We start from the raw sequence: 72,089 nt of genomic DNA on the forward strand, positions 1-72,089 counted from the left end.
TAACGAGTTTGGAATGATGTCTTAGGAACATTACTCTCATGAACTCATAATTATTGGTACCCCAATCTCAGGTCGATCTTCAAAATGTATCTCACTCCTTGGAGTTGGTCAAACAAATCGTATATTCATGGTAGAGGGTAGAAGTTTTTAATGGTGAGCTTGTTTAGTTCGCGGTAGTATATGTACATTCGGAAAGATCCATCCTTCTTCTTCATGAACAATACCGGCGCTCCCCATGGTGAGAAGATCGGTCTGATGAATCCCTTACTGAGTGGTTCCTTTAGTTGGCTGGATAATTCTTGCTTCTCTACTGGTGCTAAACAATATGGGGATTTGGCTACAGGGTAGCTCCAGGAATTAAGTTGATTCGGAACTTGACTTGGCGTTCAGGAAGAACTCCTAGAAGATCCTCGGGAAATACATCAGGAAAATTAAAAACGTCAGGAACACTCTCGAGGTCTTTTACTTCTTGTTTTTCATCCACGACGTGGGCTAAGAACACGTGGTACTCATTGCGTAAGTACTTTTGGGCTTTTATACAAGAGATGACGCGAAGGCTCGCACAGGGTTTGTCACCGTATATTACGAGGATTTCGCCGTTGGGCGGATTAAGGTGAATGGCCTTCTCGTAGCATAGAATATCGGCACCGTGAGGACTTAACCAATCCATACCAATAATGACGTCGAAACTTTTTATTGTGACCGGCATAAGGTCGATTGGGAGAGAGTTATCATTTAGAGTGAGTGTGTAGCCTATATATATGTTGTTAGTGCTCTTGGTTTTCCTGTGGGCCATCTCGATCGTGAATGTTTCGTTTAGGGATTGTGCTTTTTGTTTGAGAAGGTGCTTAAATTTGTGGCTTACGAAACTCCTCTCCACGCCATGCCACTATCAAATAGTATGCATGCATAAGAGTGATTGAGGAGAAATGTACTCATGACCACTATAGGATCCTCTATTACTTCCTCTTTTCCCATGGACAACACTCTTCCTTCACCGCCAACATTCTTTGTCTTTGGGCAGACCCTCTTGTAGTGCCCAGTTTCACCACACCCATAACAGGCTTGGATTACTCCAGTTCTAGGGGTCTGGGTGTTGGATTGTGTCAGTGCTTTAAAGAAAAGGGTTATGTACCCCTTCCTGTTGCAGTTGCTGCACTGCATATCACGACAAGGTCTTTGGTGGTGAAAATTTCATTTGTTACACCTCGGGAGGTTCCCAACATATTAAATGGGAGGTGCTTGAGCAGTAAGAGCAACATCAGGAACAATAGTAGCATGAGCTGCCACTAGTTGATGCTTCATGAATGCCCCTTTATTTTGTTCCATAATTTCTTCTTTCCACCACTTTCCTTGGGCTGCACGGGGGAGGCTGTCATGAATCATTGACGAACCCCATGTTCTACTAGGGTCTGTTCCAGACTCTTTGCGCTATCGAAAGTAACTAGGTTTGCAATGAGTAAATTCCATTGGATCTGAGGAGGGAGTCCCCATATCTATCTTTCTACTTTCTTGCTTTCTGGGATGATCATCCAGGGGCACACCATAGCTAGGTCGCTAAATCTAGCAGTGTATGCAACAATATCGGAGTCCTTCCTCATTAGACCACAAAGCTCGTGATCTAAATTTTGCACCTCACCCCTCGGGCAGTATTCTGCTAGCATTAGTTTTTTCAAGTCTTCCTAGCTCATTGTGTTGGCTATTAGGAGAGTCAACGACTTGACTTGGTTGTTCCACTAAGAGAGAGCTCTATCTATGAAAGTGCATGCTTCAAATTTCACATTGCTAGTTTCAGGGCACGCAAGGATTTCAAATATTGATTCGGTCTTCTCAAACCAGCATGTTAAATCAATGACACCTCTAGTTACATCAAAAGATCTAGGTTTAGCATTTGTAAAGTCTTTATAGGAACACTCTCCCAGGTGTCCATGATTATCACCATGGTTAGAAGGGTTGGCATCACAACCCGCCCCACTAGTGCCACTTACATTGGTCTACATCATGGTTGCTGCCACGGCGGCGGTTACTACTGCTTGGAACACAGCAGGGTCATACTGAGGAGGTGGCACCGGTGGTGGATTCGTTGGTGGATTGTTTTTCTTCCTGTTAGACTTCTTTCAACGCATCTTTCTCTATAATTATTTAAGAGAAAATGATGATAAGTCCTCTATAGTGGTCGGAGTCAGGTGATATCGAACACGGTATATCTTATCGTCACAATTAAAGTGTTCTATTAAGTGATTTACAGTGGAAGTCTACTAACATAAGTAAACAATCACAAAATTTCATTTCTTGAAATTTTATAGCAACACTTGAAATAAATTTGTATAGTGTGATTCATGCCTGATCTCCTTATAATCACATAGTGTACACAAATGACATGTAACTAAAACTAAACAGGCTTTCGAATAAGTGATCCTACTCTAAGTCCACAACCAAACAAGGAACAAGAAGTAAAACTAAATCACCTATTCTAGGTCTATAAAATCATACTTATATATAACTTATATGTATACACTTAGCAATCATAGTTCTATCAGCAAGGGTTCTTTGTTTTCATGTGTATGACTCTACTGTTATAGTTCTATAATAACTCCTATAGAATTTTAGCTTTTAAGTTTGGTTCTAATGTCTCTCTTTTGTATAGAGTTGGTAAGTTTTAGAGTCGTTGTAATGTCACGATCACTCCCAAACACATGTTCATCGTATCATAAATAAATATAGTTGATTAGGCTATATTTACCCTAGATATGATTACATAACTATGTAGGTTTAACTGCAACATCCAACATCTAAATACTTTTGTGTAGTTCTTACTATGATATTGTTTCTGGTATGTATGTATGCATGTATACTTCTTATAAAATACTTAGATTTTAAAAGTATACTTTTAGTCAGAGCGCTTAGTACCCCGTTGTGTTTATATTTGTATATCTTGTAAGGCTTGATATACCTAGTTCACTATAAACAATGCTCTGATACCAATCTGTCACACCCCCAAACCGAGACAACAGAAATGTGTGGGGGCAGAGGACATCATGTACAGTATCACAACAATTGTATAATAGTAATCAAAGCAAACATAACCATTACATTTATATAGTAAAGTATTTACATCTATTCAATATATACTTTGTATGACATCAAAAGTGTATAGCAAAAGTATAAAAGACGTGACTCTACAAAGCTCCGTCTTCTCAAAACTTGTGAGTGTACCTATCTACTAGTTCCCTAAGATTACAAGTGGTTTTGAAAGCTAATCAACATTTAAGTTAGTGAGTTAATACATATTTTTTTATGATGGAAATTTTGATATCGTTCCTTGAAAAGTGTTAGTATGTTCCGCCATAAAATCCAATATTTTCTTTAGTAATGAAATGTAGTCTTAAGCCTTAAGACAAAAATGTGTGTAGTTACTTTATTCTGAAGTAGTAAACTACAGTCTTATTGATAAATAAAACTATATCATGAATGTTTCTTGAAATTGTATGCTGTATTAGTCTACTCTATACTAGAAAAGTAGTGTATTGTACTAGTGTATGTATGAAAACCTTTGTATGAATGCCTGGATCCCACCAGTTGTAGTGTAAAAAAGTATATTGTAATAGTGTTTGTATGAAAAACTTTGTATGAATGCTTGGATCCCACCATCTGTAGTGTAAAATAGTGTACTATAATAGTGTTTGTATGAAAACCTTTGTATGAATGCCTGGATCCTACCAGCTGTAGGGTAAAATAGTGTATTGTAGTTTTAATTTTTTTTAAAAAAACCTTTGAAGTAGTATTAATCCTGTAAACAATGTTTTAGTTAATACCGTTGTGAGTTTCATATAACCATCATAATATGACTAGGGGCATTGATGACGTTCTTTAGACATCAGAATTTTATGACGTTTCTCACCCCAGGCCTGCCGGCCTAACTGTAACTAACAGTTTAGGTGCGGGATTGTCAGTCCCATATAGATCTATACACAAGGTCACGCTCTCCCACCAGGAGACTCTGGTTTTAGTCTATAGGACTTGGACCTGTACTCCTATGGGTACAACTGAAGTAGTGCCTCGCAACCCTGTATTAACTAGTTTAGGTGTAGTGTTGTAGTGTTCTCTTGTACTTGAAACTGTATGTATCACCTCGTGGTAGTGTACTTTGTAATGTAAAATAATTATACTTAAATAATTATTAAGTAGTGTATCCTTGAATCAGTAAAATAGACTAGTGTTCCCTAAATTATACTTATTATAGTTTATATTCTTGTTTCTGAATAGTGATCTTGAACTTGTAAAATAGTGTAGTATTTCCCAACCTATACCTATTGTAGTTTAATTTTATGTTCTTTTTTTTGTGTGTTGAACTTAGTAAAATAACATAGTGATTCACGAACTATACCAATTATAGTTTAAATGTATGCTCTGTAATGTACTGAATCACTTTGCAATTTAAACTATGTGTATAAAATAGCAGTAAGAGATTTGTGAGAAACACCCTTTTTACTTGACATGTTAAGAAAATGTTATATATATATATATATATATATATATATATATATATATATATATATATAATGTAGCGATAAATCGGTTTGAATCAATTGAAAATGGTTTGAAATAGTTTTAAATCGTTTAAATCTTAACACAAGATTCCTTGTGTTTTACTTGTATCCCCCCCTAAAAATATTGAAAAATAGTGAAAATGTAGGGGTATGAACACACCTCTAGTGTATTCGAGTCTGGATAGCGGAACTGTGGAGATGATCCTCAGCTAGCGTATGTGGAAAGAACGGTATCCTAGAATTATTTAAACACGTAATCATATTTAAATTAGCGTAATAAATAATTAAAGTGCTAAACAACACTTAATTTATGTAAGGATTGATTACAAAAATTACTGAGAATTATTTTGGAGTGTTTATAGGTGTTTTCGGTTTAGCCTTCACCGAAATCTCTTAATTTTGGTCTTAAAACCTCAACCGAGAACCAAGTTCACGGTCCTAAATTGTTCTTGGTATGGGTGAGTTCTTGGTCCAAGCATTTTTCGGTCAGCTTGAAGATTTGAAGATTTTTCTTGGTACTCATGGTGTTCTTGGTGAAAATTTTGACGATTTGAAAGATGTTTCTTGAAGATTAGAAGATTCTTGGATAATACTTTAGAGCAAAATGAGTGTGTTTTTGGTTGGAAAAGTGAGAAATAACTCATTTTTTTGAGTGGAAATATATATACCGAGAGGGTTCTCGATTGGAAGGAGTTCTCGGCTAAAGAGGGTTTGCGGTTCGAGGGTTTTCGATGCGAGGGTTCCCTGTTCCAAAAGACAACTTTTGATTTCTAAGTGTATTTTTATTCCTAATATAAAAATACTTATATAAACATCATTTATATAATTTAAGACATATTCTAACCCTTACGAGTTTAATGAAATAAATAAAATTGGAAATTTTATTTAAAAGGTTTGACTTTTATTGACTTGAATACAACAGGTTGTTACAACAGTTAGTGTAAGCTCCTTATGTACATTCGTTCAATTAAGGATTACGTTACTTTAGTAGATCATCGAGTGAGTATCTTAAAGGTTGCACGTGATGTAGAGGAGATAGCCTGAGAACCCTTGATCCATCTTTATCCCATGTCTTGTCTAATTAATTGATTTAGAGTAGGAACTAGTGTTCGACTATCTAATTGTTTTCTAGCTACATGTGACTATGTATGCATCAAGTGATGTGTCACTATCATTTTAGACATCAAGATAGACTATGTGTTTTGTTGAGTATTTTTCATATAGGTGTGAGTGTGGGTTAACCTAGGAGTATATTCGATCTATAACATTTGTAAGTTAATATAGGATGACAATTAGACTTTAGAATCCGTGTTGCATGAATTAAGGACATCGATTCAGTTATAGCTCAAAAGGTAAATTTGCAGAGGCCATCGTAATTAATAAATGTCAAGAAAAGATGACGACTAGGTTCTTTCAGGTTGGTAGGATAATGGTTTTGCATGATTTAAGGATATCGGGTCGGTTATGCCTCGGACCTCTCATGCTTAAGTGACATTTATCACACAAGATTCCGATCAAGTCTTCCTACTTGAAACAACTTGTAGCATTTCAAATAACTAGTTACTAGGTGACCTTATGTTAGTAGAAAATACAAAACCACCCCGAACATCATAAGACAATGCTAGTGGTTTTAGGTGACCCATCACCCACTAAAACCATACAACTGATGCCCGAGTGCTCTTCAAAAGGAAGGGAATGACTTGCATTTTTAAGAATAGGTTTTATATATATGTTTTATGAATATAGTTTTAAAAACGTACTCTCATAAATATTGCATGCTTCCAACACTTCATATACCCTTTTATAAAAATCATATCACCTGTTATATGTGTAACAACAAGTAATCAATGCGCAGAGACAAGGTTTGAAAACTCACAGCTTGAGTTAATCTTTAAGATCAATGTTTGCTCTTAATTAGTGGTTCCAATTGAATCTGGTAATCCCAGTTAAGACTTGAAGAAAATATTCAACAAAATACTCGAATATTAAATGAAGTAACTAGGAGTATAATCAATGCAAAGACAATTAATGAATAAAAAGAATGTATGTGAAAGATCCTGACTTGAGAGAAAAGTGAAAGAGAAGTAAAAAGAATTTTTGCTATCTTTAGAGTAACAATGCTATTTTTTCTTGTCATTCAATCACTCCTTAAATAGACTAAGGAGGAACATCGTACAAACTGGAAAACATTCCTAGGACTAGATAATAACCAGTCACTGACAAAGTGATTATCTAAAAGATACATAAAGGAAATTCCTATGAAATGTTACATCAATAATAAGAAAAGAAACCTTAAATGCTCGAACACAATGTAAATCTCGGAACAACCTTTTATCGTGGAATGATCTTTATCTCATACGCCATCTCTATCTTGGACTTCACTAATCTCAGAATCAACTGACTTCGGATCTTCATTACTCGTGATTGCTAGAGGTTTACTTTTTTGGTTCCAACAATCTCCCCATAAGTGAACTTAGCAATCAAATTAGCTTAGTTGGCTTCTTCTTTGGCGAACACATACGAGATGTATAGCCAATCTCCGACTTCCAGATACCATTGAAGTTGACTTAACAAGGACTTCACATGCTCTGGGGCTTCTGACTTGGCTGCATTTTATATGAACTTTTGAAGAGCTTCGGAAGGACGAGATGCTTGTCTAAGACTCGGAATAAGTCCTTGTTTGTATTCTATTGCAAATAGACATATCCTAACACCGATTCATCAATTGGTCCTTCAGCAAGAATTTCAGCTTCAGGAAGATTGTAATCAATCTTTGCCAAGAATTTTTCAATTCCGAACAAATGAGCCAGTTCGAAGTCACATCAACAAAATTCAGCCACATAGTGTTTTAAGTAGTTCATGGCAACACTATAGGCAGTAATGCTCATTTGGTCATTTTAGTGAGTTTGGAAATGTGTAGCAATGGTTAAGATGTCATTTGGATTTATGGAGGGGAAGTCGACAGCCGACATGGTGACCTGTTTTGACTAGTTCTGATAGAAAGTGATATATGTACATCATGCGGTTCAAATCAAATTTACTTTGAACTTTTTGTCCAAACCCATAGATTTTTGTGATTCTTTTCTGAGACTAGACTTCCTTTTGTGGTTGAGCATTCACTGAATAGAATGTCTTCAACCTTTCTCTTTCGGTTCTGATGATCATTTGAGGATCATCTTCTAGGTGGAGAGGAGAAAACTTGATGTAGAACTTCCTATAGGGAGAGATGGGGAGATCAATCTGGTCTGAGTCTTGGGTTGGTAGATGATAGTACATGAATAGCATAATCTCCAGATCATGAGCTATTCCTTCACAACAGAGTGGGGAAATCCCTAGCATTAGATTGGGGTTGTCTTTGAGAGCTTAAGTTCTAATTCTTTCTTCAAGGGCTTAATCTACTTGTGCTTGAGACCACCTTCCGGACTTCTTGGCAGTTGGTGCATAGCTTTGGGGTTCCGAGATAGGCTCCTTGGCTTTGTCTTGTTTCTTCAAGTCATCAATGACTTGTTGAATGTTCTCAATGATTGTGAATTCAGGAGGTAGAGGAATGAGAGGCTCTTCTGTGATGTTTTCAAGCTTTCAAAGTGGAGAGCCTTCATCAATTAGAACTATTTCCGGAGAGGGAATCAGAGGTAACATCGACTATGTAGCTTGGAATGTTTCAATTGTGAGCTTAGTCTTCGCCTTGGCCACTTCACGTCTTCTTTCTAAAACATCAGTTAAGGATGATGGTCGTGTAACTATAGACTATATCCTTTGTTTATCTTCTAAGAGAGATTTCACCATAATTTCCTTGGAGCTTCGATTCCAATCACAACATTTGTAATGTAATCAACTTCTTCATCATCATCAGAAGGATTACCTATAGACACAATTTGAACATCATCATCATCAGATTCATCTCGGAGTGTAAACTCTGAGGCAAGCTTCCAAGAGATGGTATGATCTCTTTTGATTTGTCCTTCACCCCTTCTTGAATCGGATGACCCTGCAACCAAGGCAAGTATAGCTAAGCTTTGTAAGTCTGAGAACCTATCAAACACCTTTTTGAAACTGGTGTACATATGCAAAGTGAGGGCATCATAGGTTGCAGCGGTAGGAGCTTCAACTTTTAAGTGGTCGAAGAGGGGGAAAGAATGGAAAGCATTTCATCGAACTTGTTGTACGGAACTTCAAAAATATTCCAACAAGCTCGAAGGAGTTTGATGAGTACTTGCCACATTATAAGATTCATCTCGTCTTTCTTCTTGATCTCTTTCTCCCTTCTCTGTTTTCTTTTCATGCCTAGCATGAGTTTGTTGTATCAGCTCATTGGTGGCGTTGATCATGTCATCATGAACATTGAGCATGGTAGTGATTGTTTCAACATAGTGGTCCAAACTTGAGTTGTATTTTTGCTCAACCTCCTCAATAGTGTGCTAGAGTCGGAGAGAGATGAGTTGATCCAGCTGTTCTGCCCTTTCGGCATCCGAGAGCCCTGGCTTCTTGACTTCGGATAAAGATTGGAGAATGACATCAAGCTTTGTGTTGACACCAGACATTTTGGCATCGATTTTGGAGTCAAGCTAGGCAACTGAGTTGTCTAGAGATTCTACCCTTGAGATTGTAGCTGAAATGTTGTCTCGGAGTTCCAACAAGGCAAATGGATCAGCAAGGTTTTCAGGTGATGATCTAGTGTCCGAGGTGGAACTCTCAGACTTGGCTTTATCACGCTATTTATTGACTGGAGTTTTGGAAGGACCAGGATTGTTTATAGTGGTTGTTTAATTATCAACTTGGATTTCTTCATCAACAAGATCTAATGAAAATGATGAAACACAAAATTCATAGATAGGCTATGATGATGATGGTTTCTACAAAATGTGAAAAGAAGAAAAAACTGGAGGAGCAGAAATGGAGATGCCGTCGTCATCGAACATAAAATCAACTGAATGCTCTTCATCAGCATCAGGATGTAGTGCATCATGGTGGGTAGACTTTGCAGGATCATCTGAGATGATGTTTTCTTGATGGGTCTCCTGATGTAAATTCTTGATCGGTGACATCATAAGATGGAGCAACAAATGGAAGATTGCTCTAAATAGCTCGATTCCTCATTGAGATGAGAGTAGCTTTTACTTGTTGTCGTGTAAGATTTCGATCTGTTGAGTGAGCCCTTCTGAAAAAATCTAACCAATCGGGATCATTAGAACTTGATCATCCTTTACTTGGGCCAGGTATCAGACCAGTTGTGGCTTCCGAGGTTGGAGGGACTACCCCAGCTTCGGAAAGCTTAGGATCCAAGGTAGGGGCCTCGAATCGTGCTTCTGTAGAAGAAGGAGGGATATTCGAGTTGACTCGTTGGTATGTTCCAGGGGGTTTAAGGAACTATTTTCAACACCAGCATCACCTTTTTTGGAAGGTGAGGGTGGATTATGATGAGACTCCCCATGAGTATTTGCATGTACTATTGAAACTCCGAAGGGTACTTTGAAAGAGTGGCTCGATGGGAGGAGAGGATGACCAGAGTTAATCAAAATGTCCTTGATAGATTCCTTTTGAGAGGAAGTATCGACTTTGGTTCTCTTTTTGTCTTTTGGTTTAAAGGGGGAAGTCTTTCGCTTGGCTGCCTTCTTTTTTTCCACCAGTCGAGACTGGCTTGGCTACATCCGAGGTGGGCTTAATAGGGACTAAGGTAGATTGTGTTTGTTCGTACGAAATTGAAGTCTCTACATGATGTTTCAAGAAAAGGGATTCGGATGGTAGTGAGGCCAACACATGTTCAGGCAATTTGCGTGTAGGTCCGAAAGATGTCTGGTTCAGAAGACGATAAGTTTTAACAGCTTTAAAGGTTAGAAATACCTCTTTTAGAATGGTGTCCACTGGAATTGGTTCATGCTTCTCTTTGTAGAGCTGCTGAATGGTGAAAGCCCAGAATCTCAGACTCGATATCTCTTGAGACTTTCACTTCATAGCGAACTTCTAAAACTCTTGCCACAAGACTTCGATTAGATTAACAACATTTGTCTTCCCTGATTCGATATTGTAGACAAGGTAAAGCCAATATTTACTCATGGTGTCTGTTCCTCCTTGTTTACCAAAGAGACCTCGAAGGATGAGGTGCATGAGTATTGTCCATATACCAGGAACTACCAATTTTTTGAACTTTTTCGCCTTGAACTCTTTTGCATACCCAATATGGTTGAGGAATGTCTTAAACTCTTAAATTGTAGGTTCTTCTACGGTAAAACCCTTAGGGTTTTTAGGAATTCCAATTGCTCTTATAAACATCTATTTGGAGACATTCACAATACGATCTCCAGTAATCTTTACTTCAAGAACCCCGATCTTCAATTTTGATTCTGTAAAAGGCGGTGAGAAGGAGACGAAGTAGAATTGGTGGATTTCGGAATTTTGTGAGACGAATGGCAATGGGATAACAGGATATGAACTCGATCATAACTCTAATTGACTCTTCATAGTCCATTGGATCCAGAGAAAAGAGTTGTGTGGTGTCTCGAAGGAACGATTCAATTGAGGAGGAAGAAGCAGAGCCTTTGGAGGATTTCTTTTTAGGAATATTTTTAGAGGTTTCATGAGGTTTTGTGAGGACACCATTGTTGCATGTTTTGAGAGCTCGAAGAACAATTTTTTGCAGAGATAAAGTGAAGAAGATGATGAGCGCATAAGAGGTATTAAGTGGGTTTTGTGAGCCTTTTATAGGTTGAGAAATCGGGTCAGGTTGAGAAAAAAAAGTGTATTGATTATGCCCAGTTTTGGAAACGGGTCGCATTAAATGTGTTGGCACATTTGGTATGAGTTGACCTGTTATGATGAAATATACAATGGAAAAACGGGCAAAATGGAAACCGCTATTTCATTTTAAAACATGTTTACTTTATTGAGACATGTACAAAAAATGTGATTTTCTAGGATTAAAGGATAATCAATTAAAAATTAATCATTTGAGTTATTATGAAAAACGTTTCAAAAAAATAATGAAAAACCTTTTGAACTTCCTTTCAAGAAAGTGATCTCGGAGCAAGGAAGTTTTGAGATGAATTGTCATAAGATACTTTCGAGGTGAAAATGAAAGCACTTGTACATGATATAGAGTCCGAGATTACACAGACATAGACTAAATATCATAGGTAAAAGGTAAGAAGATCTTAGAGGGCACATTTTAAACAGATTGAGAGGTTCCAAGACGAATAGAGTCAGATATCAGACAACGGTAAGATATGAAGGCTCATTCCCACTTTTGACTTGAATTCCTAGGTGAAATCTATAAAAAAACTTTTTGAGATTGGTTTTGGGGCGCGATCAAACAAAATACCAATGTGACTATATTGTTCATATAAACTTCAGAAGACGAGATGAGCTACATAACTAAAACTGGAAGAAGAGGTCGGACAAAAAGACACATAAAATGATCCTATATACTCCAAGAGGAATTTATTCTGAGATAACAAGATTTAGACATCTAAATTAATTTACTTTCCAATGTATGCATTAAAGAGTACAAGACTCTTGGAAAAATTGAGGATCAAGCAAGATCATACCCATTTTGTTCAGAACACAATAAATTTGGTTTCGTCTAATGCCTTAGTAATGACTTCAACAATTTCATCATCAGATGGAAAAAAAATAAGTTCAATGTTTCATTTTAAAACATGATCTTTAACGAAATGGTAATGTATATCAATGTGCTTCGTCATAGAGTGCTTAATTGGATTATATGAAATCACAATGGCACTTTGATAGTCATAATAGAGTGTTGAGTTGGATTTCGTTTCGACTGTTGAAAGTGCAATGTAGTTATGTTTCTTGGACGACCAGCTAACCAATCTTCCACCCAAAAATTGACAGCCACTAGAGGTCCTTTCTTTCTCCAATTGAAGACTTCCATAGTTTGAATCGGAGTAGTCTTGTAGGAGGAAACTCTCATTTGTTGGGTACCATATTTCGAGACTCTTTGTACCTTTAAAGTGTCAGAATATTTGCTTCACAACCAAAAGATGAGACATCTTAGGATGGACCAAAAATCTGGCACACAAACATGTATAAAAACATGATGTCCGGATGACTATCTGTTAAATAGAGTAGCAATCCAATCATCCTTTTTTACTTATTTTCATCAACAAAAACACTTGATGGGTCTGAAATAGGTCTTGTGTCCAAAACCCATAGGTACCTTTGTAGGGGCACAGGTGTACATTGAGTATTTCTTGAGGAGCTCGGAGATGTATTTTTCATAGTGAATAAAGACTCTTTGATTGGTTTGTTTGACTTGGAGACCAAGGAAGAAACTTAGTTCACAATTCATACTCATTTGGAATTGACTAACCATAAGCTTGTCGAAATCAACAACCATTAATGAATCCTTAGATCTAAAAATGATATCATCGACATATATTTGGACAAGAATAAGATGTTTTCTATTCGACCTTCGGAACAGGGTAGGATCAAGAATTCCTCTTTCAAAACTGTAACGCTTTATAAAATTGGTAAGTGTCTCGTACTAGGCGTGGGGCGCTTGCTTGAGGCCATAAACAACTTTTCGGAGTTTGTAGTAGTGATTCGGATAAGAAGGACTGACAAAACTAGGACGCTATTAAAGATACACTTCAGTATCCAGTTCACCCTTAAGAAAAGAACTTTTGACGTCCATTTGCTAAACTTTAAAGCCTTTGTGAGCTGCATAGGAATGAAAGATTCTAATGGCTTCAAGGCAAGTAACCACAGCAAAGGTCTCATCATAGTCGAGTCCTTCAATCTGAGTGAAGCCTTTAGCCACCAATCTTGCCTTGTTTCGAACGATTACACCAGCATCGTATAGCTTGTTTCGAATTATTACTCCAATGTCGTCTAGCTTGTTTCGGAAAACCCATCACGAGAGTCCATACTTCATTTATGTCGAATTCTACCAACACTTATTGTATGGTTTCAATCCATTCAACATGGTCTAATGCTTCCTTGATGTATTTTGGTTCAACCATTTAGATGAATGCCAAGAAATGACATTCATTTTGGATGCTACTTCAGAGTGAGTTTGTACATCGGCGTTGAGATTTCCTATAACTTGGTTCGGAGGATGACCCTTTATCCAGATGTGTAGTCTTGGAAGCTCTTGTGCAGGTGATGATCTGATATCAATGATGGGATTGTGTTGCTCACCCTAAACAACTTGAATTTGAGGATGATGTTCCCTTAAACTTTTAAACCGGAGATATTAACTAGGGATGAGCATTGTAACCACGTACCTGGTTTTGGAATTGGAACTGCCAGTTCTGGAACTGGAACTGCCTTAGTGGTTCTAGTTTCGGTTCCTAAAGTTATGGAACCGCCTTAAGCGGTTCCGATTCTAATTCTCATTTTTCCAGAACCGCTACCCGTTGGGTACCCACCGAAACCTATATATATATATATATATATATATATATATATATATATATATATATATATATATATATATATATTAGTATTTCATATAAATATGTGTGTATTAATTAAACCAGTTTAGAAAATATTGGTCCGATTAAGTCCCTCTTTGGTCCGACTTGATTCGATTTGGATCGAACTAAGTTGCGGTTTTATTGAAAAAAGTTAACAAAGTTAATGTAACCGGGTTACCCACTCCCGGAACCAGAACCGCCGGTTCCGGGACTGGTTCCAAAAATTTAAGAACCGCCTAAAGCGGTTCCGGTTCTAACTTTCTAGTAACCGCCGATTTCAGTTTCGGTTCTCGCCAAATGAGGCAGATAGCCGCCTATGCTCATCCCTAATATTAACGTCGTCTTCGGTCGGAAAGTCAAAGAAGTTAGCCTATTTGTCGTTTTTTTTTGTCAAAATAGTATCGAATTCGGCAAATTGATCTGTTGCATCTTGGAATCCATCAACATTTGATTCAAGAGAGGAAGAACCATTCTCCCCATCAACCTGAGAAGGTTGAAATGGATCAGAATCAAATGGAGGAAAGGAGGGGGTTGGACCAAAAACATTTTGAGAGACTTGATTTGAAGTTGAGGACGGTCTTGATCGAAATTCTGAATCAAGAGCTATTTCTGATGGTCCAAACATGGTTTCAAAGTCAACCTCATGAATGATTTAAGTATTCGGACATTCTGGTGATGGAGCATCGGACTCCATGATGTGGGTTGTCACATGAGTTGGCCAAAATTCCAAACATAATTGTCATCAAAGGTGACATCAAAACTTTATTCAAGAACACGAGTTCGATGATTCAGGACTCAGTAAGCTTCTGATTTTGCTGAATATCCAACGAAAATTGCTTCATCTATTTTAGGCTGAAATTTTGTGAGCTAATCACGATTGTTTTTGATAAAGCACCGATAACCAAAGACGTGTAAAAAGAGATACTCGACTTTTGACCATTCATTGCTTCATACAGTGTCATGTAGAGGAATCGTTTATGATGCTCCGATTCTGAGTAAAGAAGGCATTGGCACGACTTCACGCCCAAAGATAGAGTGGAAGATTTGCAAAATTAAGCATCGATCGAGCAGCTTTAACTAAGGGTCTGTTAAGTCTTTTGACGACACCGTTTTATTGTGGAGTATAGGGAGCTTAGAAATTATGGTCAATACTTTTCTTAGGGAGGAATTTCTCAATGGAGACATTGGTAAACTCTAAACCATTATCACTTTGGATTCATCGCACCAGCAGTTTGACGAGAACTTCAATTCCTTTGATAGATGTGATAGGTTCCAAGGTTAACTTAGATTTCAAACTGAGGAAGAAGACCCAAGTGAATCTTGTAAAATCATCCACAATCACAAGAATGTAATTTTTGTGATGTAGACTTTCTACAGTGGAAGGTCCACAAAGATCAATATAAAGGAGTTCTAATGGTTCCAAAATTGATTTTTTCTATGATAACAGGATGACCTTTCTTTGATTGCTTCCCACATTCACACGCATCACACAAATGATCATTTTCAAAATTGAGGAGTGGCAGACCTCTGACCATTTCACCGGAAATAAGAACATTCATGTATCATAAGTTTAAGTAAGCAAGCCTCTGATTCCATAACCAACTTACATCAGGAACAGATTTTGAGATTAAACAAAGTTGAGGTTTGCCAATGATCATGTTGATGTCTATAGGATATATATTCTTATTCTAATTCGATTTGATTAGACATTCTTTCTGGTCTTCTATCATGACATATCTATGTTTCTTGCAAAATTCAACTCAATGATTTGCATCTGTAAATTGAGCCACATTGATTAGGTTATGCTTCAAGTCAGCTATGTATGCCACGTTTGAGATAGAGAAGTTTATGTTGGTGAGGATGCTATAACCTCATATCTGAGAGTTTAATTTGTTTTCATACGTCACATAGCCAGCATTTGGTAAGAGTTTAAGATCACGCAGAAAATCTTTATACCCCGTCATGTGAATGGAACAAGCGTTATCAATATATCATATTGTATCTTGTTCTGAAGCACAGAGTGCTTGCAAAAATTAGTGAATTTTGGAGTTTTTAGGCTCCGAGTTAGGGTTTCGGACATGGGCACGGGCTTTCGACTTATGTTGTGACTTCTGAGCAATAGATGTATCGGAGGGCTTGTTCCGAGATTCTTTTGGAAAGAAACAAAAATCCATGGTTTTTTCATTAATCCAAAAATCATATTCAACAACAGGGTGTTTTGGAACAACTTTTCTCATACCAACAATTTTTGGAGCTGTAGGAATCAAAATGTTACTTGGAGTTGCCATTTTTTTCGATATTTTTAACTTTCCACTCAAATTTTGTTTCAAATCATTTGAAGATTTTTTAGTAACAGTGTTTTTGGCAACTCATTCTTTCATTGCTACTTTTGATGGCACATTTGATTTTGAGAATTGTTGTCGTTTAAAATCATACCAATAGGCTTAGCAATGAACATGGAAGAAATAGTCCGAGAAGAGCTAGTATTAGTAAGATGAGTATCAACAAAATTTTTCGGAATGAGACTGAAAACTTTGTTTTGAGCTACCAAACTAGGAGGATTAGAAGGCCTTTTAATAATCTCAACAGGCACAAAGGTGTTGTGGTTCCTAGTGAATGGGCTCACAATCCAAGATACTTTCTTCTTACAATTCTCAATGAATCTGGAATCATGTCTTTACCTAATTTCCTTTTTAAGGGCATTTTTGGCTTTTATCTTAGAATAGATGAGATCTTTCCTATTTAATGAAGGTTTCTTCCCGAAGTCAGATGATGACTTTGAAGTTTGGCCAGCAGATGGGTTGTTAAACTTAGGTTTGACTGGCACTAAGGTGGTTTTTGAAATCACTTGAGAATCAGAGACACAAGAGTCAGATGAGTAATCTACTATGATTTCTTCTTCAACGTCATTATCAAAAGGTGCCCAACCAAAATCTGATTTCTCTGAGTCAGGTCGAGTTGAACTACAGTATGGATGATGCTAGGGAGGGATTCTAAGGTCTGATTCAGTTCCAGGGGTGTTAGAGGCAGAAGAGGTGCAGAATCAAGACACTTGACAACTATGGTTTGAAACTCAGAAATTAGGGATGAAAATCGTCCGAAGTCTCACGAAGGGGTGACAATGGTGAGACAGGGGTACCCGAATATGTGTGATTTGAAATGTCTCCCATAAAAGTTAAGTCGTGTAACTCCTTCAAGGGACGAGTAATTGGTTTCGAAAACTCGCTTCCAAGACCATTTGATTTGGACCAAGGATGACGAAAATTATGATTCATCAGTTCATGGCATGACGTAAAGCATATCAAAAATTAAAACACCTCTTTCGAAATAAGTGATTTCACATTTGTCTTTAAGAATGATACATTCATTTTGTGACATTCCAAGTTTACGTTCTAAAGACTCGGTTTTAAGCTTCTTATCCTCAAAACATAACTTAAGATGACTTAATTCACTTTCCATCTTCTCACTGGCTTTATAGATGATGTTCATATCTTATTAAATCTAGATTAGAAATTGTTTACAACGAGATAAATCAAAATTATTATCAGTAATCACATGTTTTACCTGTTGAACGATGCTTCAACCTAGTGGATCGTTGGTAGCCATGTAGCAGTAATTTGGCTTAGCATCTTCTTCATCTCCTTCTGATCCAGATGACCAGTAGCCTTCCACGCATTCGATCATTTGTCTAGCCATAATACACATGTTTCTACCAGTACTCGCATCATCTTCATCTCTAGATGACCAATATCCTTCCACATCTCTTGATATAGTGGTAATGAATGCTTTCTCACTAGCATCCATTTCTTGGGCTCGACGTACATAGTATACAGAGTCCTTGATCTTGGGTTTTTATGGTGCTTCAGCCAAGCAATCTTTGGCATAGTGATTTTCATGATCACACTTGTGACAAATGATCTTTGGTTTGTCTGACTTCGGAATATCATGGGATTCCAAGGGATGATTTGGTGTAGAGATGTTGGGTTTATAAGTGTGTGGATTTTTTTACGGTTTGGGAAATGGTTGGGGATTACTTTGATGAGTATCTTGGAAACAGTTTTGATATTTTTTGTGAGTCGGATTGAAAGGTTGCTTTGTATTTCATGGAAAGTAAATCAAACTCTTGTTGAAAGCGAAGTTCGGAGTCCATTGCTTCAGGGTCAAGGTCTCCATCAAATTGATAATTTGAACTAACGGGAGCAGATAAAGTAGATGAAGAGGGTTGAACAAGTGGGATAGTTGGGATAACAGCTTTGAATAGGTCCTAAACAGAGGGGCTTGCAATGTGAGGATCAAAAGAACTAAGAAGAGCAAGAGGACCTCCTGAGAGTTCTCTCAATGTTTCAGAAACATTTGATTCATGTCCTTGAAGTTCATCAAATAGTTTGTAAATATTTAGCTTCTTCAGAGATCCATTACTCTGAAGACACGATTTCATATTTCCACATCCTTTACCAAGACTATTGATGAATTTGAGATTGTATTCCAGCGGAGTTCGAACAATCCCATGAGTTCTCATGTTGTTCATGACGATTCGATATCCGTTGGAGGCTGAGGCGACATATACACTGGGATTTGTAGCGAAAGTATAGAACTCGTTCACCACCAAGTTCAACGCTTATCCTTCATATTTTCATATCACTCGAACAGCAGCTGGAGAGCATCCCAAATCTCTTTAGAAAATTTTGACAATTTGATGTGCTCAAAGAGAGAATGAGGAACACCAAACACCATCTTTGAAAATGCAACTTGGTTTGCATGTAGTTTCTCTATGTCGGCAGCTGTGAGAGGTGTCTGACACTGTTCTTCTTGTCCCAAAAGAGTTGCAACGACATCTCTTATGGTTTGTCTGACCGGAGCATGTGGAACTTCTTTCACGGATCTCCAAATTTCTTCACCTTTTTCCTTACCAAGTAAGAACCTTTCCATTTTGACTTTCCAGTAATCATACTCTTCAACAACTAGCAATCGGTCACGAGAGGGTCAACGCATGCTATTTGCTATTTGTATTGAATACATATTTTGAGAATTAGGATCAACCATTGAAGTTAAGATATTAGAGCAGAAGTGGTATATAGAAGAACTTTTATCATGAACACAGAAATGACTGAAATACCAATGTAATTTCAAATCAACTACAATATGGTCATATGGATTCAAAGGACAACCACCCAAGCTCTGATACCAACTGTGAGAACAAGTAATCAACATGCAAGGAAAAGGTTTGAAAACTCAAACCTTGAGTTAATCTTTAAGATCAATGTCTGCTCTTAATTAATAGTTCCGGTCGAATATGGTAATACCAGTTAAGACTTAAAGAAAAGATTCAACAAAGTACTCAAATATTAAATGAAGTAACTAGGAGTATAATCAATACAAAGACAATTAATGAACAAGAAGAATGTTTGTGAAAAATATTGACTTGAGAGAAAAGTGAAAGAGAAGTAAAGAGAATTTTTTCCATCTTTGGAGTAACAATGCTATTTTTTCTTTTCATTCAATCAAGTCTAAGGAGGAACATCGTACAAACTGGAAAACATTCTTAGGACTAGATAATAACCAGTCACTAACAAACCGATTATCTAAAAGATACATAAAGGAAAGTCCTATAAAATGTTACATTAAGGCCCCGTTTGATATGCGTCTGACCGAGTCAAGTCAGACGTTTTTGGCTGACTCGGTCAGCAAAATGTGTTTGATTATCCAATTTTGGCCATCTAACTCGGTAAGAAGTGTCTGACTGAGAAAGGAGTTGGGAGGAGGCTGACTGAGAAAGAAAGTAAGACTTTACAATAATACCCTTGGCCTTGGATAAAAACAAGTGAAACAGAAGGTTACAAGAATTGAACTCGGGTCCCCCTTATAAATATAATGATGTTTACCAGCAAGCTAAAGGGTTTTTTGTGTTTTAATCTCTAAGATAATATATTTAATGTCTATTATGCTTGAAGTTTTTGTATACATTATTATTATTATTATTATTATTATTATTATTATTATTATTATTATTATTATTATTATTATTATTATTATTATTGTTATTATTATTATTATTATTATTATTATTATTATTATTATTATAAAAAGCATCAGGGTAAAATGGTCATTTTGCCTCAGTCAGTACATTCACTCAGATGTACAATCAAACAGCATAGTTTCTTACTCAGTCAGAACTTATTACTCAGACAGACCTTTCTCAATCAGCACTTTCTCAGTCAGCAACTATCAAACGAGTTCTAATAGTAAGACAAGAAACATTAAATGCTCGAACAGACTGTAGATCTCAGAACTGCCTTTTATCTCGGAATGATCTCTATCTCGTACTCCATCTCTATCTCGGACATCACTAATCTCAGACTCAACTGACTTCGGATCTTCATTACTTGTAATTGCTAGATGTTCACCTTTCAGGTTCCAACAATAAGGTTGTAACGACGTAAATTTCAAAACCAATTTTTCATTTTTACAAACATCAAAAACATCGAGTAATAAATTTAGGTTCCAATGTAAACAATATTGTCACGACCGATTACATAACAAAGATCACAAAAATGGTTTCCCCGAGTGTGTGTACGATCACGCCGGCGCCTTCCCACGATCCTCGCCAGTACCTGAAACACATAACACAACAACTGTAAGCATAAATGCATAGTGAGTTCCCTAAAATACAACCTACGCACATACGCCTTTCCAAGACCTGACCTTCCGGTCCATGTGTCTCAGGGGACTTCCGTCCCGACTGGGTAAACCTTCCGGTCCTGCCCACGTCAACCTTACGGTCCATACTACCATGCCTTCCGGCCCATAACATATTCGCCTTCTGGCCCATATCAAGCATATCATAAATGGCACATATAACGATTAACTTATCACACATAAAGCATATATCTCATATCATATTCGACCTTCCGGTCACACAGTCAAACCCTTCCGGGTACATTATAGTGAGAAGACTCACCTCGTATGTTTCGATAACTCGTGAACCCTGGAAATCACTCGTGCTCGAACCCCCCGAGCTATAATCCTCATATGACATCATATATCTATAATTGTTACTTGTACCACTAAGGTTGACCATATTTATCAAGTCAACACGGGTCAACTTAGTCAACAGTCTTTGGTCAAATTAACCGGACTCGGCGAGCGCACTAGAGTGGCTCGGCGAGTCTACGCGTTTTCACCAACTCGCAATGATTTTCCCTTTGACTCGTCGAGTACTCCCCAGACTCGACGACTTCCACCTGGGCATGAATCACGGGGCCACCGCGACTCAACTCGCCGAGTCGCAAGGACAACTCGGCGAGTCCCAACTCGACTCGGTCCACCTGTCAAAAACCTTTCTAACTCTCTGTGACTCACTGAGTCACCCACAACTCGGTAGGACTACACACTGGGTGGTCTCAAGAACAATCTTCAAGCGACTCGTCGAGTCTGTTCTTCAGACTCGGCGAGTCCATGCCATGCATCAGCTAACACTTGCTTTTGCGGTCAGATCCATTCCATACACACATAGATCTGGCCTTCCCAAGATCATTTATCACGTAGAGTCTCAGTCTTGGTCGCCATGCAACGCATACAAGGCTCATTTTGGGGAAATAACCTCTAATATGGCAATCCTAGCTTCCAACTCAAAAGAATGGACATAAAGCTTGTCATTTGGGTCCTCCTGGACCTGCTAAGGTCCAGATCTAGGTTCCATATCTCCATGGGACCTTTCATACTTCCAATCCAAGCCAAATAAGGCAAGAAGAAACCCTATATTTGACACATCAACCAAAATACGAAGTTTAGCTCTGAAAGTTACCTCAAGAAGGTTCCCTTGAAGAAATAAAAGCAGATCCAAGCTCCCCAACTCTTCAAGCTTGATCTTCTCCTTCCTTTCTTGCAATAACACACAAAATGATGAACAAATAGCCTTTTATCTCACTCACAAGGTCTCTCAGCCGTTTGGGGGTACTCAGGGCTCAAGGTGGCCGCAAATGAAGGCCATAAGGTCCTTTAAATAGGGCTTAGGACCGGGAAATTAGGGTTTCATTAAATAGTGCGGACTCGCCGAGTCCATCCCTTGGACTCACCGAGTCCGGATGCGAACCTCCGTCCAAAACCGCGACCCGACTCGGCGAGTTCGACCTCCAACTCGTCGAGTCCCTTCACAAAATACCAAAAATATGAAAGTAAAGATACCTGGAGATTCGGATTGTTACAATTCTCCCCCACTAGAACAAGACTTCGCCCTCGAAGTCCCGCTAGGTAAATAGCTCCGGATGCTGCTCACGCATCTCATGTTTCGGCTCCCAGGTCATCTCTGATCCCTTCCGATGCTGCCACTGAACCAATACCAGGGGTACCTCCTTGTTCCACAAAACCTTGATCTTCCGATCTCTGATGGCTACTGGTCTCTCAGCATAATTTAGGCTCGCATCCACCTGAATATCCCCTAATGGAACCACTGCCGATTCGTCGGCCATACACTTTCTCAACTGCGACACATGGAAAGTGTCGTGAATCTGCCCCAACTCTGCTGGCAAGTCTAAACGGTAGGCTACCCGACCCACCCTCGCGATCACACGGAAAGGACCAAAATATCGGGGCCCCAACTTGCCCCTCTTCCTGAATCGAATCACTCCTTTCCAAGGAGAGACCTTCAGGAGTACAAGATCACCAACCTGAAACTCAAGCTCAGACCGGCGTCTATCTGCATAACTCTTCTGTCGGTTTTGAGCGGTCAACAACCTCTGCCTGACCAGCTGAATCTGCTCGGTCGTCTGGAGTACGATCTCCGTGCTACCCATAACCCGCTGTCCTACCTCACCCCAACAGATGGGGGTGCGACACCTCCGTCCATACAACAGCTCAAAGGGTGGCATACCAATGCTCGAATGATGGCTGTTGTTATACGAGAACTCTGCTAAAGGTAGATAGGTGTCCTAGCTTCCTCCGAAATCCAACACATATGCCCGAAGCATGTCCTCGAGCGTCTGAATCGTCCGCTCACTCTGACCGTCTGTTTGGGGATGATATGCAGTACTGAAATGTAACCTAGTACCCAACTCCTCATGAAACTTCTTCCAGAACCTGGAAGTGAAACGCACGTCACGGTCCGAAATAATCGAGATCGGCACTCCATGCCGCGATACTACCTCCCTCACATATAACTCTGCCAACTTCTCCGCATAAGAGCTCTCGCTGATGGCTAGAAAATGAGCGCTCTTCGTCAGCCTATCCACGATCACCCAAATCGCATCGACTCCCCTCACAGTCCGCGGTAACTTGGTGATGAAATCCATAGTGATTTGTTCCCACTTCCATTCGGGAATCTCTAGCGGTTGCAGCTTACCGTGCGGTCGCTGGTGCTCGGCCTTGACCTGCCGACAAGTCAACCACCTCTCGACAAACCAAGCGACATCCCTTTTCATACAGGGCCACCAGTACTCCTTCCTGAGATCCAAATACATTTTCGTAGCACCAGCATGAATCGAGAATTTCGATCGATGTGCTTCCTCCATCAAAATAGTAGGCGCACCGCCCACAAACGGGACCCAAATCCGACCCTGAAAAGTCATAATCCCTCGACTATCCGTGACGAATCCTGATACCTGACCTACAACCCGCTCCTTCTTCTGATGTTCTGGCTTCGCAGCCTCTGCCTGAGCTCCTCGAATAATATCCAAAATCAGGGTCAATACCGTCAATCTCATACAAATATCTCGGATCGGGGGGCTTTCCGTCGTACGGCTCAACGCATCGGCTACCACATTAGCCTTGCCCGGGTGGTACAGGATCTCATAATCGTAATCCATCACCACATCCAACCACCTCCTCTATCGCATATTCAGATTTGGCTGATCCATCAAGTACTTCAAGCTCTTATGGTCCGTGTATATCGTACACCGGACCCTATACAAATAGTGTCGCTAGATCTTGAGGGCAAACACCACAGCCCCCAATTCCAGGTCGTGGGTGGGATATCTCGACTCATGAGGCTTCAACTGCCTCAAAGAATATGCTATCACATGACCCCTCTGCATAAGCACCGCCCCCAAACCCGATATAGAGGCATCACAGTACACCACAAAATCCTCCATCCCTTCCGGGAGTGCAAGCACCGGAGCCTCGCACAATTTCTGATGAAGCGTCTCAAATGAGGACTGCTGCTCCAGTCCCCATGAAAACGCAACACCCTTCCGGGTCATCCTAGTAAGTGGCACAGCGATCTTGGAGAAATCCTTGATAAACTTGCGATAATATCTAGCCAAACCCAGAAAACTCCTGATCTCGGTGGGCGATCTCGACACCTCCCACCTCAACACTACCTCAATCTTGGTCGGGTCGACCAATATCCCTTTCTGGTTAACAAGATGCCCGAGGAACTGGACCTTTCGTAACCAGAAATCACACTTGGAGAACTTGGCATACAGTCTCTCTGATCTCAAAACCCCAAGAATCTCCCTCAAATGTTCCTCATGCTGATCCCTAGTCCTCGAATACACCAGAATATCATCGATGAATACGATCACCGATCGATCCAGCATCGGCCGGCACACCCGGTTCATAAGATCCATGAATGCGGCCGGGGCATTGGTGAGCCCAAAAGGCATCACCACAAACTCATAATGTACATAACGAGTCCTGAAAGCAGTCTTTTGGATATCTTCCTCTCGAACCCTCATCTGATGATACCTCGACCTCAAGTCAATCTTGGAAAACCAAGATGCCCCCTGCAACTGATCGAACAGATCGTCGATCCTAGGTAACGGATACCGGTTCTTAACCGTCAACTTGTTCAACTCCCGGTAATCGATACACATCCGGTGTGAACCATCCTTTTTCTTGACGAACAAAATCGGCGCTCCCCAAGGTGAGCTACTCGGTCGAATGAATCCCTTTCCCAACAGCTCATGAAGCTGCGAGGATAACTCCTGCATTTCCGGTGGAGCGAGACGATAGGGCGCCATGGCGATGGGCACCGCTCCCGAAACCAAATGGATACGAAACTCCACTTGCCTCTCCGGAGGCACACCCGGTAACTCTTCGGGGAACACATCCGAAAACTCGCATACAACTGGAACGTTAGCAATCGAATTGGGCCTCCCCGCGGCCACTCGAGTATCCATCACGTAGACTATGAATCCATTACAGCCCTGCTGCAAACTCTGCCTTGCCCTGGCAGCCGAACAAAACACCGACCTACACCGGGTCCCCTCGCCATAAACCGTGAGCACTCCCCCACTAGGGTCTCGAATCATCACCAGCTGTCTCTCGCAGTTAATGACTGCTCCAAACTTACTCAACCAGTCCATGCCCACTATAACGCAGACATCTCCCATAGCTATAGGAACCAAGTCTATAGGGAACTCGACCCCAAAAATCTCGAGCACGCATCCTCGAATCACCTCAGTGGCGTATACCGCTTTCTCATTTGCTATAGCAACTCGCAGGGGTCGACTCATCACCTCCCGATCAATACCGATGTTCTGACTAAAAGCCAACGAAACAAAAGACCGACTCGCACCCGAGTCAAATAATACTAAAGCAGGCAACGAAACAAAAGACCGATGCTCACTCATCACCTGCCGGCTGAGACTGAGCCGGCTGCCGATCCACCCGTTGAGACTCGGCCTCCTCCCTGGCCTGGGTCTCCAACTCGATCTCATGCTTCCTGGCATTCGCCTGAAGCTCAGCAAAAGTCTGATATGACGAGTTCGATACGAACTCCCGGATATCCCTCCTCAGCACTCCCAAATACCGACTCATCCGAGCCTGTTCCGCGGACACCTGCTCGGGGAAAAACATCGCCCTCTCATGAAACTTCCGCGTGATCACCGTAACAGAATCATTACCCTGCTTGAGGGTCAAGAACTCCTGAACCAACCGTTCCCTCTCCACCGGGGGAACATACTCGTCTCTGAACATAGCAGTAAACCTCTCCCAAGTCACAGCTGAGACCTCTGCCAAAGTGAAGTTCGCCGTCACGAACTTCCACCAATCCTTTGCTCCCAGACGGAGCTGGTTCAAGGCGAACTGTACCCTCAGATGCTCCGGACATGAACAAGTGTAGAAGCATCCCTCGATATCAGCAATCCATCTCATCGCAGTGATCGGATCCCGCGTCCCGTCAAACTCCGGTGGCTTCATGTTGCTGAACTCCCGGAACAGCAACGAGTCACCTCCCTGTGGTCTGGCAGTGGCCACAGCTGCGGTAGCTGCAGCGGCGGTGGCCTCAGTCAACGCAGCGTACCGCTCATCAAATGTCTTCATCAGCGTGGTCTTAATAGACCCAAACATCTCCGGAATCTCAGCCTGGATCGCTGCAGCTACCTCCTCATGAATCATCTGACGAAGCTCCTTTTCAGTCACACTACTCATACCAGGTCTGTGTCGTGGTCCAACCATGATGTCTCTGAAATACAACATAAAAATATAAGAGAATCTATCGGGCATAATCGCACTCGATAACGCAGTCCTACTCAGTCTCCAATACCCAGGGATTCTTACTTGGGACGCCCACTGACCCGGTGTCCTTAGTAGTACGGGCCCAATACTACCAATTACACCGTGTCAGTATTCACCCCAAGTCCTGCTCCCCAAACCCCGAATCCTGAGTACTCTATTCTTGTCATACACTAGTTACCCACTTGCTCTCAAGCACCTCATAGAAGCAGGTTTCCCTAGACTAAGGCATCACAAAATCAGGCCACTCTAGTCCTAATATGTATACCTAGTCTACTAGCATGCGTATCATATCATATCATATCTCATAACACATATTGTAAGAGTATTTTGGGGATTTTACCGTTCGGGCGCTGGCTGACCGTACACACTCCTTCTTCTTTGGTTGTCTCAAAATCACTTATCAAATTTTATTGATTTATTAATTAAAATTTTCTCAAATCCCCGGTTTGAGTTCAGTTATGCCCGAAGGTGTACCCGAATCCCTCAAACCAAGGCTCTAATACCAACTTGTAACGACGTAAATTTCAAAACCACTTTTTCATTTTTACAAACATCAAAAACATCGAGTAATAAATTTAGGTTCCAATGTAAACAATATTGTCACAACCGATTACATAACAAAGATCACAAAAATGGTTTCCCCGAGTGTGTGTACGATCACGCCGGCAGCTTCCCACGGTCCTTGCTAGTACCTGAAACAGATAACACAACAACTGTAAGCATAAATGCTTAGTGAGTTCCCCAAAATACAACCTACGCACATACGCCTTTCCAGGCCCTAACCTTCCGGTCCATGTGTCTCAGGGGACTTCCGTCCCGACTGGGTAAACTTTCCGGTCCTGCCCACGTCAACCTTACGGTCCATACTACCACGCCTTCCGGCCCATAACATATTCTCCTTCCGGCCCATATCAAGCATATCATACATGGCACATATAACAATTAACTTATCACACATAAAGCATATATCTCATATCATATTCGACCTTCCGATCACACAGTCAAACCCTTCCGGGTACTGTATAGTGAGAAGACTCACCTCGTATGTCCCGATAACTCGTGAACCCTGGAAATCACTCGTGCTCAAACCCCTGAGCTGTAATCCTCCTATAACATCATATATCTATAATTGTTACTTGTACCACTAAGGTTGACCATCTTTATCAAGTCAACACTGGTCAATTTGGTCAACAGTCTTTGGTCAAATTGATCGGACTCGGCGAGCGCACTAGAGTGGCTCGGCGAGTCTACGCGTTTTCACCAACTCGCAAGGATTTTCCCTTTGACTCGTCGAGTTCTCCCCTAACTTGACGACTTCCACCCCCACCCCCCCCCCCCCCCCCCCCGCCTATTTTCTCATCTCTTAGTCTCCCTTGTTCCCAGCACGTCCAACCCTTCTTTGTTCGTCCAACACAACTCGGGCTTTAATCTGCAAGAAAACCTCCAACTACATCCTCTACATGGAAAAAACCCTAATTGGCAGCCACATGTTGACGTCAGGTACCCTTGAGATGAAAGCCTCATTTTGATGTAGAGATCCCCTTGGGCTATTATGTTAGGGCCGATTTCTCATATATTTGGTTCTTACATCCCCTTTAACCAAACCCTTAGCATCCCAAAATAACCCTAATCTTCCGTTCGTTCTTTTTATTGGCTAGAGAGGGAGTTGTTCGAGTTTTTGTGTAGGTCTGTCGGATTTTTGAGTCACCGTCGAGGGAGAAGATGGAAGAGGACCTCAAGAAAAACTTTGCCTGGTATCGATTCCTGTTCTTTTCTTCTCCTTCATTTTTGTTTTTTTACATCAAGCACCACCTACCGTCGTGGCCGACAGCGTAGGCTACCGACGTGTTTCTCTACCACCACCCACAACCATTAGGTGGTTGTGGTTGTGTGTGTGGGTGTTGTTAGCATGAAATGTCCACTTTCAGCTCCTGCAAAACCTTCAAAGCCCAGGATACCAAGGTTAGTAGGTGTTTCTTGTTCGATTTCTCAAAAGATATGTGACCAACAAAGCAATATCAGACCTGGTTCAAAAGTCGGTTGTACCCCTGTGGCCAAGACAAGACAAGTTGCTGCCAAGTATATGACAACTCCAAGGAACAAAAAGTGTCTTTCCAAAATAAATTGTTATGAAATGATGTTCCATTTATCTATGTGTTCATACTTTGTTCATGTGTTTCACCTCAAATATGACCAGAACCACTGCCAAAAGAAATTGGTATGAAATGATGTTCCATTTATATGTTTTCCCCTTTTTTATATGTTTACCTTAATTATTTACCTTCTGTTCATGTTAACATTTAAACAACAGCTAAGCAATGGATTGTGGAACCTTATCCAAGAGGATCTTTTCCTTATATAACTTTCTTATAAAATTGTTAATGAGAGGTAAGGGTATAGTTGTCTATTTACAGTCCTACTGATGTTCAACTTGCCTTTAGATTGAGACACGAGAAGAAAACTCTCTTGATGCTGCAAGAGGACTGGTGTATCTACATGAGGATTCACAGCCCATTTATGAAAATTTTCATGTCAAGATTACTAACTTAAATAGGAATATAAATCTTCTGTTAATTTAATTTAAGTCCTGCACAACAAGGTAACAGAATTTAAGAGAACAAATGATGGTGAAGTCTAAAAAAATGTACGTGATTCAATTGTTAATTCAATGAGAAAAAACAATTTAGTAATAGAGCCTAAAAAAAGGTAACAAAATTTAAGGTTTCTTGCTTTATTTTTTGTTTGAACAATACGACATGTCCTTTACATGCATCACCTGTATTTAAAGAAACATTTTGGTTTAAACTTTAAAGTAATTAATTGAGAAAATAAAGAAGAAAATAAAAAAAGTATTACCAGTGCAGTTAATTGAAAATGATGATTTGGGATATATTGACTCACCCCCTACATCTTTTAACCTGGATTTTAACAGGATAAAGAAAAAGGGTTTTTTAATGTAGAAAAAGATAGTTCATTGCTAGAAATGTTTTAATTATTTGATATAAAAAGTTCAAAAAGAACAAATGTAACTAAAAAGTTCATTCACTATACAAAAAACTATTTGCAGATAAGTTCTGTATTTTATCAATGGAATTGATATTAAACCTTTTATCAAGGTAAGATTCATAGCATCATATATTTTAAAATGTCATTTATTTTATAATTGCAAATAATAACTAACCTCTCATGCTCTTTGATTCTCTGTCTACATTCCTCCTTCGAACCAGATAACCTCAATCCATGCTTCCTCAAGTATGTCTTACACTCTACAAGACATAACTCCTTTATGTCATTACTTCCAGAAAAGATAAAATAGCATTAAAGGATGTTTTGTGCACTTAAAAATGCACTTTTGTTTCTTTCTTTTAAATATTTTTTCCCATTTGAGAATAGAAAGAACAGTTCTCAAATCTATAATATCTTCAAAGGAAAGTGAGATGCCAAACAAGATGATCAGACGTAGGTCTTTATCATAATGTTAATGCCAATCAAAATTAATATAAACCATCATTTGAGCATGTTGCCAAGTGCATAATCCAAAAAATTAGGTCAAAATAAACAGATATTACCCTAACTAGCATAAAAAAGAATGTTTTGTGCACTTAAAAATGCACTTCTGTTTTTCTAGTAGTGCATGGATTTGATTTTATCGAAATCTTGCCTTCTAGGTGTTCGATAAAATGCCATCTTCCATTTAGAGTATAAGGTATGATTCATGTTCTTGTTGTGATGTAGTCCTGATGTCTACTAATTACAACTGGTTTTTCAATATCTTTATTCAGGTTTCCATGACACAGAAACAAGATGATGAAAGTGACAACTTGATTGCTCCTGATCCATCTGTTTCAGAACCAAGGGATGACGGAAGTAAAGCTTCAAGCAGTGGTAGTGGGTCCGCATGACATCTTTCAAGCTCTGAGAATCGTTTTTGGAAAAGGAGTTTGGTTCATGATGCCACCAGAGACAATTCATGTAGTGAGTTTTGTAGGCCTTGTTGGCGATGGAGCTGCATTGATATGCTCATTGGATCTTACAAAGGACTTCTATTTCAGCAACTCTTATCGTGTCATGCATAGTTTTCAAAAGAATCTATCTACTCATGAGAAAGGGTCGTTTCTTAATGAAACAATGTTTGTTTGGAATGAGTTCTTAACTAGCACAATTCATAATAAATTGAAGAATAATCTGTGGACTGTAGCACTAGTTTATGGCTACTTTAAACAAGTATATCTAGCGTTCATTATTTTCGAATCAAGTAATATAAATATCTAGCATTCTTATTTCTTCTTATAAAAATTAGGTCAAACTTTCAATAGGAGAAAAGGACTTCAAGTTGACCCTCATTACTAGATGATCTCGCCAGTATGCGGGAATTTGGTATGATTTCCTTAATCTTTGGAAACCTCCTATTTTGTCAGGCTCATGTAAGTTAGTTAATTATATTTCTATTTTTTTATATAGATACTTGAAATGAGGGGTAAATGAGAAAGGTATGTGTTGCAAATGATGTTGAAACATAACAAATTGTATTTGAAGATGTCCCTGAAGGATGCCCTTTGTAAATAAGCTATGTTGTTCAAAACTGGGGTTCAAAATCCGTCTTTTGGTCACAGGAAACTTCACGTTTGAATATTAAACATGATATCATATGTAAGAATATATAATAAAAAAACTTAAATTGTTTAAATTTAAACATTTTCCCAATTCATTCCCCTAAATACCAAACAGGGGTTTTGAGAAAAAACTATATAGACTGTTGGGATCAAACACATGTTGCTCAATTTGCATATAATATTGTAATTTTTCTTACAACTATTTTTATAAAAAAAGGTTGTTTCCTCTCAAGACTAGCCAGAAGTTACAAAATATGTATGGCTAGTTAGTGCTCAACCTCACAGGCAAGAACTTATCCAGGACTTGTATAAAACCTGGCAAGATCCTCAACGTGGAAAAGTCAATGGAGGCATGATCAGGTGCATATTACATATTGTGTTTGATATGAGGGGCGTTTATGTCTTTTGCACAGATGAGAGGTCTGAAGCAAGTCCCTGTCCTACCTTGTTTCACTTTTTTGGGGTGGGTTAAAAGAAAATATGTGTTTTTATGGATGTTCATAGGTTGGGTAGTGTAGTAACTCAGATATTTGAAAATACATGGAAAAAAACCAATGAGGATCATATTCTACAGGTATATACATACATATACATATATATATATATATATATATATATATATATATATATATATATATATATATATATATATATATATAACTTCAACTGGTGCAATTTAAAAAAAATATCCAATCCTCACTTTGTTTTTTTGTTTACAGAGATGGTGTAAGTGATGGACAGTTCTATCAGGTCCTACTCTATGAGCCCGATGCAATTTGTAAGGTTGGTTTATAAATAATTCTAAGATACCTTTAATTTGTATTTGCTTCAAATGATTAATCAACAATTTCTATTATTTAAAATCATATTTTTCAACATTCTGTAGGCATGTGCTTCTCTTGAACCTAATTACCAACCTCCAGTCACATTCATTGTTGTCCAAAAACGCCATCACACGCACCTCTTTCCAAACAACCATAACGACCGAAAAAGCACCGAAAAAAGTAGAAACATATTACCCGGTATCTTTTTTATTTTCAAAAAATATTTCATATTTATCATCATCTTAAATCCCAAAATATATATATAAAGGTAGGTTGCTATACTTGGTGATTTGTAGGTACAGTTGTGGACACAAAGATTTGTCATCCAGTTGAGTTCGACTTCTACCATTGTAGTCATGCAGGAATCCAAGTATGATAATTAAACAATCATTTAATAAGAGTAGGATGCCATAATAAAGAAATTAATAAAACTACATTCTTATTTCTCTACAAAGAACTAGCAGACCTACTCATTATCATGTTCTATGGGATGAGAACAATTTCACTGCTGAATGCTGATGAAATTCAATCTTTAACAAATAACGTAAGAAACTTCATACCATGGGATACAATGACACCACAGTTATTGAGCTTGATTCCAATTTAGCAGAGAATTTAACGAAAGTTTATGAAAAAATGGGTGACACTTTAGCAATTCAACACGGTGGTTCTGCAACCCACAATAAGGTAATCAATCCTCTGTTTTTTACTTATACTTGTTACATATTTATAAAATTTGGAGTTTAAAATTGTTTTTAAACTTTACGATCCAGTTTTGATGTGTTTTTTTTTAAATCAGAAAGAAAAATAGAAATGAAGTGACTCACAACTTTATTGTTGTGGAAGCCAACTTGACCTACAGTTTTGTGAAGGAGTACTCCTACCCCTGGAGCTACACATGGTTACTTTTTACTTTTTATTACACTTGTTATTTATTGTTAAATGCAAGAAACAACAACATACTTTCTTTTACACGTGTATTATAACATACTGTTTCATCTCTTTCTATTAAATCCCTGTACTTTGTTGTGTTTAGCCCTAGAATTAGTTATTTATACTATGGGAAAATGGTGAGATATTCATTTACTTTGTTTCATTTTTCAGTCCCTCCAAGTCCAAGTCCGGTGAGGGGCGTTTTAGACAATTCAGTCTTAGTCTCCCCATCCCTTCCTCACCTATAAACAAGGAAGAAGAAGTCGGAGGATTCCTTGTTCGTAAATCATCTCCTGCCCTTAGTGAATCCGGATTAAGGAATCTCGGGAGGGGCAGTTTGACCAGTTTGAGAAGTCAATCTTCAATTACTATCCCTATCAACCCTACGAATAGTAACATTATTTCTACCAATAATGCCCTTGGTGTTGGTCAAGCTTCTGAAATGGCTAAGAGGGATATGTCAGGGACAGATGAGAGAATGGTTCAGCAACATCCTCCTATTTCATCTTTGAGTAGCAGAATGATGTTGCCACAAAGTGGTGTCAAAAGTACTGATGGTGATAATGGAAATGGTGGTGAGGGTGGTGGCATGGGCACAAGAGTCTTTTCACCTTCTGGTGTTCCTGGCATTCAGTGGAGACCTGGTAGTTCCTTCCAAACTCAACATGAAGGGGTATGCTATATATATTGCTATACTATACATTGTATCTACATTAACTAAAATACTTTTTAATTTTTTTTAATAGGGACAATTCCGTGGAAGAACTGAAACAGATTCCAACAAGTACAACAAGGAAGCAACACCCTTCTTGGTATGCCTCCTATTTCTGGAGGAACAAGTCAATGATATTAAGGACTTCATTGATGACTATGTGGAACGAAATCAGGTCATCATATACTTTTTCCCTTTCACATTTTCTCAATAATTTCTTTGAGGTTCTATCCTCTATGCCACCTTGTCAAATTCATGATAAAAGATTCTTGTTGTTTTCACTTTTCACAAAGCATCTAAAACCACCACAAACCATTTCATATGCTGGAGGATTTTGATGAGTTTGAGGATGTTGATATGTTATACAACACCTTATCACTAGACAAAGTAGAAGCACTTGAAGATCTTGTTATCATTGGTCCACCTGACCTCGTTAAGGTAACAACATATCTGTTGTTCAAACTTCAAAAACCTACTTGAATTTATATTCCATTCATCATCTAGAAACTAGTTTCAATTACAAACCATGTCAACTTAGTCAAGTTAGTTGGCTTAATTGCCCTATGTAGAAGGAATTCATATGAACAAAAAATTTCATGAAAATGCTTTGTCTTCACCTCCAGTTCAGTCACCGGTATGTCAAATGACTAATCTACCCCCATAGGACGCCTCCCCATGTTCCCATATGCATAGAAAAACATAATATATTCTACAGGGAGCTTCAGTACATGAACAAAGTGAGGAAACATTATCCCTATCAACCCTACAAATAGTAACATTATTTCTACCAATAATGCCCTTGGTGTTGGTCAAGCTCATAGATAATAGCCTTCTGGACGTGTATGTCATCATATTACATCCTCCAAATACTACCTTAACATATATTAGTTTTTTTTTTTTTCGCAGCTCTCAATCTGATCTGGAAGCTAATTTGTTTAAGGTATATATATATATATATATATATATATATATATATATATATATATATATATATATATATATATATCCCTGTTATCTCCATTATAGCCATGTCTGAGTTTTTATAGTATACCCTCCACATTCTTATCATTATAAATACTATGTTTTGTTTTGAAAATGAACTTGCCTCTACAATGGATGTTGCTCTTGGGATTTTGATTATTGAGTAAAGACTTGGAGTTGAATTTGATTTAAATCTTGCAGCATTATCAGCAAGATGCAGTAAAGACTTGGAGTTGAATTTGGCTAAGTCATTATTAAGTGAGATGGGCCAATGTACAACTGCTTATCCATATAATCAGCTATTTGGAGCATTAGTCTTAAAGAATTATGAAAGGCAAGATGCAACTTTAGTTAGTTGGAATTTGATGTACATAGTTGATTAGATGCAAATTTATATATTGTAAGATATAGAATTGTATGACATTAAATTTATGTAATAGATTCTATTTTTTGCATATGATATTTTATTTTCTATTATGAAACATTAAATACAAATTTAATTTGAAAATAAGTAAATCTATAAATAATTTTGTTTAAACATTTAAAATTATGATACGCAAAAATGTGTGTCATCTTCATTTATGACATGACCTTTCTTGACAGGGGCTTTCTGGATACGCATTGCGTGTCATTAACACGCGCGTCGTAAGGTTACGACACGCGAATGCGTGTCGTCTTCCTTTATGACAGTGCCTTCCTTGATACGCATTGCGTGTCGTAAACGTGCGTCTTAAATGCGCTTCGTCTATAAACGACGCGCAAAAACGCGTCGTCTCTCTTTATGACAGGGCCTTCCTTGACGCGCATTTGCGCGTCGTCTGAGCCTTTTACGACGCGCAATGAGCGTCGTAAAAGGCTGTTTTTCTAGTAGTGCATGGTACGTTGGGCGTACTAGCTCAGAAGTAAAACCCTAATATTTGAATTTATCCCTTTATAAAGAACATTATGACTTCATTTCTAACCACCCTTATCAGCCTCTAACCCCCTCCTAAACCCTAATCTCGTACATGTGGCTTATACGTGTGTGTGTGTTATTACAAGTTTTGGGTGTTCTTGGTTGTTGTAGTTGAAGAATGGCGTTAAATAATAAGAAGTAGATGCTAGCAAGCTTAGAGATCCAAAAATTTCCCACCTTTGTGCATCATTTTCAAGTATAAAGCTTATACATATTGGATTAGGTGTCTAAGCTCATCACGATTATTGGTATGTACTTGACCCGAGAGTAGCATGGTCCATTTCGGTTGCATGGCATCGAAACAATTTGGATACACTTTTATGAGAATAGGACATTTATGATTTATTAATATATTATAAGTTCTAATATATTAATATGAAATCATATTATATAATTAGTATTGATCAAGAATTAGTTTGGAATTAATTTTGTGATCAAAAGAGACTAATTAAATAAATGGGGATTGATTTAGTAAATCATTCATTCTTATAAAGTGGGCTTATGATCCATAGCTCTTCATCTTAGGCTAAACCCATGTGGTGACCCATGGATACTCCATGGAGGTTAAAACCCATTGATCATGAGGAATGTGGAAAGTCATGAGTTACATGGTGTAACCCCAATGTGCACACTATATAAAGAAGCCTCATACTAGCAAATTTGGTACTTAAGATATACAAGTGAGCGCTAACCGATTTTGGTGCAATATAATCTTCTCTAAAGTTATTCCAATTGTTGGTGGTGTTGTGTGATTCCATTTAAGGTGCAACTCTTGGGGCACTAAGCTCATAAAGCTTCAAGCAACAAACTACAACAAAAGGTATATCTTCTAACTTGTTTTATAACCCAAGTATCAAAGTTTTGTATGCTAGTTAGGGTAATACCTTGGAAAGTTCAAGCTTGCATGTATAATAGAGAAAACATAGATCCAAGGTATTTAGGGTTGTATTTACACCTTAGGAGTGTTAGAATGATCAAAACCCAACAGTGGTATCAAATCCTAGACTTGTTTTCAATTATACTTAATGCTACTTGCTTGAAAATGCTTTAAAAATCGATTTTCTGCTGTTCTGGATAGTGGACTCACCGAGTCTAGTAGGGGACTTGCCGAGTCCAAGTACAAAGTCATCCAACTCACCAAGTCGGTTCATACACTCGACGAGTTGGTTCCCTAGAATGCAGTTTTTTAGTTTTTTAGTTGGAATTTGACTAGGATCATTACCCTAAACTGTTTTTTTTTTTCAAACATATAAACCTGTTTTTGATGTGGTAATGATCATGCTTATCCAAATTTTTAGATAATTGTCAAAGTTTCATGTTTTGTATTAGTTTATATGGTTAGGCTAATTACATGAAATTTATTTGATTTGAATTGTCTTGTTCTTATGAGTTTAATTTAGATCATAGATAAATTGATTGATTTTCTTGCTAGAATTTTTGATCTAAATGATTTTAATGAATTCTATAACTTGTCCTCAAGTTATGGAAAATGAAAAGTTTTTCTTTTAAAGAGATCATTAAAGTCATAGGTTTTGAACTTGAAGAGTCTTTTTCTCATAAATGGTTTTTTATTAACACCATAACTTGTCCTCAAGTTATGGAATGTCAAGAGTCATTTCATAAAATCTTTATTAAATTCATAAGTTGTGGATTCTAAAAGGTTTTGAAAGTTACAAAACTTTCCCTCAAGTTTTGGAATTTGTAAATGTAAAGGAGTAAAGTCAATCTTACCGTTAGTAGGTCTCATTCACGAAGCCGGACTATAAGGGGTATCAATTTACTACCAATAAAATGGTAGTTTAATGGGTCTCCACTCTTACCCACCCCCTCGTTTGACTGGTGGATGGTCGTTAGCGGAACGGGTAGGATAGGATTCTAACTTTACCTTCACTAAAAGTATAATGATAAATATAAAGTAAACAAACACTTATAAATTCCCAAATCTTAGTTACATAGGAAAATGTGAACATGGTGCTAACCCATGAAATTGCACTTTGCACCTTGTTAGGCCATTAGTGGAGCGTGTGTGGTTAACTGGCACACTAATCTAGATTAATAGTGCATGGAAAAGGGTAGCTTGATTTTAATCATAGATCAATGGAGCGTGTGTGGTCAACAGACACATTGATTAGGTGGTTGTAGCATTGGGTGTACCAAGCTAATTTGCATGGTTATTCACACATTTTTTGTGATCCTCAGCATCCCAGTCACAAACTTGAAGGGCACAATTGAGATTTAAACATGTCATTGAATTGTCTAATGAATCTCAAAAGGATCTAGGAGTTTCAATTCACTTAAAACCTAAAACTATTTTTTGTTTTTCGTGGTGAAAAATGGTAAATCGCCATGTACCTACCTTCAAATATTTTGCAGTTTGGATTACGGCATCCCTCTACCAAATTGTAAAATGTAACGCCCTGTTCTTGAAATATCTATTTATGAGTTCCCGAGATCAAGAGTAAGGGCGTTTCGGTCCTTAATGTGGATAAAGAGTTGAGGAGAACGGACTTAGGATGGAGGAAATGTTGTAAATTAAAGATATTGGCAGCAATGGTCCCTAAGGGGGAAGTTTAGCAAAGGGGTCCCATGCATGTCAAGCATGCATGTATGAGTTTGGCTAGGTACGCCCAACGTAATGAAGGAAAGGAATGTGGGGGTCTCTCGACGTACGCCCAATGTACTGGATGTACGCCCAACGTACGTCTATCTTCCAGAAACCCTAAATTTAAGGCCAACCACTATATAAGGAACATAATGGCTCTCACCCTAGCCTCCATAAACACTCTCTCATCCTCAGAAGCCCTAGATAGTCGTGACACCTCCATTGTTGGGTGTGTTTGACCTTGGAAAGATTGTTTTAGCAAAGGAGAGCTAAGAAGAAGAAAGAGGAAGTTGTCAAAGAAGGAGTGGGGTGGCTGGAGCTCGTAGATCTGGAAAAGGGATCATCTTCTAGAGCCCTTTTGAGGTAAAAAGTCTCTGGCTTGACAATCATATTATGTAGATCTATGTGTTGTGAAGTTTTGACATCATTCTTGTCCCAAAAACCTCATCTTGATGCATGATTCGAGTTGGTCGAGATTAGTTGTCATTTCAGACCTTAGGAGAGGTCTTGAGTAAGAAAAATGAGGTCCCAAGGGCTTTGGTTGTCTCATATGTGATATAAGTAGGTCTTAATGGATTAAGAGCTTTATGGACGTCCCAGGTAATAAAGTTTGAGACTTTATGAATCCTAGACATATTTGGCCTATGGATCTGAAGTTTGGGCTTAAGAGCTTAAGTCATTAAGAACTTATATGGATTTGTTGACCAGCAAAGTTACGCCCCATGTACATGATTATACACCCAACATAGTGGGTTTGTGTCCCGATTGCAATCCGCGAGCATGGATGTACGCCCAGCGTCCCAAGAGGGGTACGCCCCGCATACTCCCTCTGTTGGGTTTTCAATTTTTGGGCCTTATTTAATTGGGCTATCTATGGACTAATAAAGCTTGGGCCTTGACTGAATAGTATGGATGGAGTATTTTGGGCCCAGTAATTATTATGGAACTTGGATCTTGGCCCGTTTGTTGAGGTGGGCCCAATTTAGTAAATTTGGCCAATATTGGGCTTTGTATGAGAATTTGACTTTGGGTCTTGGCCCAATGAGAGGATGATGGACTTGAAAAGTGTTATGGGCCTTAGTCTTGGACCAGATTGAGTTAAGGGTAATTGGTCAATTTACCCTTGGAAGGATATTGTGATTGATATGATGGTTATCTCTGCCTTCTTGGCTAGTTCGGGATTTTCGGTGAGTTGGTGATTCGGGAGTCTGCTTTTCAGTTCAGAGGTTCAGCAGTTGCGAGGTGAGTTATCCTCACTATATCGATAGCATTTAAGGCACCAAGGCCGGCCCTTTATCGGATTGTAATCTGGGTATTGTTGTTGTGTTATTGCTTTGCTATGTTTGCATCCTGGTAGTTAGGATGGTATATGTTAGTGATCAGTTAGTTCGGTATCGTGTTTAGAGTATGCTATGTATGTGATCTGCTAGATGGGTTGATTAATGAATAACTGTGATGTGGTTATATGTTTATGTGCACATGATTGGTTGCTTGAGGGTTGGGTTGAGGCAGATCCTGCTTTGTGCTGTAGGCTAACATAGCCAGGGTGGACTCGGATATTCCGAAGGCCTAGTGAGCAGTCTGATTAGGCTGTAGGCCCCATGAGGGCGGACCAGACGTGCCGATGCTCGGAGAGTGGACCAAGCCAACTGAAGGCTCGGTGCAGGCGGACCAGTCATACTGTAGACTTAGAGAGTGGACCAGGTGGGTTGAAGGCCTGGTGCGGGCAGACCAACCACACTACAGACTCAATGGATATGGCTAGACTCGGAGGGTGGACCAGGTGGACTGAAGGCCCAGTGCGGCGGACAAGTCACACAGTAGACCCGAAGTGCATGGTAGTTCTATGTTCTGTTATGATATGGTATGTTATGTGTATGGTATAAGTGATTGGTATTTTGCGGGTATCTCACTAAGCTTTTGGGCTTACAGTTGTGGTTTTAAATGTTGCAGGTACTTCCGGAGATGTGGCAAGGCAAAGGCGTGATCGTACCGCTCCTCATGTTTTATGTCTTTATGATGTGGTTCTGGGAAATACTCTGATAACAAATGTATTGAAAACCTTTTGGTAATAACTTTATGAAATTGGGTTGTTTTTAAAAAGTTTAAATTGGCTTGAATTTTATGGTCGTTACAAGTTGGTATCATAGCCTTGGTTTGAGTGAATTGTGTAACAGCCCATAATTTCTAGGTATTTATTATTGGTTTATTTTTGGAGATTGTGAGTGGACTCGGCGAGTTGGAGCTCAAACTCGCCGAGTAGGATCGTGGTATTGGGCATGGGTTCGCGTCCGGACTCGGCGAGTCCAAGAGTGGACTCTGCGAGTCCATGCTGTGTGATGAAACCCTAATTCCCGGGGTTTGAGACCTATTTAAAGGGCCTTATGGCCGTCATTTGTGCTCACCAATCCATAGAGAGAAACCCTAGAGTGCTTGAGCGTTTTGAGAGAGAAAGGAACTCATTCATGACCTTTGTGGTGTTATTTAGCAAGGAGAAGAAGGTCATAACCAAAAGGAAGCATAGGAGATTGCTATACTGTGGATTTGAAGCTCAGATCTTCGAACTTGAGGTATTATTTCAGCTCATCTTCTGTTTTATAAAGTATATTTGGATTTAGGGTTTCTTATGGCCTTTATTGGGTTGATTTGATGCCAAATAGTCCCTTTCTAATGTTGAGGCTTTGGATCTGGATCCATAGAGGTCTAGAGAGCTTGACTTATCAAGCTTTATGAAGAGCAATGGAGATTATGACATTGAGTTGTGGTATTTGGGACAAAATCATCATATATGGTCATATAGATGTTGTATGTACATCAAGATAGTGACTTTACGTGCTAAATAAGCTTGGAAGGACTGGATCAATGAGTTAATGGACCGGATCTGACCTTAGGAGCGAGTTTCAGTCGTTGCATGGCATGGACTCGCCGAGTCCGAAGAACAGACTCGGCGAGTAGCATGAATATTGCCCAGCACCACACAGCGAGTGGTCCTGCCGAGTTGAGGGTTTGACTCAGTGAGTTAGGGAGAGTCATAGTGGGTTGACAGGTGGACTGAGTCAAGCTAGACTCGCCGAGTTGTTCTTGAGACTCGGCGAGTTGAGTCGTGGTGGCCCCACAACTCATGCCAAGTGGAACTCGTCGAGTTAGGAGAATACTCAACGTGTTAAGAGAGGATCCCAGGGAAATCAGTGTATGCGCTTAGACTCGCCGAGTCATTATAGTGCACTCGCCGAGTCCGGTCAAAGTTGAGCATTGACCATTGACCAGTGTTGTCCTATGTTGACTTGTTAAGGGATAGTCAACCTTAGTTGGGAAAGTGTTAATAGAGATGTATTGTGTTATAGGAGGACTATAGCTCGGGAGATCGAGCACTAGTGATTTTAGGGATTTACGAATTACCGAGACACGCGAGGTGAGTCTTCTCACTATACTTTACCTTGAGTAGGTAACTAGAGTTATGTGACAGAGTATTTGTATGCTATGTATGTTATGTGTTGTACTGCATTATTTCTATGTGATTTATGTTGTTCATGTTTACAGAGTTAGAACCGGAAGGTTCACAAAGTTAGAACCTTAGGGTTCACAGAGTCTGGGTGCACGGACCCGCAGAGTTATAGCCTCGAGTGGCTAATATGTGTTATATGTGGTATTTTGGGGAACTCACTAAGCTTTGTGCTTACAGTGTTTGATGTTATTTGTTTCAGGTACTAGTGACGACCGCGGGAAGGCGCCAGCTTGATCAGTACACACGCATGGGATTTATGATTTGGAGATATTGGGATTTTGTATTACTTGGATTGAATGATTAAAAATGGTTGTTTTATGAATATTAAATGAATTATGTTTTATAAAAATTTGAAAATTTTGTTTTGAAATTTACGGTGTTACAATTTGGTATCAGAGCCTTGGTTTGAGGGATTCGGGTACACCTTCGGGAGTATTTGAACTCAAACTGAGGATATGGAAAATATTTTCAAAAAGAAAAGCAAAATTTTCTAAAAGTAAAAGATTTCTAGAGAAATTCAGAGGAGAAACGTGTGTACGATCAGTCAGCGCCCGAACGGTGATTTCCCAAAATACCCTTATATATTATATGCTTATGAGATTGTTATGATGTATTCTCTTGCTAAAGTAGGCTAGGTATTCCTATTAGAACTAGAGTGCCCTGATTTGTGATGCCTTAGCCTAAGGAGATGTGAGCTGCTATGAGATGCTTGAGAGTGAATAGGTAGCAACGAGGAGGTTATGAGAGATCTGTTAGAGAGTGATAGAGTACTTGGGAATTGGGATCCGAAGAGGAGGATTTGGGGTGTGTACTGAAATGGTGTGGACTGTAGTATTGGGCCCGTACTACTGAAAGCCCCGGGGCGGTGTACGGTCCAAGTAAGAATCTTCGGAATGCCAAGGATCAAAGAGGGATGAGTTGCCGAGTGTGAGTATGCTCGAGCGGATTCTAATTTATCTTATGTTGTTTTTCAGAGGTTGATCATGGTGAGGACACGTCATATGCCAGAGGGTGTTGGGGCTAGTGATGAGGAGATCCGACAGATCATCCATGAGGAGGTGGCTGCGGTCATCAGGGCAGAGATACTAGAGATGTTCGGGTCTATTAAGACCGTGCTTATTGAGACTTTCAACGAGCGTTATGTTGCTCTTTCTGAGGCTGCTGTTGCGGCGGCCACCGCAGCTGTTGCTATTGCTAGGCCGCATGGTGGTGACGCGTTCCTGTTCTGGGAGTTCAGCAACACGAAACCACCGGAGTTTGATGGGACCTAGGACCCGGTGGCGGCTATGAGATGGATTTCTGACATAGAGGGGTGTTTCTTCACTTGCTCATCTCCTGAGCATTTGAGAGTACGGTTCGCGCTGAACCAACTTCGCTTAGGAGCGAAGGACTGGTGGAAGTTTGTCACAGCACACTTTTCGCCTGCTGAGCTTTCGGCAGTGACCTGGGAGAGGTTCACTGCCATTTTCAGAGATGAGTATGTTCCCCAGGTGGAGAGGGAGCATTTGGCCCAGGAGTTTCTAACCCTCAAGCAGGGCACTGAGTCTGTTACGGTGATTACCAGGATGTTTCACGATAGGGCGATGTTTTGCCCTGAGCATGTGTCCACTGAGCAGGCACGCATGAGCCGGTATTTGAGTATCTTGAGGCGAGACATTCGGGAGTTCATGGAGAACTCCTCATACCGGACATTTTCCGAGCTTCAGGCAAATGCCCGGAAGAGGGAGACCGAGTTGGAGACTCAGGCTAGGGAGGAGGCTGAGTCTCAGGGGAGGGATCGGCGACCGGCACAATTCCAGCCGGCAGCCAAGCGGGCCAAGCCCGTTGATCCCAAATCAGAGAGCCAGAAGGGCCTCACTTGTGGAAAGTGCGGCAAGGGTCATGATGGAGCGTGTAGAGTTGGATCTTGCTACAAATGTGGCAAGGAGGGGCATATGGCCAAGGACTGCCCCAAGGGGTTTGTAGTATGTTTTCACTGCAACCAGACCGGACACCGGAAGGTGGAGTGTCCGCAGTTACGGGGATGAGCTCAGAGAGCACTTCAGGGATCTGCCCCTGCCGCCATCAGAGCTACCGGGAGTCGGCCAGTGAAGGCCGAGGCGCCGAGGACACGTGGGAGAGCGTTTCAGATAACTGCGGAGGAGGTCTGCGCAGCGCCCTATGTCGTGGTTGGTATGTATTCTTTCGTGTATTTATTGTAATGTTTAAATATCATGCTTATATTATGTTATGCGTAGGTACTTTTCTTGTGTATTATGTACCTGCCTTGGTATTATTTGACTCGGGTGCGAGTCGGTCTTTTGTATCTTTGGCTTTTAGTCAGCACATCAGTGTTAGTCGCGTGGCGCTGAGTCGGCCTCTGAGAGTTTCCATAGCTGAAGAGAAGGCGATATATGCCACGGAGGTGATCTGTGGGTGCGTACTCGAGATTTTCGGCGTTGAGTTCCCGAATGATTTGGTTCCTATTGCCATGGGGGATGTTTGCGTCAATGTGGGCATGGACTGGTTGAGCAGGTTTGGTGCGGTTATCGACTGCGAGCGACAACTAGTGACCATACGAGACCCTGGTGGGGGAGTTCTTACAGTGTACGGCGAGGGTACCCGTTCTGGATCAGCGTTTTGTTCGGCCGCTAGGGTGAGACAGTGTCTACAGCAGGGCTGTAAGGGTTTTGTGGCGTACGTATCGGATATGTGGGTTGATTCCATGAGGCCTAGGTTAGTAGAGGAGGTTCCTATACTGCGAGAGTTCCTAGATGTATTTCCAGAGGAGTTGACGGGTGTGCCTCCCATGAGGCAAGTAGAGTTCTGTATTGATTTGGTCCCAGGGGTCGCGCCTATCGCTATGGTGCCTTATCGTCTTGCACCTCCAGAGATGCAAGAGTTATCCTCGCAGCTTCAGGAGCTATTGGGAAAAGGGTTTATTCGGCCGAGAAGCTCGCCGTGGGGAGCGCCTATTCTGTTCGTAAAGAAGAAGGATGGCTCACACCGGATGTGCATTGATTACCGGGAGTTGAACAAGCTGACGGTGAAGAACCGTTACCCGTTGTTGAGGATCGATGATTTGTTCGACCAGTTGCGGGGAGCATCTTGGTTCTCCAAGATCGATTTGAGGTTTGGATACCATCAGGTGAGGGTGCGAGATGAGGACGTCCAGAAGATAGCGTTTAGGACGCGTTATGTGCATTATGAGTTTGTGGTGATGCCTTTCGGACTCACCAATGCTCCGGCAGTATTCATGGATCTCATGAACCAGGTGTGCAGGCCGATGTTGGATCTGTCGGTGATCGTATTTATTGATGACATTTTGGTATATTCGAGATCTAGGGAGCAGCATGAGGAGCATTTGAGGGAGATCCTCGGAGTTCTGAGATCGGAGAGGCTTTATGCCAAATTCTCCAAGTGTGATTTCTGGTTGCGAGAGCTCCAGTTCCTAGAACATCTTGTTAACCAGGATGGGATATTGGTTGATCTGGCCAAAGTGGAGGCAGTGATGAGTTGGGAGGTGCCGAGGTCACCCTCCGAGATCAGGAGTTTTCTAGGGTTGGCCAGTTATTATCGGAGATTTATCAGGGATTTCTCTAAGATCGCAGTGCCACTCACTAGGTTGACCCGGAAGGGTGTTGCTTTTTCATGGGGTCTCGAGCAGCAGGCCTCCTTTGAGACACTTCGCCAAAGGTTATGCAAGGCCCCGGTGTTAGCCCTCCCAGAGGGAATGGAGGACGTTGTTGTATGCTGTGATGCATCGATTTTGGGGTTGGGAGCAGTGCTGATGCAGAGAGGGCATGTGATAGCGTATGCATCGAGGCAGTGGTGTTCGCCCTCAAGATTTGCGCCATTATTTATATGGGGTTCGGTGTACGATATACGCGGACCATAAGTGTCTGAAGTATATGATGGATCAGCCCAACCTAAATATGCGGTAGAGGAGGTGGTTGGATGTGGTTAAGGATTACGATTGTGAGATTATGTACCATCCGGGCAAGGCTAATGTGGTAGTCGACGCCCTGAGTCGCCGGGCGGAGAGCGCCCCGTTGCGAGATGTATGTTTGCGATTGACCGTGGTGACTCCGGTGTTGGACACCATTCGAGGAGCACAGGCTGAGGCAGTGAGGTCGGAAAACCAGAAGAGAGAGCGAGTTGTTGGGTTGGTATCGGAGTTCGTTACCGATGGTCGGGGGCTTATGACTTTTCAGGAGCGTATTTGGGCACCGTTCGTGGGAGGTACGCGTGCCATTTTGCTGGAAGAGGCTCATCGGTCGAAATTCTCGATCCATCCTGGGGCCACTAAGATGTATTTGGATTTGAGGAGGGAGTATTGGTGGCCCCGTATGAAGAGAGATGTTGCGTGGTTCGTTGAGAGGCGCTTAACCTGCTGTAAGGTTAAGGCCGAACATCAAAGAGTGCATGGTAAGTTGCAGCCATTGGAGGTTCCCAAATGGAAGTGGGAACAGATCACCATGGATTTCATCACCAAATTGCCAAGGACTTCTTGGGGAGTTGATGCAATTTGGGTGATTGTGGATAGGTTGACGAAGAGCGCTCACTTCCTTGCCATCAGCGAGAGTTCTTCCATAGAGAAGTTAGCAGAGATATATGTGAGGGAAGTGGTATCTCGGCATGGGGTGCCGATCTCGATTGTCTCCGACCGGGATGTGCGTTTCACTTCCAAATTCTGGAAGAAGTTTCATGAGGAGTTGCGTACTAGGCTGCATTTTAGTACCGCATATCACCCCCAGACAGACGGACAGAGTGAGCGGACGATTCAGACACTCGAGGACATGCTCCGAGCATGTGTATTGGATTTCGGGGGAAGTTGGCATACGTATTTCCCTCTGGCCGAGTTTTCTTACAACAACAGCCATCATTCGAGCATCGATATGCCACCCTTTGAGCTGTTGTATGGGAGGAGGTGTCGGACCCCCATTTGTTGGGGAGAAGTCGGGCAGTGCGTTATGGGAAACATTGAGATAGTGCTTCAGATGACAGAGCAGATCTAGCAGGTCAGACAAAGGTTACTGACTGCTCAGAGTCGACAGAAGAGTTATGCGGACAGACGCTGATCCGAACTTGAGTTCTAGGTCGGTGATTTTGTGCTCCTGAAGGGCTCTCTTTGGAAGGGAGTGATCCGATTCAAGAAGAGGGGCAAGTTGGGGCCCCGATATATCGGACCATTTTGGGTAGTCGCGAGGGTAGGCATGGTAGCCTATCGTTTGGATTTTCCAGCAGAGTTGGGGCAGATTCACGACACTTTCCATGTGTCGCAATTGCGGAAGTGTATAGCCGATGAGTCGGCAGTGGTTCCATTAGAGGATATTCAGGTGGATGCGAGCCTGAATTATGCTGAGAGACCAGTGGCCATCAGAGATCGAAAAATCACAGTTCTGAGGAACAAGGAGGTACCTTTGGTTTTGGTTCAGTGGCAGCATCGGAAGGGGTCCGAGATGACGTGGGAACCGGAGCGTGAGATGCGAGAGCGGCATCCGAAGTTATTTGCAGAGTGAGACTGCGAGGGCGAAGACTAGTTCTAGTGGGTGAGAATTGTAACAGAGCGAAATTTCCAGGTATTTATTATTGGTTTATTTTTGGAGATTGTGAGTGGATTTGGCGAGTTGGAGCTCAAACTCACCGAGTAGGATCGCAGTATTGGTCACGGGTTCACATCCGGACTCGGCGAGTCCACGCTGTGTGATGAAACCCTAATTCCCGGGGTTTGAGACCTATTTAAAGGGCCTTATGCTCATCATTTGTGCTCACCAATCCATAGAGAGAAACCCTAGAGTGCTTGAGCGTTTTGATAGAGAAAGGAAGCCATTCTTGACCTTTGTGGTGTTATTTAGCAAGGAGAAGGAGGTCATAACCAAGAGGAAGCATAGGAGATTGCTATACTGTGGATTTGAAGCTCAGATCTTCGAACTTGAGGTATTATTTTAGCTCATCTTCTGTTTTATGAAGTATATTTGGATTTAAGGTTTCTTGTGGCCTTTATTGGGTTGATTTGATGCCAAATAGTCCCTTTCTCATGTTGAGGCTTTGGATCTGGATCCATAGAGGTCCAGAGAGCCTCACTCATCAAGCTTTATGAAGAGCAATGGATATTATGACCTTGAGTTGTGGTATTTGGGACAAAAGCATCATATATGGTCATATAGATGTTGTATGTACATCAAGATAGTGACTTTATGTGTTAAATAAGCTTGGAAGGACTGGATCTATGAGTTAATGGACCGGATCTGACCTTAGGAGCGAGTTCGAGTCATTGCATGGCATGGACTCGCCGAGTCCGAAGAACAGACTCGGCGAGTAGCATGAATATTGCCCCGCACCACACAGCGAGTGGTCTTGCCGAGTTGAGGGTTTAACTCAGTGAGTCAGGGAGAGTCAGAGTGGGTTGACAGGTTGACTGAGTCAAGCTGGACTCGCCGAGTTATTCTTGAGACTCGGTGAGTTGAGTCGTGGTGGGCTCACAACTCATGCCAGGTGGAACTTTTCGAGTTAGGAGAATACTCGACGTGTTAAGAGAGGATCCCAGGGAAATCAGTGTATGCGCTTAGACTCACCGTGTCGTTATAGTGCACTCGCCGAGTCCGGTCAAAGTTGACCGTTGACCATTGACCAGTGTTGACCTATGTTGACTTGTTAAGGTATAGTCAACCTTAGTTAGGAGAGTGTTAATTAGAGATGTATTGTGTTATAGGAGGACTATAGCTCGGGAGATCGAGCACTAGTAATTTCAGGGATTTACGAATTACTGAGACACGTGAGGTGAGTCTTCTCACTATACTTTACCTTGAGTAGGTAACTAGAGTTATGTGACAGAGTATTTGTATGTTATGTATGTTATGTGTTGTATTGCATTATTTCTATGTGATTTATGATGTGCATGTTTACAGAGTTAGAACGGGAAGGTTCACAGAGTGAGAAGCTGAGGGTTCACAGAGTCTGGGTGCACGGACCCATAGAGTTATAGCCTCGAGTGGCTAATATGTGTTATATGTGGTATTTTGGGGAACTCACTAAACTTTGTGCTTACAGTGTTTGATGTTATTTGTTTTAGGTACTAGTGACAACCGCGGGAAGGCGTCGGCTTGATCAGTACACATGCATGGGATTTTTGATTTTGAGATCTTGGGATTTTGTATTACTTGGATTGAGTGATTAAAAATGGTTGTTTTATGAATATTAAATGAATTATGTTTTATAAAAATTTGAAAATTTTGTTTTGAAATTTACAGTGTTACAAATTGGAGGAACATTCGTGTGAATCCAGTCTCAAATCAAGGAGAGTTTACAAAATGAGAATTTAAAATGGTTTTCAAAATGAGTAGAGGAGGACGTGGAGGTACGATCATCTGGAGCCAGTAAGTAGCCCACAAATGCCATGCAAGTTATTTGTTTATGTGATATGATAGAACAACATGCTAGTACTAGGCTAGGGATCTTCAGGTTTTGCATGATATAGTTGCCTGATTTATGATGCCTGCTAGCCTAAGGTTTCCTTCTGTATGAGATTTCCAGTGTTCCTCTAGGAGTGAGGGTTGAGTGCTTGATATGCCTGTTCTTCTCTAAGGTGTTGTGGTGATACTTGATATAGTATGGGTAGGTGTGGAAGGTAGTATGGGTCTGTACTACTGAAAGCATAGGACCCTTACGCGTATCAAGGAAGTCACAACCCCTAGGGCTAGGTTGAGAGTCGGTTCCCAAGTTAGTGGGAAGTATCTGATGTTTGCGGTGTCTTTCAATATGGTGGTTACGAGGCATGATGGGAGTGGATCCGGGTCGGGATCAGGAGTAGGAGAGGGCAGTCAGGGTGGATCAGCACCACCCGAGGTTATCAGTCAGATGAGCACATACGAGTTGGATGCTAGGATTCATGAGATCTTGCATGATGAGGTTGTTGCTATGTTCCGGGCCGACTTGCCAGAGCTGTTTGGGTCGATCAATACCGCCATGGTCGAGTATTTTGATGAGCGCTATGCAGCTCTTATAGAGACGGCTGCCGAGGCAGCTAAAGCGGCTGTAGCAGCGGCAGGGGGGGAGCAGGTAGAGGTTTTCAGTATCAGGACTTCAATAATACGAAGCCCCTACCTTCGATGGGGTTCAGGATCTGATTGTTACTATGTGATGGTTGCCAGATGTGGAGGGGGTGTTTCTTTACATGTTCATGCCTTGCTGACCAGAGGGTGAGGTGTGCTATGAACCTTTTGAGGCTCGGGGTGAAGGATTGGCGAGGGTTGACCACGGGATTGTATACCGATGTGCAGCGAGCTGCAATTTCTTGGGATCAGTTCAGAGAGATGTTCAGTACTCGCGATGTTCTGCGAGTTGAGAGGGAGAGATTAGCGCAGGAGTTCCTGGAGCTGAAGCAGGATTCTGAGTCGGTGATGGAGATCACCATGATCTTCACTGAGAGGGTAATGTTTTGTCCTGAGTTTGATTCCGAGCAGGCTCAGATGTCCCGATATCTGAGTATGCTGAAGAGGGATATTAGGCAGTTTGTGTCTATGCAGAGTTGCGAGACATTGTTGGAGTTGTAGGAAGCCGCTAGGCGGCGAGAGTTGGAGATCGAGTTACAGTTGAGAAAGCAGAGGCAGGCTCCGGTACAGTCACAGCCGACGCCGAATCGGTCAAAGACCGTTGATTTCAGTTTGAACAATCAAGGCAGCCACACTTATGGGAAGTGTGGGAAGGGTCACACCGGAGTTTGTAGGTTTGGTGGTGTGTGCCGCAAGTGCGGGAGAGAGGGGCATTATGCGAGGAATTGTTTTCAGTCAGCCCCGGTTCAAGATATGAGGATTTGTTACCAGTGTCATCAGGTTGGTCACATGAGGGCCAACTGTCCACAGCTTACTGCAAGACCAGTTCAGGCTCCAGCACCAGCCATTTGAAGATTACGGGTGGAAGTCAAGGTGGAGCAGAGCCACAGAGGGCCCCAGGTCGTGCATTTCAGCTTATAGCAGAGGAGGTCAGGGCAGAGCCGGTTTCGGCTACGGGTATGTTTCCTTCATGATATCTTGTTATATTATGGTTGTTATGAAGTATTATATATGCTAGTCTTGTTCACATAATTTATGGTATTGCATTCGTTCGAATTTTTGGGTTTATGGTATTATTGAGGAATCGGTTAGTATCCAGGGGATTAATGGTTAGAATCTGGTTGTATGGTCTTGTTGTTGAGTATAACATTTGCGATGTGAGAAGTGTTCAGCTAGGAGTCGGACTCCTTTGGGATTCGAGATGTTCAATGTCGAGAGACCAATTTTGTGAAGGTTACTCGTTCAGAGGAAAGTAGTTTATTGATAAGGAAGGTTTGGGACAGAGACGATTGTTCTCGGCCGGATGAGTCACCGATATTTAGAGGTCAGTGTTCTAAGTGGGGAAGAGTTGGAAATTCTAAGGAGGATCGACAAGTATTTGAGTTCGATTAGCTGTTTGGAAGTCGATGGTGTTTCAGTCAGCCATGAGTGTAGACTGGTATGAGTAAGAGGCGAACTAGTGGGGGGAAGGAAGCAGACCATGGATTTTGGGTAGATAATGTTTGATGTTAGGCCTTTGTTCGGCCATGGGAAGGATTCCAGAATCGGAATGGAGTTAGAGTTCGGAACCCCTTGAGGGCTAGAATAGTATGTCCGGGAGAGAGTCCCAGGAAGGATAGTTCGGGATGAGATACGATAGTCTGAGCGGTTCGGGGAGACTAAAGGCTTGTGGGCGTACCAGTCAGGCCGAAGGCTCGGAAAACGGTCCAGACAGGCTGAAGGCCCTGGGGGGCGGTCCAGAGATGCTGAAGGTTCTGAGAGTGGACCAGATTGGCTAAAGGCATGGTAGGGCGATCCAGTCATGCTGAAGACTTTGTATATGTTAGTGGATAAGTATGAGTAGAATGAGAGAATATGTCGCCAGGATTTGGTAATTGTTATGGTCTGGCCCCAAGTTTTGATCATGTTAGTGGAAGGAAGTGCATGGACTCGGGACTCTTTGCGGGTAAAATCAGAGTAGGTGAGGTTCGGGAATAGTTGTTGCTACATGGATAGTGTAGAGTAGAGTTTAGCTCAGTGGCACGCGCAGGGACTTAAGAGTTGTCAGGTGGATTTCCTGGAAAGGAAAAGGTATGTAGCTTTGGAAGGAGCGTAGGTCCTCCGTTAGGGAAGGAAGTGGAGTAAATGGACGACCGTCGTGCCTCATTCATTAGTAAGAGGTACCGGATTGTACCAGATATACAGAAGCACCTGCGGGTTGGCTGCTAGTTGAGGTAGCGGCAAATTTTGAGTGATGCTCAGACATATTTTCTGTCTCCTTGGAAAAGTAGGAGGTTAGTGGCTTCAGAGTGGAGATTTGGAACAGAAGAAGGTGAGACAGCAGGTTAACAAACTCGGGAGTAGTTTGGACCGATGTTGAAGATGGTATAAAAGATTTTGGTAAGAGGCCAAGAGCCTTGAAACCATGTTAGAGAAGACGCAGTAGTAAGGTTGTTGTGTTGTGTATGTTGCAGTAGGCTTCTAGGACGAAGCCTAATTTAAGTGGGGGAGAATTGTAACGCCCCATTCTTAAAATATCTATTTATGTGTAACAACCCGAAGTTTTCCATCGTAATAAAAAAAAAAAAAAAAAAAAAAAAAAAAAAAAACATTCTACCCGTAAAAATCCGTCGTTAGTCAATTCGTTCCGTTTTCGTTTTGGGTTAAATTATTTAAAATTTATATGTTTATTATAATCCAATGAGTGTCCAAACCCTTTAGGAACTCATGAAACTAGCCTAAAAATGTTTATTTCAAAAAGTTTAGAAACGTCCTTACCGGGTGACGGAAACTTAATCGGGTGCAACCTAAAGCCCCGTCTAATATCGGTATCGGGTAGAATTCCACTGTGTCCAAGTTTTAGGACCTATATAAACGTGTTTAAACATCCATTTGAAGCTTTTTCTTCCTCTCTCTACTCTCTCTCTAACCTCTCTCCTAAATCCAAGTTTAAGGGTCCAAATCATCAAATTAAGGCTCCAAATCTTTGAGGTACCTTCCATAACTTGTTATGCAACCTCTCTAGCCTTCAAATTCGAGTTTAAACAATGGATTAGGACCATTATTATGAGTTTACAGCCCTAGAATATTCCTAGGCTGTAAACTCAACTAAATGGGGTTTTTGGAGCAACAAAACCCTTCCAAACCACAATTGGACCTTAGATATGGCTAGATGACTCTATGGAATGGACCTAGAATGCCTTAAACTATAATTTAGAGCCTTGTGTATGAGTTTACAGCCCTGGAAGGAGCCTAGGCTGTAAACACCTATTTAAAGGGTTTTCAAGCCCTTAAACCCTTCCATGACTCAAACTAGACCTAGATATGACTTTTAGAAATGTGGTAATGGACTTAGAACACTTTAAACATAAATTTTGGGGGATTTATATGAGTTTACGGCCAAGTCATGAGCTTGGGCCATAAACTCCTCAATCATGGGTGTAAACTCATTTTCAAGGTGCTAGAAAGCCATCCAACACCACCAAAAGCCTTGGAATAAATCATAGAACCAACCAAAAATAGTTTAGGGGCTTTAAACACAACCAAACTCACCCTAGGAGAGTTCACGGCCATGAGGGGGGTCTCATGGGCCGTAAACTGCAAAAGCACATCAAAAGTCCCTTAAAAATTCATGAAAGGCCTTGGAACAATTTTAGGAATCATATGTGATTGATTTGTAAGCATTAAAACACTTATTCAAGGGTGCATAGGAGTTTATGGCCGTAAGCTCCATGCTAAGGCCGTAAACTCCCTTAAGTGTGGTCATTTGGTGTTTTTAAATCAATTCCAAGCCTTAAATCAAACCCTAGAAATCATACGGCTGTAAACTCATGGGGAATGGGTGTTATGGCCGAAAACTCCATTAGGGAGTTTACTCTTAGGGAGTAAACTCATTTCCCAAGTCCCTCGCATCATTACACGTCCTTAAACGCCACCCGGGTCCTTCCAAACACTTGAAATGGGGTGTTTCCGCGACTAAAAGTGTTTGTCCCTAACGATTAAGTAATCTAAGTCCTAATTAGATACAATTAGATACAAATATGTATCTTTTCATTTTACATAGAAATCTCGTACGTTTGCAAGCCCCGAACCAATGTTTAACATCCGAAATCGTCACATTTCTCGTCCGGTGAGTTCATACCCCTACCCATTTTCACTGTTTTTCAATGTTTTTAGGGGGGAATACAAGCAAACTATAACTGTTTTCAAAACATAACATTGATATGTTTCAAATAATATCTAGCAAATTTATAAATACCTTTACCCCTTATGTATTATGCTGAGCATAAAGGATGATTTATCAACTACAACTAAATGGATTTTAGTTAAGAAAATAACCAAACTAATCAAATTATTATGGGAATAATTTGGGGTTCTATAGTGTTTGTTTTATTATGTCCTAATATGTATATAAAGTTATTAGATAAACTATGTCTGATTTAGTTTATCTCCGTATCATTTCAATGTATTGCCAGATAGTTTCATTGTATGTATCTATATTCACTGTATTATGTTTCATAATCTTTTGTATGTTTGATATCATATGAGAACCCTGTGAATAGTTTAGTACTACCTTGTGAGTTCGTCACTACCCTTTATGGATGATCAGTAAATCCTCCTCGGAAGTGTAACCAGAGTCTCCTGGAGGGAGAGCGAGGAATTTGTGAATAGATCTATTCGGGACTGACAATCCCACACCTTAACTGCTAGCTATAGTTAGGCGGGTACGCCTAGGGTGACAAATTTCTAGATATCATTCGACGTCTGACAAGCATAAAGGAGGTCTCTTTTTTGTATCAGCATGGTTACCCGACTCACAACACGTATTAATATAAGTTTATTCACAGTATCGCTGTGGGTTCGGTTTGACTTTGTTTCAATTCCATATCTACTTCCTATCTATAGTTTCCATATCTAGTACGGGATGGAAGTCCCATGGTTTCCAGTCTATCGATTATATATATATATATTCTGCGGGATGGTAGTCCCAGGGTCTTTAACTTATATCTAGTACGGGATAATAATCCCATGATTTCAACCTATATCTTATACGGGATGGTAGTCCCAAGGTTTTGAAACTATATCTAATACGAGATGATAATCTCATGGTTTTGAATCTGTACCTAGTACGGGATGGAAGTCCCATGATTTCCAATCTATATTTCAGCGAATATCAAACTATACTGTATCTAGTACGGGACGGTAGTCCCATGGTTTCCAAACTATACTTCCATGAATATTAAACTATACTGTATCTAATACGGGACGGTAGTTCCATGGTTTTCAATCCATGTTTCCATGAATATCAAACTATATTGTATCTAGTACGGGACGGTAGTCCCATGGTTTTCAAATTATATTTTCACATATATCAAACTGTCTTGTACTTAGTACGGGATGTGAGTCCCATGGTTTTCAAACTACTTTCCATCTATAGATCGCACAATTCAACTAATTCATATCTAGTTTCGGGATAGTAATCCCATGATTCTCAATATATAGTTTTACGTATTAAACTATACTGTGTAATATACAACCAATCTTACAATTAGGAAAATATGGGATTTTCCTGGGGTAAAATACAACACATAAACGAATTGGTAACAAGTGATAACTAAACTAAGTCTACATAAGAAAATATGGGATTTTCTTGGATAACAACCTCTTTGGTAAACCTACTTTACATAAGAAAACATGGGATTTTCTTGGATAACAAACCTTTTCGGAAAAACTAAAGGAAACTGGTACAATTTCAGAAAAACAAACATCTTATGAACTCACCAGCTTTATGCTGATTTTCAAACCGCTTGTATTCTCAGGTCAGCGATAGAAAGGTACCCAGTAATCTTTTTGGAGAAAACGGAGCGTACTGAAGATCTCGTCTTTACTTTTGCTGATATGATGCATATGTATATCACTGTACAACTTTACTTTTGAAACAAATGTAAATTTCTATATGTAATGTAATGGTTGTTTACTTTACTTACTATGTACATTGGATTTGATACTTAACGTGGAGTCCACCCCGGAAACGTTTCCACCTTCGGTTTTCGGGGTGTGACATTATGGGTTCCCGAGATCAAGAGTAAGGGTGTTTCGGTCCTTAATGTGGATAAAGAGTTGACGAGAACGAAATTAGGATGGAGGGAATGTTGTAAATTAAAGATATTGGCAACAATGGTCCCTAAGGAGGAAGTTTAGCAAAGGGGTCCCATGCATGTATGAGTTAGGTTGGGTACGCCTAGCTTAAGTTGGACGTACGCCCAGCGTAATGAAGGAAAGGAATGTGGGGGTCTCTCGACGTACTCCAAGCGTACTGGATGTACGCCCAGTGTACGTCTATCTTCCAGAAACCCTAAATTTAAGGCCAACCACTATATAAGGAACATAATGGCTCTCACCCTAGCCTTCATAAACACTCTCTTATCCTTAGAAGCCCTAGATAGCCGTTCCACCTCCATTGCTGCGTGTGTTTGACCTTGGAAAGCTTGTTTTAGCAAAGGAGAGCCAAGAAGAAGAAAGAAGAAGTTGTCAAAGAAGGAGTGGGGTGGCTCGAGCTCGTAGATCTGGAAAGGGATCATCTTCTAGAGCCATTTTGAGGTAAAAAGTCTCTGGCTTGACAATCATATTGTGTAGATCTATGTGTTGTGAAGTTTTGACATCATTCTTGTCCCAAAACCCTCATCTTGATGCATGATTCAAGTTGGTCGAGATTAGCTATCCTTTCAGGCCTTAGGAGAGGTCTTGAGAAAGAAAAATGAGGTCCCAAGGGCTTTGGTTGTCTCATATGTGATATAAGGAGGTCTTAATGGATTAAGACCTTGGATTAAGTGCTTTATGGACGTCCCAGGTAATAAAGTTTGACACTTTATGAATCCTAGACATATTTGGCCTATGGATCTGAAGTTTGGGCTTAAGAGCTTATATGGATTTATTGACCAGCATAGTTACGCCCCGCATAAATGATAGTACGCCCAGTGTAGTGGGTTTGTGTCCCAATTGCAATCCGCGAGCATGGATGTACGCCCATCGTACCAAGAGGGGTATGCCCCGCGTACTCCCTCTGTTGGGTTTTCAATTTTTGGGCCTTATTTGATTGGGCTGTCTATGGACTAATAAAGCTTAGGCCTTGATTGAATAATACGGATGGAGTATTTTGGGCCCAGTAATTATTATGGACCTTGGATCTAGGCCCGTTTGTAGAGGTGGGCCTAATTTAGTAAATTAGGCCAATATTGGACTTTCTATGAGAATCTGACTTTGGGTCTTGGCCCAATAAGAGGATGATGGACTTGAAAAGTGTTGTGGGCCTTAGTCTTGCACCAGATTGAGTTAAGGGTAATTGGTCAATTTACCCTTGGAAGGATATTGTGATTGATCTGATGGTTATCTCTGCTTTGTTGGGTAGTTCGGGATTTTCGGTGAGTTGGTGATTCGGGAGTCTGCTATTCAGTTTAGAGTTTTGGCAGTTGCGAGGTGAGTTATCCTCACTATATCGACAGCGTCTAAGGCACCAAGGCCGACCCTTTATCGAATTGTAATCCGGGTATTGCTGTTGTGTTATTGCTTTGCTATGTTTGCATCCTGGTAGTTAGGATGGTATATGTTAGTGATCGGTTAGGTTGGTATCGTGTTTAGAGTATGTTATGTATGTGATCTGCTAGATGGTTTGATTAATGAATAATTGTGACGTGGTTATATGTTTATGTGCACATGATTGGTTGACTGAGGGTTGGGTTGAGGCGGCTCCTGCTTTGTGTTGTAGGCCAACATACCCAGGGCGGACTCGGATATTCCGAAGGCCGAGTGAGCGGTCTGATTTGGTTGTAGGCCCCACGAGAGCGGACCAGATGTGTCGAGGCTTGGAGAGTGGACCAGGCCAACTAAAGGCCCGGTGCAGGGGGAACAGTCATACTGTAGACTCAGAGAGTAGACCAGGTGGGTTGAAGGCCTGGTGCGGGCAGACCAAACACACTGCAGACTCGATGGATATAGCTAGACTCGGAGGGTGCACCAGGTGGACTGAAGGCCCGGTGCGGCGGACCAGTTCACAGTAGACCCGAAGTGCATGGTTGTTCTATGTTATGTTCTGATATGGCATGTTATGTGTATGGTATAAGTGATTGGTATTTTGGTGGTATCTCACTAAGCTTTTGGGCTTACAGTTGTGGTTTTAAATGTTGCAGGTACTTCAGGAGACCGTGGCAAGGCAAAGGCGTGTTCGTACCGCTCCTCATGTTTTATGTGTTTATGATGTGGTTCAGGGAAATACACCGATAATAAATGTATTAAAAAGTTTAAATTGGATTGAATTTTATGGTCGTTACAAGTTGGTATCATAGCCTTGGTTTGAGTGAATTGGAGGAACATTCGTGTGAATCCAGTCTAAAATCAAGGAGAGTTTACAAAATGAGAATTTAAAATGGTTTTCAAAATGAGTAAAGGAGGACGCGGAGGTACGATCATCCGGAGCCAGTAAGTAGCTCCAAAATGCCATGCAAGTTATTTGTTTATGTGATATGATAGAACAACATGCTAGTACTAGGCTAGGGATCTTCAGGAATTACATGATATAGTTGCCTGATTTATGATGCCTACTAGCCTAAGGCTTCCTTCTGTATGAGATTTCCAGTGTTCCTCTAGGAGTGAGGGTTGAGTGCTTGTTATGCCTATTCTTCTCTAGGGTGTTGTGATGATACTTGATATAAATATGGGTAGGTATGGAAGGTAGTATGGGCCCATACTACTGAAAGCACAGGACCCATACACGTATCACGGATGTCACAACCCCTAGGGTTGGGTTGTAAGTCGGTTCCCAGGTTAGTAGGAGGTATCTGATGTTTGCGGTGTCTTTCAGTATGTGGATCCAGGTCGGGATCGGGAGCAGGAGAGGGAAATCAGGGTGGATCAGCACCACCCGAGGTTATCAGTCAGATGAGCACATACGAGTTGGATACTAGGATTCATGAGACCCTGCATGATGAGGTTGCTGCTATGTTTCGGGCCGAGTTGCCAGAGCTGTTTGGGTCGGTCAAGACCACCATGGTCGAGTATTTTGATGAGCGCTATGCTGCTCTTACAAAGACGGCTGTTGCGGTAGCTACAACAGTAGCGGGAGGAGCCGGTAGAGGTTTTCAGTTTCGGGACTTCGATAATACGAAGCCCCCTACCTTCGATGCGGTTCAGGATCTGATTGTTGCTATGCGATGGTTGTTAGATGTGGAGGGATGTTTCTTCACATGTTCATGACCTACTGACCAGAGGGTAAGATGTGCTCTGAACCTTTTGGGGCTCGGGGCGAAGGATTGGTGGAGGTTGACCATGGGATTGTATTCTGATGCGCAGCGGGCTGCGGTTTCTTCGGATCAATTCAGAGAGATGTTCAGTGCTCGCTATGTTCCGCGAGTTGATAGGGAGAGATTAGTGTAGGAGTTCCTGGAGCTGAAGTAGGATTTTGAGTCGGTGATGGAGATCACCAGGATGTTCACCGAGAGGGCGATGTTTTGCCCTGAGTTTGCTTCCAAGCAGGCTCAGATGTCCCGATATCTAAGTTTGTTGAAGAGGGATATTAGGCAATTTGTGTCTACGCAGAGTTGCGAAACATTGTTGGAGTTGCAGGAAGACGCTAGGCGGCGGGAGTTGGAGATCGAGTTACAGTTGAGAGAGCGAAGGCAGGCTTCGGTACAGTCGCAGCCGGCGCCGAATCGTTAAAACACCGTTGATTTCAGTTTGAACAGTCAGGGCAGCCGCACTTGTGGGAAGTGCGGGAAGGGTCACACTGGAGTTTGTAGGTCTGGTGGTGCGTGCCGCAAGTGCGGGGGAGAGGGGCATTATGCGAGGGATTGTCGTTAGTCAGCCCCGGTTCAGGATATGAGGATTTGTTACCAGTGTCATCAGGTTGGTCACATGTGATGGGTTTTGTACATAATAACTTTGCTATGTGCACATACAAACCCTAATGCTTGGATCTAGGTTTCTCTAATTAAACATGCATTGAATCCAAGACTCCTAATGGCTAATTAGGTATAAGCACAACACAAAATCAGAGTTAGAATCATACCTTGAAACACTTGTTTGATCTTCTTGTTCTTTGAGCTTTAGAGTCACAATTGTCACTCCTCTAATGGCTTACAAACACCACCTAGCAAAGAGAATGATTTGAGAGAGAGGAGATAGGAGGAAATCGGCCAGGGTATCCTTGCTGTAGAGGAGGTGCCGATTTCCTATCCCAAGGGGTCTATTTATACTTGTAAGGCTCCTAGGGTTTCATCCTAAAACCCTAATTGGATAACTTAGACTCTAAGCAATCCCAATCCTTTCCATAGATAAGCCATGGACGATTTTATGGCTATCCTTAGCCCTAGAAATCGTCCACCCTCTATCATAAAAGGATTTACAGCCTAAAGTGTAACTATCAAACAGTTGATAGTTTATACCCTCTTATTTAATTAATCTCTTTAAGTCACCAAATTAACACTAATTAATCTATGACTTATATTAATCAAATAACAATATTATTATTCACTATATTATTCTCATAATATATCAATAATATCTATTCTATCATAATAAATCATCCTACCAAGTTGCTATGGTGAAGGCAACCCAAAAGGACCATGCACAATCGAGTTAAATACTTGCCTAATATAGTTGCAGCCTTAGACACTATTCCAACAGTCTCCTACTTGGATAAGTCTAGTAACTATATGCACAAGTACAATCCGATTTGCAAACGTAGCTCTCAAAGACGCTGTCAAACTCTGATCAATCTTATCCTTCAGATAAGGGATCGTACAGACCTCTGTTAGATATCATGCTGACAATTCTATGGAATGATTAGTCTAGCATTTGGTTTCTCGATCTCCGATTTATTTGACATAGAACTTAATCGAACACATCAATTCAATTCTGATCGGGCCCGGCACATAAGTCAAATCAAATCATCGAGCAGTCGAGATATCACTTTTTCCTTCTTAGGATAAAAGTTACAGATAAACTTCGACTTATATCCATTTACTTATTCATTAATCAACTATACACAATAATGTGTTTTATAACATTGAGTTACCAATGCGTTTTCACATTATCAATGTACAATCAATTAGCAAATAACAAACCATATATCTAGGTTTTAAGACTATATGATGTTATCGTCTTGCGATCACCTTTTATCACATTCCATAAGGTGATTCCAGCAAGCACGGGTTTGTTCCAATGCTCAAAACTAGTTCATAAGCACTCATGAACGTTGCAGTAATATTTTGCTATGTCAAAAACCATTTAGACACTCTACACACCTATTCATGACAATCTTCATTCATACCTACTTCCGACATATCAACGATTGTGGACTATTTGAACAATTCGATTATTCTTAATAAACTCAATTATTCTGGAAGTCAAAACATGCAAAGTGAAACAATAGTTAAACAATTAACATGAGACAGTAACATTACTTATAAATAAAACTCCTTTATTTAATCATCAAATGTTAATTACATTTATCTATTATACATTTCTAATACTATCTAATCTATACTAATATCATCCTTCAGCCCAATACTCCTAGCATGCTGCAAATGCTTAACCCTACTCCGTCCCTTCGTAAGTGGATCTGCTGGGTTATCTTCTGATGATATCCTCTTCACTACGAGTTGTCCTTCTTCTACACGATGTCTAATAAAGTGATATTTTCTGTCGATATGTCATGATCTACCATGATCTCTCGGTTCCTTGGTCCAGGCAACCGCTCCTTCATTATCACAGAAAATCTCCATGGGCTCCTTTATGGCAGGTACAACTCCAAAATCACCAATGAAGTTCTTCAGCCATATTGCCTCCTTCGACGCTTCGTTCGCTACAATGTACTCTGATTCGCACGTTGAATCAGCTACGGTTTCCTGCTTGGAACTTTTCCAAGTTACTGCTCTTCCATTCAAGGTAAAGACCCAACCCGACTGCGAACGGTAGTTGTCCCTGTCGGTCTGAAAGCTGGCGTCACTATACCCTCGCACCTTCAAGTCATCACTCTCTCCGAGGACTAAGAACCATTCCTTCATCCTCCGAAGGTAATTAAGGATATTCTTCACCGCAATCCAATGGGCTCTGCCAGGGTTCCCTTGATATCTACTAACCATGCTCAAAGCAAAGGCTACATCAGGGCGAGTACAAGTCATAGCGTACATGATTGAGCCAACTGCGGAAGCGTGTGGAACTCGGCTCATTTCAGCTATCTCGGCTTCGGTACTCGGACTTTGAGTCTTACTCAAATTGGCATTGCTTTGTATCGGTAATTCTCCCTTCTTTGAGTTTTCCATACTAAAACGTTTTAGTACCTTCTCTAAGTAAGTGTTCTGACTAAGTCCTATTAGTCTCTTACTTCTCTCTCTTACTATCCTTATTTTCAAAATATAGGAAGCCTCTCCGAGGTCCTTCATAGAGAAGTACTTCCCGAGCCAGGACTTAACCTCCTACAGAGTCGGGACATCATTTCCTATGAGTAATATGTCATCGACATATAGAACGAGGAGGCTTACTACACTGCCACTGGCTTTGACATATACACACGATTCATCTTCGCTTCGTACAAATCCAAACTCTTTGACTTTCTCATCGAAGCAAAGATTCCATCTGCGAGATGCTTGCTTTAGTCCATAAATGTACTTCTCAAGCTTACACACTCTATTCGGATGCTTCGGATCCACAAACCCCTCTGGCTAAGCCATGTAAACATCCTCAGCCAACTTTCCGTTAAGGAAAGCGGTCTTGACATCCATTTGCCAAATCTCATAATCATGAAATGCGGCAATAGCTAGCATCACTTTAATAGATTTTATCTTCGCAACTGGTGAGAAGGTCTCGTCATAGTCAACTCCGGGAGTTTGAGTAAAGCCCTTCGCAACTAATCGCGCTTTAAACGTGTGTACCTTTCCATCCACGTCGGTCATCTTCTTGAAGATCCATTTGCACCCAACGGTCTTACGTCCAGGCACATTATCAACCAAATTCCAAACTTGGTTATCATACATGGATTGGATCTCGCTATCCATTGCTCTTGCCATTTCGTAGACTCCGGGCCTGCCATGGCTTCCTTATAGCTATTAGGTTCATCAAGGTTTATTAGTGTACTATCACTAATATACGTGTCCCCTTCGGTAGTGATATGAAAACCATACAACTGGGGTTGAACTCTAACTCTTTCGGAACGTCTAAGAGGTAATGATACGTCAATCGGTTCAACCGGTGTTTCCTCCTCGGGTTGAGCGCCAGTGGTGGAGGTTCCTTCATCTATCAACTCTTGAATCTCTTCAAGATCGATTTGGCTCCCACTGTCTCCTTGGCTTATGTGTTTTTGCTCTCGGAAAACTCTTCTCCTCGCAACAAAGACAACATTGTCCTTCGGTCTATATAAGAGATATCCAAAGGATTTCTGCGGGTAGCCGATGAAAATACATCGCTCACTACGAGGTTCGAGCTTGTCGTGAGTATCTCGTCTTACGAAAGCCTCACAACCCCAAAGCTTGATATGTGCTAACGAAGGAGCTTTACCCGTCCACATCTCGTGAGGTGTTTTGGCAACCTTCTTAGTAGGGACTCAGTTAAGGATATGAGCGGCAGTCTCTAAGGCATACCCCCAAAAAGAGATAGATAGCGAAGCATGACTCATCATAGATCAAACCATGTCGAACAAGGTGCTATTACGCCTTTCTGCTACACCATTCAATTGTGGTGTCCTAGGTGGCGTCAATTGTGAAACTATTCCACACTCCTTGAGATAATCGTGGAATTCAAGACTTAGGTACTCTCCTCCTCGATAGGATCGAAGCATCTTGATCTTCCTGCCCAATTGATTCTCCACTTCATTTTTGAACTCTTTGAACTTTTCAAAAGTTTCTTACTTTTGCTTGATTAAGTAGATATACCCATATCTACTATAGTCATCGGTAAAGGTCACGTAGAAGCGGTTTCCATCCTTCGTGATATATCTAAACGATCCACACACATCGGTATGTATGAGGTCCAATAGACCCTCACCCCTTTCACACGTACCAGCAAAGGGTGACTCAGTCATCTTTCCAAGTAAACAAGACTCGCATGTGTCATCTTCCCTAAGGTCAAATGACTCCAACACTCCATCCTTTTGGAGTTGGGCTATGCATTTCTTGTTGACGTGTCCAAGACAACAATGCCATAAGGATGCCTTATTCATACTATTGGAAGAATCCATGCATAAAACATCATTTCCTAAGTTATCAACAATCATAACAGTTTCATAAATTCCATTACATGGTATAGCTTCAAAGTAAAAGACACCATTCAAACAAGCTAAAATAGAACCATTCTCATTATTAAAAAAAATCTAAAACCTTGTCTAAACAAACCATGAAATGAAATGATGTTTCTAGCCATTTCTGGAGATTAGCAACAATTGTTCAAATCTAACGATAAACTATTCCTAAGCACTAAAGAATACACTCCAATCTTGGTCACAGGCGACGATCTTCTGTTCCCCATGATTAGATTTATTCTTTCATGCTCCACGTCTCTACTTCTTCTTAGTCCCTGCACATTAGAACAAATGTGCTAACCACAACCAGTATCAAGAACCCAAGAAGTATCATGAGATGAATCGTTAGATTTAATTGGGTATATACCTGCGAAAGATGGCTTGATCTTTCCTTCCTTGATGGCTTGCAGGTACTCCGGGCAGCTTCTCTTCCAATGTCCTATCTTGTGGCAGTGGTGGCACTCTGCCTCCTTCGGGTTAGGGCATGGCTTAGCGGGATCAACTTTGGTCCCACCAGAAGAGGCACCATCTCGGGCTTTCACCATGCGATAGTTCTTTGACGAAGCCTTCATCTTCTTTCCCTTTCCTTGTCCAATTGCCAAGACAGGAGCCGCGGGCGGATTGGGAGTTGGTGCAACAGACTTCTCCTTGAAGTTGCTCTCAGCGACCCTCAAGAGACCTTGGAGTTTGCTTAGGGTGACCTCTTCTTTTTTCATGTGATAGGTCATCCTAAATTGATTGTAGCTTGGAGGCAAAGAGTGAAGCATCATGTCGATCGCCAAGTCTTCCCCAAAGTCAACGTTTAACTTGCGAAGGCGGTCGACATACCTTTGCATCTTTTGCAGGTGCACGGTAAGAGACTCTCCATGACCCATCTTAGGGGAAATCATGTCAGTGAAAATCTCATAACGCTCTTGTCTTGCGTTTTGATGGTATCTCTCCAATAAGTCTTGGTGCATTTCGTACGGATACATGTCCTCGTAGGACTTTTGGAATTCGGGGTTCATAGTCGCGATCATGATGCAATGTACTTTCGTTGCATCACGCTCGTGAGTTTCGAAAGCGGTCATTTCGGCGGGAGTAGCGATTTCGGGGTTGATTTTCTTGAGCTTCTCGTCGAGGACATACTCATTATCCTCATACCGAGCAATCGTGCGAATGTATCTTATCCATTCGCTAAAGTTCGTTCCATCAAAGGTGACCTTTTGACAAAGGCTCATCAAAGTGAATGAACTCGCAGCAGCGTTGTTAGTGTTTGACATCTTCAATAGATAGGACAAAGATTGATTAGAATGTGAATCCCTAATTATCACCCAATAAGAAAAATTAGGGCTAGGATCCAACAACAATATTTACATATTAGAAAAGGGATGTCGTAATCTAACATGCAAACAATTTGAAGGTAAGTGAATGACGATTCACTAATTCTCCACCATGAAAAACATAACTTTAAGTCCTAAATGTATGAGAAATCCTAGGTTTGGATGAGACTCATTGAAACTTTTCAATGGCATGTTTAAATCTCGATATGCCCCTCTTGTTTGTGATTGGGATATCGAGGATCACAAAGCGGGTGTGAATTACCATGCAAATTTACATGGTGCCTTCATTGTAACGATCACCTATTCGATGTGCCGGTAAACCAAACACGCTCCATCGAACTATGATAAAAAATGAATCACCCTTTGCCACCTTCGCTTAGAACCAATTAGTGTGCCGGTAAACCACACACGCTCCACCAACTTCTTAGCAAGGTGCAAAATGTAATTTCATGGGATTGCATCAATTCACTTTTCCTAAAGTAACTAAGATTGGGAAATTTTAAGAAAACATGTAGTTACTTTGTATTTCTTATTATACTTTAATGAGAGGATGAGGTTGCCATATCCTGCCTGTTCGGCTAACGACCCTCCACCGATCAAGCAAGCGGTGGGTGTGAGTGTACACCTATTAAGCTCCATTTTATAGGCCGCAACCTTATACCCACCTTATAGACCGGCTTTGTGAATGAGGCCTACTAACGGTAAGACTAGCATTTAAATTATACATATATAGATATTAATCTTGTAATATTATATTAGTATAGGGTTGTATTTTAAACTTGTAAAATTCTAGGGTTTGAAATTTAAATTGTCTAAATTAAAAATTTTAATCACAAAACGTAAATTTCAAAAACTTGAGGGCAAGTTTTAAACATTTAAAACATAAAGGATCAAATAACAAATAATTCAAATTAACAATTAATCACATAATTATCCATATTTGATTTCTTGAAAAACAATTTACCAATTTAATCAAAATAATTAATAATTATCATATAAGGAAATTAAATATTTTATTAATTGATAAATATCTTCAATTAGATCAAAAATATAGTCATATATATCATAAAATCGGATTAAGGTTGATCTAATATGATTATAGTAAGTTTCCACAAGATAAATATGAAAAAATCCCGTTTTTGGCTCTTCCTGACGCTCGGACTCGCCGAGTACCCAAACTGGACTCACTGAGTCAGGCCAACTCCTCGAGTCCACTATGGGACTCGCCGAGTCCATGACTTAGAAACACAAAATTAGAATTTTGCAGTTAGCATTCAAACAATTAAGCATCAATTTAATAGAAACCAATCTAGGCTCTGATACCACTGATGGGTTTTGTACATAAGAACTTTCCTATGTGCGCATACAAACCCTAATGCTTGGATCTAGGTTTCTCTAATTAAACATGCATTGAATCCAAGACTCCTAATGGCTAATTAGGTATAAGAACAACACAAAATCAGAGTTAGAATCATACCTTGAAACACTTGTTTGATCTTCTTGTTCTTTGAGCTTTAGAGTCACAATTGTCACTCCTCTAATGGCTTACAAACACCAACTAGCAAAGAGAATGATTTGAGAGAGAGGAGAGAGGAGGAAATTGACCAGGATATCCTTGCTGTAGAGGAGGTGCTGATTTCCTATCCCAAGGGGTCTATTTATACTTGTAAGGCTCCTAGGGTTTCATCCTTAAACCCTAATTGGATAACTTAGACTCTAAGCAATCCCAATCCTTTCCATAGATAAGCCATGGATGATTTTATGGCTATCCTTAGCCCTAGAAATCGTCCACCCTCTATCATAAAAGGATTTACAGCCTAAAGTGTAACTATCAAGCAGTTGACAGTTTATACCCTCTTATTTAATTAATCTCTTTAAGTCACCAAATTAACTCTAACTAATCTATGACTTATATTAATCAAATAACAATATTATTATTCACTATATAATTCTCATAATATATTAATAATATATATTCTCTCATAATAAATCATCCTACCAAGTTGCTATGGTGAAGGCAACCCAAAAGGACCATGCACAATCGGGTCAAATACTTGCCTAATGTAGTTGCAGCCTTAGACACCATTCCAACAACATGAGGGCCAACTGTCCACAGCTTACTGTAGGACCGGTGCAAGCTCCAGCACTGGCCACTTTGAAGATTACAGGTGGAAGTCAGGGTGGAGCAGAGCCCCCGAGGGCTCCGGGTCGTGCATTTCAGCTTATAGTAGAGGAGGTCAGGGCAGAGCCGGTTTCGGCTGCGGGTATGTTTCCTTCTTGATATCTTGTTATCTTATGGTTGTTATGAAGTATTATATATGCTAGTCTTCTTCACATAATTTATGGTATTGCATTCGTTCGAACTTTCGGGTTTATGGTATTATTAAGGAATCGGTTAGTATCCAGGGGATTAATGGTAAGAATCTGGTTGTATGGTCTTGTTGTTGAGTATAACATTCGCGATGTGATAAGTGTTCAGCTGGGAGTCGGACGCCTTTGGGATTCAAGATGTTCGATGTCGGGAGAGCAGTTTTGTGAAGATTACTCGTTCAGAGGAAAGCAGTTTATGGATAAGGAAGGTTTGGGACAGAGATGATTGTTCTCGGCCGGATGAGTCACCGATATTTATAGGTCAATGTTCTAAGTGGGGAAGAGTTGGAAATTCTAAGGAGGATCGACAAGTATTTGAGTTCGATTAGCTGTTTGGAAGTCGACGGTGTTTCAGTCAGCCATGAATGTAGACTGGTATGAGTAAGAGGCAGACTAGTAGGGGGCAGGAAGCAGACCATGGATTCAGGGTAGATAATGTTTGATGTTAGGCATGTGTTAGGCCATGGGAAGGATTCCAGGATCGGAATGGAGTTAGAGTTTGGAACCCCTTGAGGGCTAGAATAGTATGTTCGGGAGAGAGTCCCAGGAAGGATAGTTCGGGATGAGATACGGTAGTTTGAGCGGTCCAGGGACACTAAAGGCCTGTGGGGGTACCAGTCAGGCCGAAGGCTCGAAGAACGGTCCAGATAGGCTGAAGGCCCTGGGAGGGAAGGTCCAGAGATGTTGAAGGTTCTGAGAGTGGTCCAGATTGGCTGAAGGCATGGTAGGGCGGTCCAGTCATGCTGAAGACTTTGTATATGTTAGTGGATCAGTATGAGTAGAATGAGAGAATATGTCGCTAGGATTTGGTAATTGTTATGGTCTGGCCCCAAGTTTTGATCATGTTAGTGGAAGGAAGTGCATGGACTCGGGAGTCTTTGCGGGTAAAATCAGAGTAGGTGAGGTTCGGGAATAATTGTTGCTACATGGATAGTGTAGAGTAGAGTTTAGCTCAGTGGCACGCGCAGGGACTTAAGAGTTGTCACGTGGATTTCCTGGAAAGGAAAAGGTATGTAGCTCTGGAAGGAGGGTAGTTCCTGCGTTAGGGAAGGAAGTGGAGTAAATGGATGACCGTCGTGCCTCATTCATTAGTAGGAGGTATTGGATTGTACCAGATATACGGAAGCACCTGCGGGTTGGCTGCTCATTGAGGTAGCGGCAAATTTTGAGTGACGCTCAGACATATTTTTAGTCTCCTTGGAAAAGGAGGAGGTTAGTGGCTTCAGAGTGGAGATTTGGAATAGAAGAAGGTGAGATAGCAAGTTAACAAACTCGGGAGTAGTTTGGACCGATGCTGAAGATGGTATAAAAGATTTCGGTTGGAGGCCAAGAGCCTTGAGACCATGTTAGAGAAGACGTAGTAGTAAGGTTGCAAGAACCTGAGTTGATGGGTAAATCGGAACCTATAGTGCAGGGGTTGTTCTGTTGTGTATGTTGTAGTAGGCTTCTAAGACGAAGCCTAATTTAAGTGGGGGAGAATTGTAATGCCCTGTTCTTAAAATATCTATTTATGGGTTCCCAAGATCAAGAGTAAGGGCATTTCGGTCCTTAATGTGGATAAAGAGTTGACGAGAATGGACTTAGGATGGAGGAAATGTTGTAAATTAAAGATATTGGTAGCAATGGTCCCTAAGGGGGAAGTTTAGCAAAGGGTTCCCATGCATGCCAAGCATGCATGTATGAGTTAGGTTGGGTACGCCGAGCTTAAGCTGGACGTACGCCCAGCGTAATGAAGGAAAGGAACGCGGGGGTCTCTCACCGTATGCCCAGCCTACTGGATGTACGCTGGGCGTACATCTATCTTCCAGAAACCCTAAATTTAAGGCCAGCCACTATATAAGGAACATAATGGCTCTCACCCTAGCCTCCATAAACACTCTCTCATCCTCAGAAGCCCTAGATAGCCATTCCATCTCCATTGTTGGGTGTGTTTGACCTTGGAAAGCTTGTTTTAGCAAAGGAGAGCCAAGAAGAAGAAAGAGGAAGTTGTCAAAGAAGGAGTGGGGTGGCTCGAGCTCGTAGATCTGGAAAGGGATCATCTTCTAGAGCCCTTTTGAGGTAAAAACTCTCTGGCTTGACAATCATATTGTGTAGATCTATGTGTTGTGAAGTTTTAACATCATTCTTGTCCCAAAAAACCTCGTCTTGATGCATGATTCGAGTTGGTCAAGATTAGCTATCCTTCCAGATCTTAGGAGAGGTCTTGAGAAAGAAAAATGAGGTCCCAAGGGCTTTGGTTGTCTCATATGTGATATAAGTAGGTCTTAATGGATTAAGACCTTGGATTAAGAGCATTATGGACGTCCCAGGTAATAAAGTTTGAGACTTTATGAATCCTAGACATATTTGGCCTATGGATCTGAAGTTTGGGCTTAAGAGCTTAAGTTATTAAGAACTTATATGGATTTATTGACCAGAAAAGTTACGCCCCACATACATGATAGTACGCCCAGTGTAGTGGGTTTGTGTCCCGATTGCAATCCGCGAGCATGGATGTACGCCCAGCGTACAAATAGGGGTACGCCCCGCGTACTCCCTCTATTGGGTTTTCAATTTTTTGGGCCTTATTTGATTGGGTTGTCTATGGACTAATAAAGCTTGGGCCTTGACTGAATAGTATGGATGGAGTATTTTGGGCCCAGTAATTATTATGGAACTTGGATCTTGGCCCGTTTGTAGAGGTGGGCCCAATTTAGTAAATTTGGCTAATATTGGGCTTTGTATGAGAATTTGACTTTGGGTCTTGGCCCAATGAGAGGATGATGGACTTGAAAAGTGTTGTGGGCCTTAGTCTTGGACCAGATTGAGTTAAGGGTAATTGGTCAATTTACCCTTGGAAGGATATTGTGATTGATCTGATGGTTATCTCTTCTTTGTTGGCTAGTTCGGGATTTTCGGTGAGTCAGTGATTCGGGTGTCTGCTTTTCAGTTCATAGTTTCGGCAGTTGTGAGGTGAGTTATCCTCACTATATCGACAGGGTCTAAGGCACCAAGGCCGACACTTTATCGGATTGTAATCCGTGTATTGTTGTTGTGTTATTGCTTTGCTATGTTTGCATCTTGGTAGTTAGGATGGTATATTTTAGTGACCAGTTAGGTCGGTATCTTGTTTAGAGTATGCTATGTATGTGATCTGCTAGATCGGTTGATTGATGAATAATTGTTACGTGGTTTTATGTTTATGTGCACATGGTTGGTTAACTGAGGGTTGGGTTGAGGCGGGTCCTGATTTGTGTTGTACGTCAACATAGCTAGGGCGGACCGGATATTACGAAGGCCTAGTGAGCGGTACGGTTAGGCTGTAGGCCACATGAGGGTGGACCAGACGTGTCGAGGTTCGGAGAGTGGACCAGGCCGACTGAAGGCCCGATGTGGGCCGACCAATGATATTGTAGACTCAGAGAGTGGACCAGGTGGGTTGACGGCTCGGTGCGGGCGGACCAACCACACTGCAGACTCGATGGATATGGCTAGACTCGGAAGGTGGACCAGGTGGACTGAAGGCCCGGTGCGGCAGACCAGTCACACAGTAGACCCGAAGTGCATGGTTGTTCTATGTTCTGTTACGATATGGCATGTTATGTGTATGGTATAAGTGGTTGGTATTTTGGGGGTATCTCACTATGCTTTCGGGCTTACAATTGTGGTTTTAAATGTTGCAGGTACTTCAGGAGACCGTGGCAAGGCAAATGCGTGATCGTACTGCTCCCCATGTTTTATGTGTTTATGATGTGGTTCTGGGAAATACTCTGATAATAAATGTATTGAAAACCTTTTTGTAATAACTTTATGAAATTGGGTTGTTTTTTAAAAGTTTAAATTGGCTTGAATTTTATGGTCATTACATAAAATATTGTGTTGGGTCCTCGCCTTAATATTTCATTTGGGTGTTATATTGAGGACTAAATCAACTAACTTGAATTTCTCCCATTGTAGATGTCTAGTTCAGACAACTGTGGTCTTCCCAAATCCTTTGGAACAAGCTTTCCTCTAGAAGATGATATCCCTCGGTTGGATCATGGAAGTCATAATTCATTTCCTTCACCTCGTCCAATAATTCTCCCTAACCTAAAAGTTCAAAGTCTTGAAAAATTCAAGGTCACTCAAGCCTTACTTGCAATGAAACATCACTCCCTGAGTCATATAGTGAGTTCATTAAGGACTACTATGTGACATACCACGACATGAACCTTATTGATCTTACCTATTTGCCTATTGCTGCTGAATCATCAATTATTTGGCGCACTGGAAAAACAAATTTGATTGGAAGATCTACTCCCCAAACTTCCATAGATATTGACAATGGCAACATTAGAAGTCCAAAAAAGCTTTCTCTTTCCAATGGAAAGGGATCGGCCATTGTCAACCCGGTTTAACAAATGGTAAAGAGAAAGGCTAAGTATGAGATTGTCCCGTGTACCATTCTCAAAGAGTCTATATGTTTCTACTACAAAGAACAGGAGCATTGGTTGCGAAGCTACCCTGACTACCTGAAAGATCTGAGAAAAGGTAGAATCGAAAAGCTTGACTCTGCTT

At 40.9% G+C, this 72,089-nt stretch overlaps 2 protein-coding genes across 9 annotated transcripts; both read left to right on the forward strand.

The window, feature by feature from the left end:
• The first annotated feature begins 27,815 nt into the window (after window positions 1-27,815).
• Window positions 27,816-32,561, forward strand: LOC145048872 (protein argonaute PNH1-like). Of its 8 annotated transcripts, none has more exons than XR_013683094.1 (7): window positions 27,816-30,814; window positions 30,899-31,513; window positions 31,770-31,833; window positions 31,937-32,072; window positions 32,171-32,244; window positions 32,330-32,418; window positions 32,485-32,561. XR_013683094.1 is itself a non-coding variant. In XM_078997501.1 (7 exons), exons 3-7 carry the CDS (start codon window positions 31,605-31,607, stop codon window positions 32,366-32,368), a joined length of 324 nt encoding a protein of 107 aa, XP_078853627.1. In that variant the 5' UTR covers window positions 27,816-30,814; window positions 30,899-31,470; window positions 31,555-31,604; the 3' UTR covers window positions 32,369-32,561. The 8 variants fall into 8 exon arrangements, 6 of the variants coding, with proteins under 6 accessions (XP_078853627.1, XP_078853628.1, XP_078853626.1 ...); XR_013683093.1 differs by having other exon boundaries at window positions 32,339-32,418; XM_078997501.1 differs by adding an exon at window positions 31,555-31,624 and having other exon boundaries at window positions 30,899-31,470; window positions 32,339-32,561.
• LOC145045370 (uncharacterized) lies at window positions 32,436-34,982 on the forward strand. The gene is made up of 6 exons (XM_078993710.1): window positions 32,436-32,575; window positions 32,674-32,775; window positions 32,979-33,480; window positions 33,554-33,957; window positions 34,426-34,459; window positions 34,702-34,982. The coding sequence occupies exons 1-4, from the start codon at window positions 32,436-32,438 to the stop codon at window positions 33,731-33,733; spliced, it is 924 nt and encodes a 307-aa protein (XP_078849836.1). The 3' UTR covers window positions 33,734-33,957; window positions 34,426-34,459; window positions 34,702-34,982.
• The last annotated feature ends 37,107 nt before the right edge of the window (window positions 34,983-72,089 follow it).

The sequence above is a fragment of the Lactuca saligna genome, chromosome 5 (genome assembly GCF_052625555.1).
Source record: "Lactuca saligna cultivar CGN05327 chromosome 5, ASM5262555v1, whole genome shotgun sequence".
NCBI classification, from domain to species: Eukaryota; Viridiplantae; Streptophyta; class Magnoliopsida; order Asterales; family Asteraceae; genus Lactuca; species Lactuca saligna.

Excerpts from the sequence above, each read along its gene's own strand:
- LOC145048872 (XM_078997497.1), top strand. The coding sequence starts at position 31,449 with ATGTCTTTTGCACAGATGAGAGGTCTGAAGCAAGTCCCTGTCCTACCT. Across the intron at positions 31,834-31,936 it reads AGCCCGATGCAATTTGTAAG|GCATGTGCTTCTCTTGAACC; the intron begins GTTGGTTTATAA and ends AACATTCTGTAG. Across the intron at positions 32,073-32,170 it reads AAGTAGAAACATATTACCCG|GTACAGTTGTGGACACAAAG; the intron begins GTATCTTTTTTA and ends GGTGATTTGTAG.
- LOC145045370 (XM_078993710.1), top strand. The coding sequence starts at position 32,436 with ATGGGATACAATGACACCACAGTTATTGAGCTTGATTCCAATTTAGCA. Across the intron at positions 32,576-32,673 it reads AATAAGGTAATCAATCCTCT|AAAGAAAAATAGAAATGAAG; the intron begins GTTTTTTACTTA and ends TTTTTAAATCAG. Across the intron at positions 32,776-32,978 it reads TACCCCTGGAGCTACACATG|TCCCTCCAAGTCCAAGTCCG; the intron begins GTTACTTTTTAC and ends TTCATTTTTCAG.